We start from the raw sequence: 72,089 nt of genomic DNA, 5'->3' as shown, positions 1-72,089 counted from the left end.
ATTAAACTACACAATTGTCCTCTTTTTCACCAGGCTGATCTACCTATTAGTCATAAACATTTCAATTTTACTTGCTACTTGGCTTTCTGAAGGTGGGGCTGGTCCAAAGAAGCAAGAAGTAGAAATGAGCAATATAGGGAAGAAGACTCCCCCCCCCCCACTGCTGATCTAAATCAATGATTCATATTAATTTAAATCCTTTTACTCTGTTTTCTAACTATTTTGTCTCTAAAAGTTCCCCCTAATCAAGCTATCCAAATATTTTCTTTCAACTTTCACACTTAAAATTTTGGGGTATAACAGATTAACTGAAGCTTGTCAGCAAAAGATTGGTGCAGACACAGTGGATTAGGGCCAAATGAGTCAATCAAATCACAGGCAATTGTACATATTGTACTATCTTCCTTAGAAATCTTCATTTTAATTGATTCCAAAATTATACTACTATATTAAAGAATTATTCTATATTATATAATTTTACTACTAACAGTTACAGGAATTACTAGAAACATAGTAAAGAAATATATGGGTCAATATATATACCTTGTATCAAATCTTTGGCTTCCTGAGAGACATTCTTCCAAGCATCTCCTTCAAAAGAGAACTCTCCTCTCTTAATTTTCTTCATAATTTCCAATGCACTTGTGCATGTTACATTTTTATCTTGAGACTGGAAGGGTACTTGTCCTGAGAGCATTGTATACTTTTCAAAAATGAAAAATTCTGAATCACTACTACATATGGGGTGTGTGTATGTCTGTGTGTGAGTGAGAGAGAAATGTATACACAAACACACACACACACAAACTAAACGTGCCATAACCAATCTATAGTTAGCTAATCAATTTACATTACATTAGGGGGGAAACAGGACAATTTTCACATGCCCACACAATTTAAGATAATATTTTCAGAAATTACAGAACAGTTGAGGTTGAGTAAACTTTCCTGAAACCAAGTGATAAAATCTCCAGCATCAAATATACGTATTATCCTTTAGGTGTTAATTCTATAACAGTAGGCTATGCAGATATAACATACAGACTTTCTCTCTTAGTCATTATTAAGAGATCAGTAGCCAGATGAGGTATCACACGTTCCCCTCCTGCATTGCACACCCTGCACTAGGCATAGTTAAGGTATATGTCAGAACAGGTATTAACTGTGCTTAAGACTAATGAGATTTCTTGATTACCTATGATTTGAACTTGATTATCAAATCATGCTTAAGCAAAGCTGCTATGGAAAAGTGTGTGGTTCTATGGTCCACTCCTTAACTTGGATCCAAGCTTTCCTCCTGTCAGCAGGAGCATGACTTGCATGGAGTTCCACTGAGGGCATTCCCACCAGTGGAAAGGATTTTTGCCACTACCTCCTTTCCCTGCAACCCCTTGCACCCGCTTAATGACTCATTTGGCCAATTCTGGACCCTCTGGAAAGGTATGTGGTGACTGCAAGGGGGCAGCATAATCAGTAGAAAAGGACCGCTGGTCTTATATGAAAAGTATTATTCTTTGAGTGATAAGATGCTCTCAAATGAGAGCTCCCCTTAGCACATGAAGGCAGAAATACAACTAATTTAAAGGGCCTTGCTCACATCCAGCCAGCTCCTACCAGTATACAACCATCTAAGCTGTGAAAACCCACATATAGACAAATATGAAACAAACCACAGGGAACACAGAAGAACATAGGCTCAGGTCATCTATGGATGCACATGGCCAAACTCCCTCTGGTGGCCCACCTTTATTCACTGCCTTCTTATGGTTGTTGTTTTTTTCCCTGACAGGCAAAGTAGTCTTGTCAGTTATCATTATCTGGGGCACAATGGAGGGAATGACAGAGAGGAAAATTGTTCCTTAGTTAAAGGCACAGCTCCCTGACCACTTGACAGTGATGCCAGTTGAGGAACTGATGTCACTAAACAGGCTGAAAGAATGCAGTGCTTATTGGCTACCTTTAATTTTAAGCAGTTGCCTCTTGACCCTGGCCAAAGTCTTCTCTACAACTGCTGCAGCACTGTCTGGGAGCTAAAGAGACAATAAACGCCACACAGAACACAACTGAGAACTCACAAAAAGGGCAGAAATGCCTGAACAAAGCAGAAAGACAAATTTGGGACACAACCTCTCGGCATGAAAGCAGAAGTAAAACTGGTGGTAGGTAGCTGGATGTGAGCAAAGTTCTCTAAATTAGCAATCTTGCCTTCAAGCAATAGAGGGACTTCATATCCCACCTGAGAACATTTTCACTCCACTCAAACAAAAATTGCCTCCTCTCCCACTTTTGCCAGTGTTGTAACTCCCTACTTCTGTCAGTGGGAATGGATCAAAAGCACTCAATTTGCAAACAGCTAAGGTTGAATTCAACCCCTCCCCTGTTAACTATGATTAAGATAACCAATATTATATCTGCACAAGTCCAGTAAATATACATTCCAATAACTAATGATCAGCACTCATACTTTAATCTGGGGCCATTATAAGCAACACTTTTCCACTAGCAATCTGACCAAATGCTTGTCAGTAATTTAAAAATGCAGAATAAAATGAGCAATTAGCTTACCAAAATGACTCCCAAACTCCAGAGATCACATGATTCATCATAACCATTATGATTTAAGAGCTCTGGTGCAGCATAATGAAGGGTAAAACACGGCGTTTTAAGAGGCTGATTGTCAGGTGGCTTTAAGCGGGCAAATCCAAAATCAATTATTTTTATTTCTGAACTATCATTTTCATCTGTAAATAATAAATTCTAAGAGAGAGAAAATTAAATTAGAGATTTGCAAGATATGCTGTCAATATAAACCTAAATACATTCTTTATTTTTATATACTTGAGATAACTGCTGTTATGCCTTCTCTTAGGGATGGGGAACCTGTAGCCCTGCAGATATTAGACTACAACTCACATTATAAGAATGTTGAAAAAGCCTGGCTGAATCAGGTCGAAGACACATCTAGTCCAGTGGGCAGTCAGGTGCCTATGGAGTGCTTGCAAGCAGGCAATGAACACAACGGTGCTCTCCCCACTTGCGATTCCTGACAACTGGTATTCAGAGGCACACTGCCTCTGACAGTGAGGTGGAACATAGTAGTCATGGCTAGTATTCATTGAGAGTGCTATCCACCATTAATTTGTCTAATCCACTGTTAAATCCATCCAAATTAATGGCTATCACTACAACCTATGGGAGGGAATTCCATAGTTTAAACATACGTTATTAGAAGAAGTACATATTTGTCCTGAATTCTCTGATATTCCAGTTCTAGTATTACTGAGGGACGGGACTTCTCCCTATCTACTCCCATGACCATTGGCCATGCTGACTGGGGCTGATGGAAACTGGAATCCATCTGAGAAACACTTTAAAATTCTGATAGCAGAATTAAGTCATCACCAAGAACAGAACACACACAATTAAGTGAAGAGAGCATAAAAACTAAAAGAAATAGTATTGTTTCTATTATAATGTATATGCATTAGTCACCTCATAAAACAGATTTTCTAGACAACATAGAATAATGATAATAATAATTGTATTTAATTATATCCTGCCTTTTTCCCTGATAGGGACCCAAAGCGGCTTACAGCTAAAAGAGAAAAAGTATAAAATAAAATACACATGCTCAATGGGTAGTCCTGTTGGCAGGTGGTGTAGATAAAATTTACCACAAGGAACAGAGATAATTCATTTCATACTTAATGAACAAATCTCAACATATAAACTCCATCCTAATGAGAAAAGTGAACTGTCTCTATCATTACTAGAAAACTTATTACAGGAAGCTGATAATGTCATACCTCAGGTTTTAAGTCTCTGTGGACTACTCCTACATCGTGCATGTGGCTCACCGCTGAAACAAGTCTGCGCATTATATAACTAGCTTCAGTTTCACTGAAGTGCTTCTTTTTCTGGATACGTTCAAGTAATTCTCCTCCTTTCAAAAGTTCCATTACTAGAAAAGTGTGGAGCTATAAACAATATATTTGCATGCAAATTCTTTTTTAGAACATTTATTTCAAAATGCAAGGGACAATAATCAGCTAGATGTATTTAATATTCAAGTATATATACTGTTTACTTTTAAATTCCTCCTGGTTCAAAAAGCTATTGTATGTATGTAGTATACTAGGGCCGGCCGGCACTGCTTATTTTGCTCGCCAACTCTGCATATCTACCAACACTCAACAACCGCCCTCTCTTTAAACCTCACCCACCCCTTTGCCTATCCCCTCACAGCTCACCCTCTCCCCAGCTTGCCCAAACCCCCAATCTTTTTTTTAAAAAGGCAGAAGGCACTTCAGACAGCAGCTTGCTCATCTGCTCCTGCAAAACATCTCTCCCTGCTCCATTAAACAGCTCCCCTGGGCTGCCTGCCACCAGCACTGTTTCCTTGCTCTCCTGCCTGCTGTCCCTCACACTGGAGTTGGAGTGGTCACCTGTAGACAGCTATGTGAACTACAGACCATGATGACAGCCTTAGATTTTTTTTTATTATACAGGAAGACATACATTATGTGTATATAGTATACAGTACTGGTCTTCAACTGGTGGATCAGGACCCACTAGCGGGTCACAGCCTTGTCCAAGTTGGATCGCAACAGTAGCGCTACCACCATGCAATTGTATGGTAAAAGTTAAGAAGCAAATATTGTGATTTGAAACTAACTCTAGCTACGTAATACTCCCTTCTTGGGCAAGATGATTAGTTAGGGTGCCTGACCAGGTGTGGGTAAGCCTGGAGAAAGCAGATTATCTATGCCCATTCCTGTATGGTTTCAGGCCTGGTTTTAGCATCGAAACAGCCTTGCATCCTACCTAGCAATCAAAATTTGGATTCCAGGATCTCATGACTATACTGTGCAAAGTCAGCTTAGTTTGCAAAATGTTTAGTTCAAATGTAAGCAAATTATTCTACAATACAGTATTTACTATTTTAAATACCTGATCATGGTAAACTTCATGCAGCTTCACGATATGGGGATGTCCTTCGCAAAGTTTTAAAGCTGTTATTTCTCTCTGAGTGTTGGCTTCTAGCCTGAAATATTAAGAGGTCAGTTTGTAACAATTTAACAATCCAAGCATTTCCTTGGATCTAAACAATTATGAGTCTGTGCTATATAAGCTCTAAAAATATCTTATAGGGGCACATTTGGCTGTATTGTGAACAGGGCAGCAATTTGGTAGTAAATCTTCAGGTTAAATACTCAAGTATGTTTGCCTTTTAAAAAACATGTTTGTGCTTTAGTTGAGATCATCTTCTGAGATCCTTCTTCAGCTTCACACTCAGAAGCAAGGAGGAAGCAACTGGGGAAGGGACCTTCTCAATGGTGGCACCTCACTCATGAAATTTTTTGACTATACATTTTGTGGTTTTATATTCTGCTTTTGTTCTGGGAACCTCCCTGAGACCTCTGGATATAGGGCAGTATATGAACAAATGAATGAATGAATGAATGAATGAATGAAAATTCTCGCTAGGGAAGCTCATCTGGCTGATGCTTTGCTTGTCTTTTTAGTGTCAGTCAAAGGTTTCTTTCTTTCCCCACATTTTTATTTGTTAAACCATTATTCTTTAACCACTGCCATTATTTTATGCTTTTTAATTATGTTGCTGAGTAAGCTGTCCTGAGAATATCTATATTGAAGGGCAGCAGAGGCATTTTTTTAAGGTAAAACAACAAAAAGCTATTTTCATTATTCAAATTTATAAGAAATGAGAAGAAGAAAACATTTAACCTTTTACTAATTATTTTTACTGCATATTCTTGGCTAGTTTTCTTGTGTAAGCATTTTCGACAGATGGAAAAACTTCCTTCTCCCAGTGGTCTTTCTTTCAGGTCCAGTTCATAGTGAAGATAAAATGAAGAGTCCTGCAAGGGGTGGTAGAAGAGAGGAAAACTGGCTGTATTTAGTAATCATTACTGAATAAAAGAAAAAAGAAAAAGATCATAGTTACTTGAGAATTTTTAATTACAGCAAAACATATTTTGTGCTGTATTAGAATACCACAGGCAGGGTTCCGTTCCTGCCCCCTGTGAGTGTTGGCAGTGCACCCATAAGCCCATTCTGCCCCCATCCCTCCCTCTTCCAGGTCCAAAACGACCAGCGCATCAGTGGTCATGCGTCAGTTGGATGTGCCTAAAAAGATCACCACCTGTGTTTTTAATATTCGGTTGGAAGCCGCCCAGAGTGGCTGGAGAAACAGCCAGATGGGCAGGGTATAAATTATTATTATTATTATTATTATTATTATTATTATTATTATTATTATTAGCAAGTTTACAGTATGTCCTTTTTCCTGCCTTGGGAAATAGCAAAGTAATGTAATATTTGTTTGTTTGTTTGTTTATACATACTTCTATACTGCTCTTCATTCATAGATCACATGGTGGCTTACAGCATAATAAAAACTTAAAATACACAACATAATAACAACAAGAAAATCAACAACCCACACACAAGACACATTTAAAAGGCCACTAAGAATTCTTTCATTAAATATTTTATTTTAAAATATCTTAAACTGAAAATATCAGAAAGAAAATGCAAGTTATAAATACATTATAAAACACAGTTACATCTTTTAATTACGCCATTAAACTGCTATATTAAGTTTCAACGCTACCTTCATCATAGCACTCCTGGCAATACTTGTAATTCCAGGTCGGTCCACTGCTGTCAGGAAGTGAACAGGATCCATAGTGGCTGCATTACGTTTGAATAAGATAGAAGGAGCAACAAAGGAGTATCCCTAAAGAACAAAAAGAAAAGATATTCATCACGCCGAGAGTTTCCAGCTATCAAATTTTAATTGTAATTTCAATAATTTGGGGTAAGCATAATTCAGACAGAAAAAAAAAATAATCAGCATCCAAGATAAGCCAGAATAATTATATTCAAGGAAATTATGCACCTTCTTATCACCGTAAGAGGAAGCCTGCCTGAAAGAAATTAAACCATCTTCTGATCCATTAAAAAAAAAATCAATTAAAAGCTCAGTTTGTTAAAAATAAAAAAGAATGCTAAAAAACTGACTCACAGCTTTTTCACTGGTGACAAAGGGTCATACGTCAAACTGGCTAGCTTCTCAAGAAACCTATAGTTAAGGTATCAAACAAGCTTACATTATGATTGGGCAAATGGATTTTTATCTCTGGTAAACACAAATGTTATATTCTCAAATCTCAGTGGAATTACTATGATGTATTCTTTAGTTCCAATTTTCTTTTATGTTCTATTTCTGCTTTTTTTAAACTGTCAAGTTAACTGCTCCTCATAATTAATCATGGTTTTATATTCATGTGTGTGTTTGTGCGTGTGCGTGTTTAAATACCGGTAGTTTAATGTCTTACATGTGTTCCATATGTTCAACCTGCTTATACTGAGAGTGACATTAATTTTGAAAATATTCTCGTAAAGAGTTCCGACATGTTCCACAAAAACAAAACTGAAGCAAAATTCTGTTATACCTCCACCATTTAGAAGTAAAATTTCAAGAAAAACTCAGCGTAAATGAGACTGGGGCGCAAAAATTCATTGGATGAATTTCGCATTTTTGGACATTTTTGGAACTAAGCTGGAAGAAAACAATATATCACTGAGTAAGATTTATTTGGCTACGAGTAAAATATTTAATCTTTAGATTTTGCATTGAAGAAACTCCATACATCAATTGTTATTTTCTTTTCAATTCACTTGGAATTATTAGGGAAAGATTCAGCTACCTTTGATGTGGAGCCTATCCATACTCTTACCATGAACACTAAGTATCTCTCTAAAATAATGCACTATATAGTGTTCATCGAAGTTGTTTTAAAAAACATAAAAGAGTGGTTAACACTTTTGATACATCTGACCCTGCTAATTTAATAAGAATAATATATCTACCTGTTATCTCGTATTTCCTCTTGGACTACCAAGGACCTGTTCTGTAAGATAATAGCAACACCTCTTTTTTTCCATCAGAAGAGCAAGTAGCATACAAATCTTCCAATTTTAAAAGAAGGATCTGCTCCTTTCTTTAAATTTTTATTATTTTCCATTACAGTTTACATTTAGACTCATTTCATACATTTGAAAATGTCCAACATAAGAAGTTCCATTGCCAGACTTATTTAAGGGTAATAAAATAAGAGCCAGAACATCTACATGGACATCTGACAGGGAACCAACTGAAGCTGTTTTCCTCCAGTATAGGGAGAGTTTGTGACAATGCTTAGGTTTCATTCGAATTAATGAGAATGGAAATCCTGGCCAATATGTAACTTCCCCAATGTAGATAAGGCGATGAGCAAACTTTGCACGAAGGCATTTTAAACACACAAACCAGGGCAAAGGATTATCAATCACAGACGGATTTGAATCAAATACCTTACATGAGGCCTGGCTAGAATGGGTCCATTTAGTTTTAGTGGTAAGCTTGTTTTGCCTCTCTACTCTTCTGCTACCTTCTCCTCTAAAACTTCAGTCACTATTAAATTCTGCTACCTTCCCCAGATTTTGTCTGTGTACCAAAGTCTGCCTCATGCACAGCCCCCAGACAACGGTATCAGGCTGTTCCTATATTGCTTTCTTATCCTGAAAGCCTTTCTGAGGTTCCCCAGCCTCCCCAGTCTGCTGCCTGCTCTGCTTTCCACACCAGCTGAAATTGCTTCCTGTGATACATATCTCATCCTACTTCTCTAACTTTGTTGTACATCCATCCAGCTCATTGAAAAAGGTCCGATCCTGAAGAAACAAACATAAATCTTCTCTTTCCTGAGAGGTTCTGACTCTATAGTGGGCAAAACTAACAAATATGTTTCCTTGCTCTCTTCTATCATTGTGAACTATAGAAGTAGAAGAATGGATGCACATATACTGCTTACATTTCTTTTTTTGCCCATTTTGAAGTTCATAGAGCTCTTAGCCCTTGTACACTAGCAGAGTTAAGCAACATGCCCAGATTCAACTAACCGGGCATGCTACTGAAAGCCAATGCAAGTGCTCCCACTTGTGCAACAGAGCTTTCCCTTCCCTCCTCCCCCACATGCCCTCCACTCCTTCCCCAAATCCACTCTTCCCCAAATCCAGAATGGTGCACGGGGGGAGGGGGGATCATTCCAACTGAACTCAATGCATCTAAAATAGTGCTACACAGCCCTATCTTTCAGTGCGGGATATATAACTGATGGGTCGTTATTTTTTATTCTATAATTTTACTTGTCAACTAAGTCTGCACTTTTTCTAATGATCCTAGGATTGGTTACATGCAAAACATCTCAAAAGCATGACTATTTCTTCCCATCCATACTAGGGAAGGCATAATGAGACTTCAGTCCATTTGTTTACGTTAGTATCAAAAAATCTCTAGCAAACTTCATTCACTTTAATCACCTTCAGAAACTTTACTACATTTTATTTAATTCTGAAATTATCTCTGCACAAGTTCCTAATAATAATATTATTATATGCAATTACCTGGAAAAGCTTATCTGCAGCTTGTGGTGTGCTTGCTGGAGAATATGTTGGGTCCATTTCTGTAAACTCCTCTGCAAAGTTACTAACATCCAATTCATCACGAATTACTGGTTTAAAAGGAGCTGGCACTAATTTGGCAGCCAAGTCATTCCAACTCAGTTTCTGTACAGAAACAATAAAGTAATTTTAGAAGGTAATGATAGAGCAGCAAAAGATGAACATTTCAACTGACAATGAGAATTGCTCAGAGAAGTTTAATAATGACTTGCAGTGCAATCCGATGTATAGGAGTGAAATTTTTAATTATCTTTTACAGGCAACTCCCAATTTACGTGGTGGTTACGTTACAAGGCACCGCACATTTAAGTGAAATTGTGTATATTTTAAACACCCCATTCTGCCCCCACCTCACTCCTTTTAGTGACGTTTTCAGGTCACTTCCGGGTTCAGCATGATATGCGTGTGCACAATCACACACATAAATCAAGGCTGGCTTGTATTTTAGAATCTTTCAGTTGTGTCAATATATTTTTTTAAACACAGGAAGAGGAGGAGTTTCATGGCTTTCCCTGGAGATCACATTCCATCATTTTCGTACCACCGCAAAAAAACCTTTTATGTAAATAATATTGTATAAATAATAGTAATTATGGGAAATTAATATGTAACACTGTGTATTGTGTTAAATTTGTTGTTGTTGTTGCTGCTGTTTAGTCATTTAATCGTGTCCGACTCTTTGTGACCCCATGGACCAGAGCATGCCAGGTCCATTTGTAGGTAAGTACATTAAGGTAAATTTGTAGGTAAGTACATTAAGTGAACTACAGTAAAAATAAGGTCAGGGGTTTGTGTGCTCAGAATCAGTAATGGTTGGATATGAGTTTTGAAAGGGCATTTGAATACTGGTGGGAGATAGCTGCAGTTGGCTTGGGAGAGTGTTTGGAAGGTTGTGGCAAGGTTAGTAAGATACAGTAGGATCAGCATTGTTGTTGATCATTGTTTGGGGATAAATGCTGAGATTTACCTTAGGCCTATTTAGAAGGCTAGATTCGGTTGGAGTGTTTGTATGGATCCAAGTAGCATGTAAGAATGCACATAATTGAAACCATATGCTTCTGTGCAATGAATAATTGTAAACCTTTTTTCTTTTCTTTTTCCTTATTAAGGATTTTCTTGTTTTACAAAGGTATATGCAATGTCTCTCTCGTATGTAAGCCTTTTTATTACTTCTGTTGTCAATATAATTGTTGCATCACACACACAGGCAACTTGACCAGCTATGCTAGAGATGGCAACTATTCAAATACTTGGTATCTGTAGTGGCCAGAGAAAAGAACAAGGATTTAAAACACCTGGCAGCAACCCAGCTCAAGACTATACCCCCAAAAGAGAGAGAGGCACATACAGGGGAGTTGAGGTGGATCTGAGGGTGGTGCCAGAGAACCATGTAGCTAAGAGGAAGTACTATAGCTGTCCTTTCTCTAATGCCTGCCAGACATATTTCTAAACAAAAAGTCACATGTTTCCAAAGCAAAAATGAAAAATACAATATCTAGTTTTCTTTCACCTGGAAGAAGGGATGCTGTTTTATTTCATCAGCACCATTTGAACCACAGCCCAGTCTTTTCTTGGGATCTTTCATCAGAAGACCTTGAATTATATCTTTGGCTAGAGCAGTCATTTCTTGGGGATAAGGAGGTTCACTTTTCAATATTCTCCTGAAGAACAGGGAGAAAATCACAACAAGGTAGTGAAATGTTCACCACATGGTGATAGTGTATGTAGAATTGTGGTCACAAAGTGGTACAAACTGTCATATGCTTGTCAAGACAGCTGGGTCCACCTAGTGACTAGTCCAAAACTTTATGGAGAGCCACTAGCAGAGTAAAGACTCTTGCTACACAGATTTCAGTACCAGTCCTGCTACCTAAGACCCTTTGAAATGGTGGTGCCAATAAACCTTATCTAGGAAGTGTGAATAGGACCCATCAATGCAGTGTTTCTCAAGAATTGGACCTGGGGCCACTTTCAGTGGGCCTCAGTGTCACAGTCTGCTCAGCGTCTCTACATTTGTTTGCCCTGACCTCTATCTGTGCCATAACCCACTGCTTGGATCAATACCAGCACTAGCAACTCACTGCATGCTGATGTTCCAGGGAGAAGGGATGAAAGAAATTGGCAGTTGGAAGGGTGGGGAATTAGGAAGAAGTTGAGTACCAAAGGAGAATAGGAGGGGAAATTACAGAAGCTGAATAAGAATATAAGAATAATTAAAGAAATCTATCTCCACTAACAGCATTTGGATCAGGAAATTCTTTCTAAAACAGAACAGCTGAGTAATAATACCTCTAGAGCAAATGTTTGTACTTAGCTGGCGGAAAGCTGAGCTACAGGATTCTTTGCCAGAAGGAAAACAATGTGGCAAAGAATTTAACCATTTCCAAAGGTGTATTATCAAAATCAGCAATAATTTCTGTGACTGGTGGGCCTCTGTAATTTTCAGCAGTCTCAAATGGGCTCTAAGAGTAGAAAGTTTGAAAACTCCTGTATTAATTGATATATCTTAGCTGCTTATACAGGAAGGTTTCTAAGATGCAGTTGTTTTTTCCAATTTCATTTATTAACTCCAAACAACATTGGTAGACTGTGTTTCTCTTTGAATTTATGCCTAAATCAAAATAAGTATTCAACTTTTTACTACCTTTCAGAAAATTTATAAATATGATTTTAAAAAATCATTTCTGGATAAGTAGCAAGGATATATCTACCCGGTGCTTATTTAATGGATTATATTTTATCCTGCAACCAAGAAGGGGATTATCAATTAGAACATTCACAGGATCATCGGCAATATAATACAGAAGCTCCTACGGGCATTCACGAATCCATCAGTGACATAAGAATTTGTGGGTGGACCAACTTAATAAGCATATTATACCTGTGAAATGGAGCAGCTGCTGCAAATCTAAAGCTCAACATAAAGTACTCTGACAACATCCAGTCAAGCTCTGTAGTATTTGTACACTACATCTTTCATTGTACTCCGGTTTCCACAAATTGTTAAACAAATGTAGACTATATAAAACAATATTTTCTTTAAAAGTGGAGTTTAAAACTATCTAATAATCTGCAGCCAATTTTATAACTTACCTAGATATCTCAGTTTGTGAGTTTCTCTCCCCATCAACAGTAAAAGGTGATGCTCCAGTTAATAATTCATACATAAGAACACCTAGACTCCACCAATCAACAGCCTATAAAATAATCACATAAGTTATAAAAGCAGAAAAATACACTAAGTCAACACAATTATTTTAAGAAATAACAACTATCCAGTTACAGGTAGGTAGCCGTATTGGTCTGCCATAGTCAAAACAAAATAAAAAATAAAAAAATTCCTTCCAGTAGCACCTTAAGAGACCAACTAAGTTTGCTCTTCGTATGAGCTTATTTTGTTGTGACTACAAAAGCTCATACCAAGAACAAACTTAGTTGGTCTCTAAGGTGCTACTGGAAGGAATTTTAACAATTATCCAGACAGCTATCTTCACAGCTAGAGGTAAATAATGATACATGAATTTATAAAATAGAAATAAATTATAAATGGAAGTAAAATTATTATAACTCATGTGAAGGATCTGGGCTTTACTGTCCTGTCTTGGACTGACTGGATGCACTTTGTTTTATGGATTGTTGCATATTATATGGGACTATGTATCTTTTTGTCTACTGCCCATCATTCTTGTCTGTTCATTTGTGGATTATAGGGTTAACTTGTGAAACTTGATTCATTCTGGGGCAGTCTTATAGAAATAATTTCCCCCTTTATCTGGTGGCAGTGAGTTCCTAAGTAGGGAAGAGTGGCCACAAGCAGAGGGTTACATTTCCCTTCCTTCAGCAACATCTAAATGTTTTACAAACTTCACTGGATGCTTTATTAAGGAAAAGCATACCTTATCATGACCTGTCTCCCCTCCTTTGACAATATCTGGAGCCATATATTCTATAGTTCCACAGAAGGAATATGCTCTTTCATTCTGAAAAAAGAAGGCACACAACACACTAACTGATATCAGAATCACAAGACAAAATGAGGGTAAGAGAAAAGACTAACAGTTCCTAGCACCTCTATTATCGGTCCAAACTGACAACTCTGAGAATAGATGCTACTGTACTTTATATATTATAAATATAAGTTGATCACGCAGGCTGAGGCTGATGAGAGATTAAGACCAACAACATCTGGAAGGGCACAGGCTTTCATATAAGAATCAAGATTTTTATTTTTATAAACCTACATTCTGTGATCTACCAAAGTAGTGCCTGCTGTCATTTATCATCACAAAAAGAGAACACCAGGTGCTCAAGTGGAGCAAAACCATCAACAATTACTCTGTTTTAAAAAAATTTATAAAGAAGGTATTTACTAGTAAAATGACAATGCCTGGTTTGCACGTAACACTAAGCCATGATTTAGCCAAAGTGTAGCTTGTCTATGTGTTTGAACTCAGCAGACCAATCTTGGTTTGTCTTCCAGAAACAAATGTGAAACCATGGTTTGTTGCAGGATTACGAATTATGTTGTAGACATATGATCCATTGGAGAACAATCTTATGAAGCAAATTCTGTGCTCAAATGCATATGTGACATTTCAATGAGAGCTAATATTTCAACTTGTTTATGTTCTGCCTTCATTTATACAATCACTTGTTCAAATACTTCATATGCAGATACTCACTTCATCACTAACAAACTCCTTACTCAAGCCAAAGTCAGTCAGTACCACATGGCCATCAGAATCAAGTAGAATATTCTCAAGTTTTATATCACGATATATAATTCCCAACTGAAAAAAGAAATTAAATTAATTATATACAGTACTAGTAAGCATATTAAAGCATGCTCATAATCATTAGAATTCTAAATACACTGAGGTGTGGTTATTAGAATTAAAAAACCTATCTGTGCTCTATATTTACACAGTGTTGCCTGATTTAAATCAAGTTTCCTATGAATACATCTTCATATATGTATATTTAAAAATGGTGCAAATCTGACATTAATTTACAACTAAATTATTAACACTAAACAGAACACCAAATGGAAAAATGTATTTTGTTTACTTGTAAGATAACCTGCTTTTTATTAATTTTAGAGCAATATTATGCTGCTTACCTCTAGAAATAATTCTGAATATTAAATAAACAAATCAAATATTTTAAATACTCCTATTACAACTAGCAGGCATGACAGTTTATTAAATAAAGGAAATGACATACTGGACGATATTGTCTTCTTTGTAGTGCTGGTCGTTTTTTATTCACTCTGCTTTGGCCCAGCTACACCCACATTAAATCAAAGTAGCAAACTAAATTAAATGTGCATGATTGGTAAGTCAAAAAAGGAACTGAAGTTTCTGTGCAGACTAGAGAAGACTTTTTCCATGTACAGTGGTACTCCGCAAGACGAATGCCTCGCACAACGAAAAACTCGCAAAACGAAAGGGTTTTGCGAGTTTTTAGTTGACTCGCGAGACGAATTCGTCTATGGCTGTTTTTCGCAAGACGAATTCGTCTGGCGAGGTACCACTGTAAGCCGGCACCAGACCGCAACGCGGCGCGGTCTGGTACCGGTCGGAAGGGGTGTCGGCCGATCGCGCCCGCCATCTTGGGTGTGGAGCCTTATTTGCCCCTACGGGTTCCCATGGTTGCGCCCGGTGAGAAAACATGGAAGCAGAAAAGACCTGAGGCTGCTGGCTTCAGAGAGAGAAAGATTTATTTTCTGCATGCAGAGGTACTGCGGTGTTTAGATAGCCAAGCAAGTACAAAAAAGTCAATTTTCAGACAGTTCTTATAGACAGTTCTCTGGCTCTGCCTCTTGTACATCCTTGTCCATTTAAGGAACATTTCCTGTTGTACATTTCCTGTTGTACATATAAGGCAAAATGACATTTAGCCCTGAGTTGGTTCATGCGCACTCCAGCAAGGCCATCCAATCTCTGACCTAGTTCCTCTCTATACAAGGACAGTTACTCTCTGTGTTATCTCCAGACGCTTAGTCATAGCTTGCCAGAAAGAAATACAATGCAGATCAAAGTTCACAGCTTTACAGAGATGTTTCATACAGAAAAGCTTAACAAAGGGACTTTTATACTTCTGGACTAACAATACATTCAGGTAAATATATACAGGTTAGCTAATTAACCCCTTCCAGGTGGACATGTGCAGACATGCGCAGTCGACCCAAGATGGCGGACGCGATCAGACGGCACCCCTTCTGACCGGAGCCAAAAGGTAAGACTTTACAGCTACTGTATGGCGCCACGCCGCGTTTTAAAGCTGAAGCGGGCAAACAGCAGCGCTCTCAATCACCCGCAAAGTTGCCGCGGAAGCAGCGGCGGCGGCGGGAGGAAGCCGGAGAGCGGGTGAGTGAGAGCGGGGGTGGAACGGGCGTGGGGGGGGAGAGCGGGTGAGTGAGCGGCGGCGGTGGCGGGAGGAAGCCGGAGAGCGGGTGAGTGAGAGCAGGGGGAGAGTGGGCATGGGGAGGAGAGCGGGTGAGTGAGTGGCGGCGTCGGGAGGAAGCCAGAGAGCGGGTGAGTGAGAGCGTGGGGGGGGAGAGCAGGCGTGGGGGGGGAGAGCGGGTGAGTGAGCGGCGTCAGCGGCGTCGGGAGGAAGCCGGGGGGGGAGCGAGTGGCGAGCGGCAAGGGGGAGAGCAAGTGGCAGGCCGCAAGAGGCTCCGGCTGGGCCCAGCCAGGCCCAGTTGCTGCCTCGGCTTCTCCCTGACTGCGGCCGGCAACAAGCCCCGACTGGTTTTTCCCCCCATAGGAACGCATTAATTAAATTTCAATGCATTCCTATGGGAAACTGTGCTTCGCAAGATGAAATTTCCGCAAAACGAAAAGACTTGCGGAACTAATTAATTTCGTCTTGCGAGGCACCACTGTACAGTAAGCATAGCATAAATATTTGAGAAATGATCACATTTCTTCATTTAGAAAGAAAAACTTTTTCAATTAACCACTGTCTGTTGTTATCTCTGAATCTAGAACTGCAGTTACAAAGCAGGATCATTAACCAGTTTGAAGTTGTCTTCTTCTGATAATCTATAGTTAAAACTAATCACAATTTCTTTCAGATTATACACAATGACACAAAACACAAATAGTTAAAAATGGAAGCAAATGCTTCTGACACCCTCTGACATGCCAGTGGTGGGGCACACAAACCTGAGGCTTATGCATTTATCTCTAAACCATTGGATGCTCAGGTCCCGCTTACCAAAGACATCTGGTTGGCCACTGTGAGAACAGTATGCTAGGCTAGATGGGCCACTGGTCTGATCCAGCAGGCTCTTCTTAAGTTATGTTACTGACTCAAATCTTGATTATTAAGGTCAACATCCCACATAACAGAATTATGACGCAATCCAAAATATGGTTATGGGGATATACCGTGAGCCTCGTTTCATGCACACACTGCCTGGGTTCGTGCTTCACACTAAAACATGGTTTAGTGCAATATATACAAACAGCAGTTATCCTCAGGCTTTTATACTTCTCCCAACCCTTTCCTCTTCCTGCATGGTCAAAGAGGAGGAATCTGGGTTCTACTGTTAGTTAATCATAGCTGGCCATGTCATCCTGATCTCAACCTTATGGCTAGTTTCAACCTGCCAGTCTAAGAACCTTAAGATGACTTGTTTGAAGTTAACAATGATTAACCACAGACAAATAGCATTTACCAGTGGCCCATTTTCATGTAATTTAGCTACTGCATTTAACATGCTACTTGCAGTGTGGTGGGAGGTGAAGGAGCGTCTCCATCCCCATCATTCTGCCCGGACACTGAGATCCAGTGCCGAGGGCCTTCTGTCGGTTCCCTCACTGCGAGAAGCAAAACTACAGGGAACCAGGCAGAGGGCCTTCTCGGTAGTGGCGCCCGCCCTGTGGAACACCCTCCCATCAGAAGTCAAGGGAATAAACAAATATCTGACATTCAGAAAAAACCTGAAGGCAGCCCTGTTTAGGGAAGTTTTTAAACTGTGATATTTTAAATGTATTTTAATGTTTGATGGAAGCCGCCCAGAGTGGCTGGGGAGACCCAGCCAGATGAGCGGGGTACAAATAATAAATTATTATTATTATTATTACATAGGAAGAACCTTAATGTTGGTTCATATTTAAGAATAATCCATAACTACATGCACAAGCTGGGGAGAAACTCTTTCACGCCTCCTTCTCCTGTGTATCCAGAAGGATTTCACTAGCATTTAATTGCAATTTCCCCTGATCCTGCCTTGTGGTGCTGTTGGCTTGTTTTGAAATGGACCAGTTTGTTTTAACCCACAATCTCTGGTGTGCATGGCACAGCAACCCATCTTAGAGGAAACTAAATGTTATCTTTTTGTAAATCACTTTCGAGGTTTTTTTTAATACAATCAAGCAATGTATAAATTCTAATAACGAAAAAAGAATGACAACTGGCCATAGGCATGTTTATAATAGGCCTTCACCCATGCTGTTGCAAACAGCATGTTAAATTTTGTCATGTCTAATGTTTATACAGTTTAAAGTGCAAGTCTTCTTTCCCCCTTTTTCACACTTCAGAAAACACATGGAATTTCTCAGGAAAGATCAAATCATAGTTTTACCTTGTGCAGGTGTTCAAGTGCTAATACAATCTCTCCAATGTATATTCGTACCTCATCTTCAGTAAATCTCTCTCTTTGTGAAAGATGGGTAAAAAGTTCTCCTCCATTTATGTAATCTAAGATACAGGAAGTTGATTATTTAATGTATCTTTATTTTTAAAAAAACACACAACAGAAAGCAGTATCATCTATACTAAATTGCTCAGTTTTGCTCAGTAAGAATAACAGACCATTTGTAATAGAAAAGCAATGAATCCACCAGGGTGCTTAACCCTTTCCCAGAGTTCCATTTCTCCCCTCAAAGGGTTCTTCCAGGCATTTAACATGGGATGACAATGCCTCACTCACTTACATTTTAGAGGGGTGGGGATAATGCCATCCTTGCATAATCAGTCTGTTTTCTCAGCAACCATATACAGTAAAGTTTCCCCCTACCACAGATCAGACCAAAAAGAAACACAGTAGCAGTTCCTTATCACTGTTTTTTCCTTCTTTTTAAAAGCTCCTCCGGTTGGCTTGTGCAATTAATCACTTCCTCTTTCCACCAGTGCTAATCTAAATGGGCCTCTAATTAGCTGCTGTCCTCCAGAGTGTGTGTTTTTGTGTGTGTGTGTTTAATTACCCTTGATGCAAAGACAGAAGGAACTGAAGTTTTAGAATTTGAACCTCTGTTTTTCCTTAGAACAGGAAATGCACAACCAGTGTGAAAGCCTCTGCATTAACTTCTATCTCATTGCTGGGAGGAGGTAAGAACTTCTAGAAATGAATGAACCATGAGTAGTTGGGTGAGAAGAGAAGAGGCTCAGCAGAACGTGCAGCAAAATCCCACTGATGTAGATGCTCTGTTGCAACTAAGTTTGTTATTGGTATGAGCTTATTTTGTTTTGACTACGGCAGACCAACATGGCTACCTACCTGTAACTCAAAGCACTAGGCTTTGAGAGCACTGGTAAACTCATTCTCTCTAATTACAAGCTAGACCAATCAATCACAATGGAACTCTCCTTCTATATAGTCTCCTCACTCTGGCATTTGCTCTCTCTTCTCCCTAGATCCCAACTGCTGAAAGTGAAAATAGCCACTTGTCTGCAGCATTTTTGAAAAATGTCTGGATCACCAAGGTGCCATGAAGCACCTCAGGGGTACCCATTTTGATTAAAACCACCTTGTAGAGATCCCTCTTTGCCTCTGACAAGCCCAGAGGCATAAGAGAAGCTTGCACAAGGGTTATGCAACTGAACTATCTGTAGCCGTGTACTGGAAACCAAAACTGACAAGCTGTGTTATTAAAGGAAAATATTCAAAAGCGGGATGGGGGCGGGGGGCAGGATTATAGTCTTGTCTAGATGTGTGAACATTCATGAACCTGAAGTGGTGCATGTCAGCAATGAAGGGAGAAAACTTATCTAAGCTGCCACGCAGTTGGTGTCCTACATAAATACAATTTCAACACACATCTCCTCCTGATTTGTCAGAAGGTACCGTACTTATAAATGGCTTAAAGCTAACAACCAGCAGCTTGTTGGTTTATCTCAGTCGCTCCAGGGTAACTGTGCTCCATTCCAGCACAGACCCACAAGCCAACCCCTTACCCTTTCACCCTCTGTCTTCTTCTCAGTACAACCCTGGTTGCTTCCTCTAACATTATCAGGACATCTAGCACACATAACACATGAATGTCTGTATTTTCTAATGTGACTTGCTTTCAGATCACTGAAAAAGTTGTCTATTGATTTCAGTTGGTCTGCTTTGAGCATGTTGAATACAACCTAATAGATCCATGATAAGAACAAATAATTTGAAAAGCATATTCTTCAGTTTGTAAACTCTTTGGATATTTATTATATTCTACCATTGACTGGCCTTGCCCTCTTAAAATGGAGTCACTGAACTTTAATGTTAGATTTTTTTTGTTTCAGTGAATATATTTCTTTCTTATATAAAAACTTACCCAAAATAAGATGAAGCTTTGAATCTGTCTGAAATGCATAATGCAAAGTCACCAAAAATGGAGACTGTCGTATGTGTTCTAGTACTTGTCGTTCAGTCTTCGTATGTTCAGTTGTTTTGGCTTTTTGGATTATTGTTGCTTTTTTCAAAACCTTCATGGCATATAACTTGCCAGCATCATGACCACTTATTTTCCTGACTAGAAACACCTTCCCATAAGCTAAAAACAAACATATGGCACAGTATAAAATACTAAAAAAAACAGATATTTGTACGAGTAACTGGATACCATAGTATTCAATTCCTATCACATTCCCATCTTCACAACTGAGCAAAGTACCCAAATCAAGGTAATTCCAACCCTATAAACATAGAAAAATAATTATTGGAATCTCTGAACTCAATGGTATTTCTATATCTTGTTGACTGAAATAATACTGAATTTGAATGAAAAGTGATAACAGAAATGCAAAAATAAGAAAAGAGAGATGTCAGCATACGGGGAATATCGAAGGTTTGCAGAAGCAGATTATTAAAAAAAATCTACAGTAGAAAACAACCCAATAAGTATTCAGCATTCTCAGCAGCCATATAATACTGAATGTAAGTCGGGGGAAGGGGAGCGGAACGGATGGTATAACTTGAAGGAAAGCTTGTCTGGAAGCACTTCTGGTAGAAGGGTAAAGAAGCAGTCCTACTTGTTACTGCTATTGAGAGAAAAAACAGGGTCTGGGGAAGTGAAAACAATAGGATATCCTGAAAAGGATAATGGTCCCTGGCAGGAACCCTAACAAGAGCACTTTACATTTAACATATTGTGTATGCAGTCATTAAACCTAAGATCTTTTTAATTTTAAAAAAACCTACTTAACAACTGTTTTAATACTTTCATATTTAATTACCAAAGAGAACCCATTCTTACCTCCTGTCCCAAGAACTTTCAGCAGTTCAAAGTTCTCAATGCCCACCTTCTCTACATGACCAGTCAGGTTTGCTAAGAAAACACAAAAACATTTCAGTGTAAAATTCCCAGCTTTGTCTATTACACACACAAACACACACATACAAAACAAGGAACAAACAGGTCAAGGCTGCTGTCAGCTGCTATCAACAACAGCTACTAGATGTCTAGACCCCAAACCACATTGTATTAAAACTGTTCAGAATCCATTTTGTATTATAAATGAATAAATAATATTAGAACTTAGCTTATGTTGAGACATCACAACATTCACAACAAGTTCTGCTGCTGTCAACAGCTGCTGATGTAGACTGAGGTGGGAAAACAAAAGTTCCCAGCCCTTCTTGTTTGCTGCCTCTCCTCCCAACTCTTTTATAGATGCAGAACTAATAATGGAACATTACTTGAGCTTTTGACACCACCCCGTCCCACCAGAAAAAAGGGGAGAATACCACTGCTTCCTGACATTCTCAAAAACTACACACACATTCTGCATCCCATCTTTTATCTCCTTTCCTCAAGAGACAAGTGTCAAGTTCAGAGGCATTGAATTTTGCCTGTGAAATAAACTTAGTCCCTCCTGTCCACCTCCCCCCTTTTTTCAAGGGCATGGCAACTTGGTGAAGCAGCACTAGCAGCTGGGATATTGGCTGTGAAATGCATCCTATAAATTCTAATCAACTTAAGGGTTTGAGCAAGCCATTCCCCGCAACACTCAAGTGAAACCCCCTAACATACCATAGGCCCTGGAAGCTCACAACCCTTTTTGTTCTTTTAACACTGTTATCATAATTTACAAGTTAATGCACCCCCCACACTACTGGGAAGTTCCCAAATATACAATAGTTTTTGGGTGGCCACATGTCACTACTAAACTGATAGGCACTCACTATCCATGTTTGCTATTTGAGGGAATGTTTTTATTTATGGAGGAAATGAAACATGGGTCATTTTAACATATTGTAGAAATAATGGGTTGCATCCAGACCTATTTAGTTATATTTAAGTTCAGTTTAAATCAGTGAGATTTAAATGGGAACTATGTGCAACTAAACTAAACGGTAAACGGCGTTTCCGTGTGCTGCTCTGGTTCGCCAGAAGCTGCTTTGTCATGCTGGGAACATGACCCGGAAGCTGTACGCCAGCTCCTTCAACCAGTAACGCAAGATGAGTGCCGCAACCCCAGAGTCGGACATGATTGGACCTAATGGTCAGGGGTCCCTTTTACCTTTACCTATGTGCAACTAACTAGGTCCCGAGAGAAAAACCAGCATGATTTCAGGGGCTCTTTATTACAGATCATAACAGAGCTAATTCACATTTATTTCTGAAGTGGTCAGGTTCTAACGCTGTGGTTTTATCACATTTTTACATAGGAAATGGTTGGTGTGAAACAGTTACCACATGAAAAACTGAAGCGTTACCACATCTGAGGAAACACTACAAAAGAAAGACTGTGAAGTTTATTTGCCTTTCAAAATGAGACTTTGATGTTTTTCTAACCAATGTAACAACAACTGGATGCCAATGCTGAATTGAAAAAGATACGTTTTTCTTAGATGTGATTCTTTCCTGCAATATCTGTTGTTGTTCAGTCGTGTCCGACTTTTCGTGACCCCATGGACCATAGAACCCCAGGCACGCCTATCTTTCACTGCCTCCCGCAGTTTGGCTAAACTTATGCTAGTCGCTTCGAGAACACTATCTATGTAGAACAATATCTACATATATTCATATATGTAAAATAAAATATAAAGAACTAATTATTTGAATAACAAATTATTGTAATTTTGAGGCAATACCAGAAGTAGCTGGGGTGAGCAAAGCATTGTTAACCCTACTATCAATTTTATTCATTTGCATGAATAAACTAAAAGTAATGAGTATGATCTGTATGCCATTACAAAAACACATCATGTCCATTAGCAGCAGCTTAGCATCTATGAAAATCCAGAAGGCTTTATTCTATGTTTGATTCAAGGTGTGCCACAGTGCTACACAAGATGCCTACACTCTTGCTGGGACTAATCCATGTAGTCAAGAATGTAATCAGTGACATACTGTAAAATGTGCTTTTATGCAAGATTTTAGGCAGCAATCAAGTACAGGATAAAGGAGGGAGAAGCAGTAAAAATAAAATGAAGCACTTATAAACAAATCCCTCCCTAGCAGCCATTTAACACTTCAGTTTAACTGAGGAAAGCATTAATAATCATTTCAAAAAAGAGGAGAAACATTCAGGGAGTTTTTTCCAATGGTTTCATCTCAATTTCTGCTTGATTTAGTTGGCTTATCTGTCAGGATGAATAACAACTACAAAGTAAAGAGATAAAATAGAAATTAAAAAATGAAAAGCAGGTGTCAACTCATCTTAAGTAGACCATATATTGATACTTTATGTTCTCTATGGCAACATACAGCAGAATACAACAATAAAAGTAAAAGTAAACATTGTTTAAGATGGTGGCACTTATTTTAAAATTAGAGCTCTCATACTATATTGTTAGTGTTCACACACACAGAGGAGGACATAATAGAAATACTGAGTCAACTGTTATTTTAAAATGCTCTGAAAAAGATCAAAATTGGGTAGAACTGCTTGTCTGATCACTGTATTTCCCACCTCCCTAAACCCTTTACTGTAGATATTTAAAGTGTTAATAACTAGTTAACAAAGTGTATACCCATTTAAAGAGACAGTACTGTATTAAGCTTGTGCACTGTGTAATCTCCTAATAAATAAACACTAGTATACTTGTTAAATATAGTAACCCTATCCAACTAACGTTGTACCACGCTTATATCCCTCAACTACCAGTTACTATTAAATTAAGGATCTAATGGGTATAAGTAATATTAAATGGTGACAGAAAACCATTGGCAAGGAAGTCGGGTTTTGTAATGAAACACCTACTTACTTTCCCTCCACACATTCCAATCACAACATCCTTTGGCTCTAGTCAACCAGAGCAGCTTCTACCTATTCCACCCTTGAAACCCTCCTCATTAGCTGTGATAAGTTACTAAATGAAAACTCTAAGTCAGCAGTGGGAAACCAATGTGGCCCAAGAGGCTGTTTCAGCTGAGCAAAGCTCACCTGCTCGACACCAGGTGTCATATATGAACTCAGGTGTAGGGCAAACAAAGGCAGACTTGGGCAAAGTGAGATTTGTAGGCACTGTGTTCCAGTTGATCAGCAGGGTCTGCAAAACCTCTTGTGTAGTATTTCCCATGCGCCATCAAACCGTGAGGCACTTGGGAAGAATTGCAGACAAGGCCTTCCCCAGCCTGACAACCAGCTGATTGTCAATGTTTGGGTAGTGTGGTGCTGGTGCATAGTGCTTCCCCAGCACTCACAATCATGTTTTTGTTAATGACTGAGAAGTGCTGCACAACCTCCCCCCCCCCCTATGTTTTCATTTCAAACAGCATGGCGATGGGGTCAGAAAAGGTTCCCTGACTTCACTGTGACATCAGGTGTTTGACAGCTGGGTGGTCCTGCCCAACCTGTCAAATGTGGCCTGCAGAGGTATGCATGGAGGTAAGTTCCCCATCACTGCTGTAAATTCAGAAACAATTTCATTTCAATTACCAGCCACTGGATATATACAACAGAAGAGCCCTGTTTTCTCATGCTCTGCTTGGGAGTTGCTCAGAACATTTGGCTCATCACTGTCTGAAACAAGATTATCTAGATAAAAACAAGTTACTTGCCTAAGGAAGTTAAATGAGTACAAAGTAGAGATGAGATCTGAAACCAATGCCTAAATCATTTCCTTTTCAGTTAATTCTTACCAAGCATTTGCTTTCCTCTGGCTCACCCCCCTCTCCCACACAAAAGTATTCCCTCATATTCCTCCACAATTCCATTTCGGATTACAGAACCTGCAATTTTTCTAACTTGACATTCTATTTCAAAAACATGGCACTCTTGCACTCTATCACCATCAATATCTATCTACCTATAAACCTGATCTTATCCATTATTCCTCTGCCTCCAACATAAAGGGGCAGCCAGTTTTCCCAGGACTGACATTAAGCTTGTAATTTCCAGGGCCCCCTACCCCTGGATCCCTTTTTAAAAACAGGTGTCACACTGACTTACTTTCCAGTCCAAAGGTTCAGAGGCTGATCTGGGAGACATATTACATTATTTTATCAGAAGATCCCCAATTTCACATTTGATTTTTTGATAACTCTCATATGCATGTCATCTGGACCTGGTGATCTGTCAGTTTTTATTTTGTTTATTAGGCTTAGATGACATAGGACATTAAGATGCAACATCCACACTACAGTTTTAAGACAGAGTTTCCCCATCCCTCAACATCTTCTCTATCTTTTGCAGTTTATCTGCCAGTGATTTCTTTAGAAAGTTCACAAACAATTTGTAGTATTCAGCTATCAAGTCACCTATGTCAGGGGCTTTATTAGGTTTTAATGATTTCATTGCATTAACTGCCTCATCTTCCATAATATGTGCAATTCATAGTAACTGAGGAGGTACCCATTCAGTACTGTGAGGTTCAGCAGTTACTCCACTAATGGCATACGTTCGCTGGGACTTACTTCTATGTAAGTATGCACAGCAGGCATGGGGAATGTGTGGACTTGGAAATGTTGTTGGGATCTATTTCACACCAACCACAACCAGCATCACCAACAGTCTAAGGAGCAAAGTGGACAACATCTGGAGGGCTACACATCCCCCTCCTGCATAGGATTGCATTCTATATTACCAAGAAATCTATTTAAAACCAGGCGTGCCAACTTGAATAAAATATTGGGCAGGTAAGCCCCCACACTGCAGAACCGATCACATGACACAACACACACACTTACTTGAATGGAAATGTTCATCAACTTTGGAGGGGCCTGGGCCCCTCAACTATTTTATTGGGGGGAAGGGACCTCTGCCCCCAGAAGTTGGCTCCTAGGTTTAAAACAGCAACTGCCATCGTAACAATACTAATGCATGGTGAGGAATGAGTGAAACAACAAGGTTTCTTTACCAGAAATATCGTGTGCATCGTTTTTGAGCAACAGAAGAATCAGGGCAATCTAGGGGGGAAACTGCAAATGCCCCGGGCGAGTTCCTATGAAGACCGCTGCCAAAATTCGCAGTAAGGCGATGGGTGAGGAGGAGGCATCTTTCCCAGACCTCCGTTCACCAAAGTACCCGCCTCGGCAGGTCTCTCCTCTCCTGACATAGCTCGCCGCCTTCCCGCGGCTGCCACTCGCCCGCCGCCAAACATTTCCCCCTCGTCCGGTGCTGCAACCGAGTCCTTCTCTCCACCCCCCTTCCCCAACTTCCCACCCCAAGCCCTCTCCCCGGTTCTCCCCCGAGCCCTTCTTCTGCGGGCCTTAGTCGCCGCCCCTTCCTTAGCCCCATCGAGCAGCGTCCTCCTCCAGAGCTGCCCCGAGGCGCCTCGGCGACCCACTTCCCCCGTTTCCTCCCCCCCCCCCGCCGCCGCCACAAGCTGCCCCCCCTTACCACCTCACGCGCAGCTCACTTTGGCACACGGAACAAACCTCTCTGATACCCCCCCTCTCTAACCTCCCCCCTCCCCCAGAGTTTCACGGGGATCTTCGCGCGCTTCCCTTCCTTCCCAGCCCCACATTTCGCGCCTCTTCCCCCCCCCCCACCCCAACAGACCTTCCTTTTAAGAGGCTGACCTACTACTCACCGTTCTTCAGCTCGTGTTTGACGGGAAGAGAGACGGGTCCGTTTCTTCCGCGGAGCGCCGGAGGGTCCTTCCATTTCCTCAGAGGGTCCCTCCATTTCCTCACAGAGCCCCGCCCCCCCCCACTTTTCACCCTCTCCACGCCTGCCCCCCACCCCACGGAGTGCCGAGGGTGAGGCAGGGAGGCTCAGCCAGCGCCAGCGCCGCCCGGAGACGAAAGGGAGACTTTATCCCTCAGCGAAGGTGCCCCATGTTCCGAGGGCTGCTGCTGCTACTGTTGTTTGTTGTTTTTCTGAGGGGAAGAAAAAAGCAACCAACGAGAGCTTTAATAACGATAAAAACCAATAACTAAACGAGCGCCTACATTGACAAGCGCCCGTTTAACCATCGGCGCCCTTGGAAACGCTTCAGAGCTCCTCTCATTCACCCACCGACCCCCATTCCTAGCTGGGGGGCGGGCGGGAGTAGAGAGACCGCCAAGAAGGTGGAGGGAGGGGCGGCAGGGTAAAGAAGCTCCGTTATCGACGAAATTCTATCGACTCCCCTCCCCGCCACCGCCGCCACACTGAAGCAATCGGGGAAGGAGGTAGGGGGGGGCGAGCCGAACGCCCATTGGCCCGCCAGGCTACACACGGCGCCGACGATTGGCCGGCGCCCGTTGCATGTTACCACCCTCCCTCCGCCAAAAAAGCCGCGGCCCGCCATTGGTTCACCGCTTGGGCCAATCGCTCGCGCCATTTCTCGCTCTCTTGACTGTCCCCTCCCTCCGCTTCCTGTATCTCAAGGGATTCTGCTCCTCCTTCCCCCCTCCCCCCCCCCGCTCTCCGCCGTCGGGAGCGGGCCGAGTCTCGGTTGCCTAGACACGGAGAATGGCCGGTGAGTGGACCCTTGGCGGCGCTGTCACCAGCTGGGCTTGGAGGGTCTCGCGGAAATTCTGCCTCCCTTCTTGCAGCCGTTATTAACCTTCCAGCAAAAAAAAGAAAAAAAGAGGACACGGTGGCTCCGCGTTTAAGAGGCGCAGGGCGGGCAGAAGCAGCTTCCCGATCTCATTTCTAGTGACGGGATAGTACAGCTGATGTAGTCAAGCTGCAAGTGATTTCGGGGTGGTTGGGTGGGTGGGGAGTAATTTCTGCAGCCAGCAGGACGTAGCAAGGAATTGTCCTCGCTTTGAGGTGGCCAGAAATGGCAAACGACTTTCAAATGTCCGAAGCACAGAAGATATTTCTGCGGCCAATTAGGGCCGTGATTTATTTCCTTGTACAGATGATACCCCCCCCACACACACACACACTTACATACCGTAGATCATAAACCAATGTGTTTTTTACTTCTTTAATGCAAGGCAAAGTACTGCCGCTCTTGTAGAGGTTAACTCTGAGGTTTTCAGAGCAATCCCGTACTTGCGTATCATACTTGTGACTGCACCAGTGGAGCAGCCAGCCTGTTCCAGCCATCTCATATAGAGGATAAGACTGTCAGCCAGGAGAGCCATGTTCTGTCCCCACTGTCAGAAGAAGTATGCCTCTGAATGCCACTGCTGGGAACTGCTTGCAGGTGTACCACAGGAACCTGGTTGGCCATTGTGAGAACAGACTGCTGGACTAGATAAGTCATTGGCCTGATCCAGCCAGGCTCTTCTTAGGCTATTTCGTTCTTATGCCCAGAAGGGGTGTAGGAAAACACACAAGTAGAAAATGCAACATATATACATATATGGCAGACCTGCCCACAGACACTGGAAACTCTGCACTCCCTGATTCATTAATGGAGGAATAGCCATGGACTGAACAGGTATAGCATATGGCTCTCCATAGTATTGGTCCCACCCCACCCACAACTCCACCTGATTTTGGTGTCTTTGAGATATTCTATCACTGTGTCTGTCTTGGCAGCAGTGCATCTGGCGTTCATGCAGCATAGCAAGGCTTCCATCAAATGCTGTAGCATCTCAGACAGCATGTGTTTAGTATAGGATTGGGCCTTCGAGCTGCAATACTGTACTCACTTACATGGGGGTAAGGCCCATTTATCTAAATGGGACTTATTTCTGACTAGGTGTGCATTAGGAAGAAAGCCGTATTCAACATGCATAAGAAAAGGTGCACATCTATGCTTGAGCTTAGGTTTAACAATGAGAAGATTGTATGCATATGCACACACAAAGCTTAGGAACACCTGATTTTCAAAGGAATTTAGCTGCTACTTTCCTAGCACTGGAAATAACGAGGACTGTTGGAGAGTTACAGAATTATGGAGTACTAAGAAAGTCCTTCAAATACATTGCTGTGAAGTGTTTCTTGGCTTGTTTGTACACCCTGTTAATTTGATCTAGACTTGCGTTCATTTTCACGATTAAAGCAAATCCAAGGCGGGGTGTGTGTGTACGGAATTAATAGCTAGCAAACACATTGGTGTTGGGATGTGGATGATTCCTGATGGCAATCCCAAATCAGCATCTTCTGTACTTCTTCATGTAAAGAACTGATCTATCTTGCATGTACACAGGCACTAGAATTTAATAGCTGAAATACTAAAACTATTTGTATTTACTGAATTACGTAATGCTGAAGTATACTTTCCAAATATTATGCAGCATAATGAATATGTGTGTGTTTGTGTGTGTGTGTGATATAAATATACGTAAAAAGTGATCAATAGATATAGAGGTAGATGGGTAGATATTGCATTGATAGTGGCTTGCTGCTTACTAACTTACTTAAGAACCTTTTGCTGACTGTGTGTGTGATGTATATGTCTAATAGGACACGAATGAGCGCATGTCCCAAAATCTTCACAGAAACCAGCTAGTGAGGGAGCCTGCTCCACAAACTGGAGAGAGCCCTGGCTGAGGAAGCATCAAAGCGAGTTAGGCAAACTTGTGAGTTCGGCAGCATGGCAAGGAGGCCAGGGCACCCCACTCTGCCCAACAAAATTATCATGAGATAAGCTTATTTTCTTTAAAGTTATCCTAAAATCATATATCCACTACTATCTGTTAAACCTTATCAGATAAGGCTTATCTCACCCTGAAGTCCCAAAAACATATAAGGAATCTTTCAGATACACTTAGGTATTTCTGCTTAGATCTGTGCTATCTAGTTGATGGGAAAGCCAGATCTTCTCCAGCAACTGCAGGGGCATAGTCACAAGCCTTGGTGGCAAATGCTTTCCTGTACTCTGTACGCGGGTGGCGCTGTGGTCTAAACCACAGAGCCTAGGACTTGCCGATCAGAAGGTCAGCGGTTTGAATCCCCGCAACGGGGTGAGCTCCTGTTGTTCGGTCCCAGCTTCTCCCAACCTAGCAGCATTTACCTTCCCAGCTTCTCCCAACCTAGCAGCGTTTACCTGTTTACCTTCCCGCTGGAGCGGTAACCTATTTATCTACTTGCACTTTGATGTGCTTTCGAACTGCAGGGTGGGCAGGAGCTGGGACTGGGCAACGGGAGCTCACCCCGTCGCAGGGATTCAAACCGCTGACCTTCTGATCAGCAAGCCCTAGGCTCTGTGGTTTAACCCACAGCGCCACCCGCGTCCCAGGGGTCCCTTTACCTTTACCTTTACTCTGCAAGGTAGGTGGGGCTGAGTCATTCCACCCCACTTGCCTCTAACCATAAGTCAAAATCCCCTTTACTTGTTGTTACCACAATTAAACAATCAAACAAATCCCAATTTGAATGGTCCTTGGGAATAATGTGTGTCTTACCAGTTTTACAGCAAAGTTTTACAGCAAAGGAAGGATCTCTGTGCACCAGTTCTGACCGGGACCCAGGCGTTCAGTCCTATGCTGTATTGTCTCCATGCAGCTGAGCCTGGGATTGGGCTTTTATTAAAGTTTTGGGGGTGAGAAGTTAAACAACAAGTGCATAACGACAGCCTTCACCCTTAACTGTAACAAGCTGGAATTGAGGTGGAAATAGAAATAGAGGGCTTGGAGAGGAAGCCTGGGGGCTATTTGTAGCCTTCAAACTCTTCAAAAGCTGTTACATAAGCGAAATAAGCTATCAAAACTATTGATCACATTAGCAATGCAATGGTCCATTCCACAGAGCTCATGAGTAATAAAAACTTGGTAATAAAAATTCCGTGAGTTCGGTAATAATAAGCTCTATGGAGGGGAAAGATAATGCAGTTGTATAGTCCAGGTTGTTAAGCCCTGCAGGTTGTTCTTGTTATGTAGCAGGAGCTACTCTCAAAACTTTTGCAGATTTGTATGAAAACCTTTACAGTACAGTGGTACCTCGGGTTACGGACACTTCAGGTTACAGACTCCGCTAACCCAGAAATAGTACCTCAGGTTAAGAACTTTGCTTCAGGATGAGAACAGAAATTGGGTGGCAGTGGTGCAGCAGCAGGAGGAGGCCCCATTGGCTAAAGTGGTGCTTCAGGTTAAGAACAGTTTCAGGTTAAGAACGGACCTCCGGAGTGAATTAAGTTCTTAACCCGAGGTACCACTGTACTCACAATCCAGATCCAACCTATTTACAGGACGTTTGTATTCAAACAAGACCAAATTGATATTTTGATCAGGTATCTTATGACTGAAGAGATACTTGAGGTAGCAAATAAATAAATAAATAAATGTAAACATAGCAAAGCCCATGGGCTAGATGGCTTCGGGGGGGGGGGGGTTCTATAAAGCTTTGAAAGATTCTCTTGCTCTTATACTAGCCTCCCTGCATAATACCATCATGGATGCTAGTACCCTTGTGGAATATGTCAAGACTTATTGTCTTGAGCAAACCAATTTGGGACCCTAGTCAGGACACGGAAATGTGAGATGTAGTATTGGCTATTAGACTGGGTATGTTGATAGGTGCCAAAACAGCAGGGTTTAGTCCCTCACAGCCAAATTGTTGACTCAGTCCAGGTTCTAAACCATTTGAACATGGGCAATAAATTCATGAGTGTGACCCACAGCATTTACATAGAACCTGCAGCCAATGGTACAGCTTTGCTACCGGTACTATTGAGGAATAGCATGAAGTATTTGGAGATGGTTCCCCCAAAAAGGCCTTATCTGGCTCAAAAGGCAAAGCTATGGCCCATTGAGCAAAGAGGTGAAGTTGCAAGCATGGAATAACAATCTCACCTGGCTGGCATAGAAATGGCTATCTCCCTCAACTTCTGTACTTGTTTCAAACACTCCTAGTTCTGCTGCAGGCAGAAATAAATACTTGGCAGCAACTTGTAAACCAGTTTATCAGGAGTAATGGAAAAAACCAAGGTGAATAAAAATATGTTGTATGACTGCCAACAGATGAGGGTTTGGGAATTCCAAGTCTGCAAGTGTATTATGAAGCCTACAATTTAATGCAACTGATTCAGTTGGTCAAGGGCAATTATGATTTCAATTGGGTAGGCATGGAGAGCACAACTGTTGGACAGGGCCCTTCAATTTCTTAAGCTGCCTGCAACCAGGTTACAAAACACAAAGAACCCATACAATCACACTATCCTCTCAATATACCGGTAACAAAGGTGGTTCACAGTACCAGCTCCTTCTGAATCACCTCTTACTCCCATTTTGAAATACCCACATTTCGCAGACATGTCTAAATATAACCAATTTGAAGTGTGGGAGGGGCAGGGTCTGTATAGGGTGGTGGACTTCAATGGGGTGCCTCCTATCTACAGAACAATTGCAAGCTAGACCAAGGGGAGAGCAGGGGGGCAACTGCCCCCCTAAATCAAGTAAATAAATAAATAAAACTTTAACTGAGGTTCTCCCCATCCAACATGAAGAGTGCCCCCCAACATGAAGGTTGCCCTCCCCAGCATAAATCCTGGCTACACCCATGAGCTAGACTGGGAGGCGAGGCCCCCTTGGCTATAACTAATGCCGGTTCCATTGTTAAGCAGATACAATTTGCACACACAAGAGCCTCTGAGAATATTAACATTTTATAAATACAATGCAGGCTTGTCTCAGCACATTGTTGGTCGACCATAGGACTAAAATCAGTTTAGGAGAACAATCTAGATAAGATGAATATTTTTTGTATTGTATTTGTAGTAGGTATTATTTGTAACTGCTTTTTTATTTTGGCAAAACAGATAACGATACAATTACCAAAGGAAAGGGGTAAGAGAGACATCTAGAGCTGATCAAAGCAAAGTCAATAAACTAGTACTCATGAAGCTTTGATTTCACTGCAGAGCGGCTGCAAACACACACCTTACATTTACAGCAGATTTAAAGCACAGGGCTTCCCCCAAATAATCGTAGGAACTGTAGTTTACCCCTCACAGAGCTACAATTCCCAGCACCCTTACAGTCTTTGGGAAAAGCCATGTGCTTTACAGTGGTGCCTCGCAAGACGAAATTAATTCGTTCCGCAAGACTCTTCGTCTTGCGGAAATTTCGTCGTGCGAGGCACCTTTTCCCATAGGAACGCATTAAAATTTAATTAATGCGTTCCTATGGGAAAAAAAGTCCGGGGGCCCCTCCCGACCGGCACCGGAGCCAAGCCAAGCCGCGTTTTAAGACTGCAGTGAGCGAACAGCAGCGCTGCTGTTTGCTCGCTGCAGTCTTAAAACGCAGCTCCGCGGCTCCGGGAGGGAGAGCTCCGCGGTGCTGTGTTTTAAGACTGCAGCGATCGCTGCAGTCTTAAAACGCAGCTCCGCGGCTCCGGGAGGGAGGGAGGGGGCCGTGGCATCATGCCCGACATCGGGCATGATGCCACGGCCCCCTCCCGACCGGCACCGGAGCTCCGCGGTGCTGTGTTTTAAGACTGCAGCGATCGCTGCAGTCTTAAAACGCAGCTCCGCGGCTCCGGGAGGGAGGGAGGGGGCCGTGGCATAATGCCCGACATCGGGCATGATGCCACGGCCCCCTCCCGACCGGCACCGGAGCTCCGCGGTGCTGTGTTTTAAGACTGCAGCGATCGCTGCAGTCTTAAAACGCAGCTCCGCGGCTCTGGGAGGGAGGGAGGGGGCCGTGGGATGATGCCCGACATCGGGCATGATGCCACGGCCCCCTCCCGACCGGCACCGGAGCTCCGCGGTGTATATGGTGTATAGAGAATGTCCTTCTTGTGTCCTTCTTCAAAAGCAGTCATAAAGCTGAATATCCTGTGCAGTGATTTTAGACTCTTCCCCTCCAAAATGCTTTCCAGTATTTAGATAGCAGTCCAAACTTGCTGATGTTGATGTGGTGGGGTGTGTGTGTGTGTGTGTGTGTGTGTGTGTCTTGGGATTCAGGTACTCCCTCACCTCCACCAGCAGAGAAGAGAGCCACTGATGCAGCTGGTGTGTTTGTGTTCTGCCACAACATAAGCCCTGAGCCCTTTGCACTGCAGGTGGTCAAGTAGAACTCGTGGACCTCTTGCCAGCAGTAACCAGCAGAAAGTCCCCAAACCACCTGGCTAGGCACTGGAGGCTTTGGATCTGCTGGCTAGAAATCCCTGCAGATTCCCACCACCATGGGCTCATCCTTGGGCCCCTCAGCTGCACCAGCCTGGAGCTGTCATAGCAGAAAAGAGGAACTCACAGCCACTACCACTTTACTCCCTGGTCTGTAAGAACTGACAGGGCTTTGGTTCTGTTGGTGACAGCTCTGCCCATTGTCACCATTCAAATCTATCACATGTGGACATGCAGAACATTCCATGGCCTTTGCATTCCTGCCAGCACTTAGGAAATCTCTCTTTACATTTGGTCTTGTTGACATTGGCTATCACGTCTGCTTTATTTTTAGAGAAGATTAGGATTGGGTTTTAATTTCTTTTAATTATTATTTTTGGCATCCTAAAGTAAGTTGAACTTACTCTTAAACTTGCTAGGACTATTCAACCTTAGTCATACAGTTGCACTGGGCTTGTTGCTGCACATGGTCACTGATTATTATAGCTACCACGCTGTTTGTATGCATTTCATGTGTTATCTCCTTGAAAGGTTAGCTGTTGGGTATGAATATTAGCATTCGCTCAGCTATTAAAATGACAGCTCTGTTAATATTTTTAGATAGCTTGTCTTTATTGACATTGCTTAAGGAAAGGCCTATTACTTTGTTCACTGAGCAGTGAACATTCAGTGCTCCTGGGATTGTTATCATTATTATTATTACTATTATCTGCAGCTCATTATGGCACGAAGGCTGTGGACCTATGCACATTTATTTGGAAGTGAGCACTGTTCAGGATACTTTTGTTAAACAAGCATATAGGATTGAGCGGTGTTCCAGGAATATGAGCAAAATAGATTTTTGTTGACTTAATTATAGACTTCTTATGCTTTCATTGTCCTCTCTAGCTGAAATCACTGGTATAAAATTGTCACCAAACCACTGTTTAGAATCAGAAGATAAACACTGAAGTGATTTTTAAAGGAAAAAATTATAGAGGCCTGTAGGTAAATAAGTACTCAATTAAGATCAAATGAGTATGAGCAGTTGAACCCAACATCCTAGCCTGTTTCTTGCTGCTTTAGGTTTGGCAGCCCTGTAGTAACAAAGGAATACTACCAGGCAAAAAAATCTACCTTCTAGGGTGACTTCTAAAGGTGCAGAAATATCAACCCCATGCCACCTTAGCTGTCTAGCTCAATCCCCAAATTTAACTGCACTATTGCCAATACATTTCCTGCCAATAGCACAATAAACTCATATCACGAGTGCTTTACATTCACTTTTTGGTTTTTTCAGAAATCCACTAGGAAGAGAAGCTGGGGATAAGGTTATATCTATACCAGCTTGTGTTGGTTAGTCCAGGGGGAGGTGACTGCGGTGGTGATAGCTGATGAGACAGTGGAATATTGTGGTGGAGGAAGAAATGACAATGGGGCCCCCTCTGGCTTGAGAGAATGACAGTGAATATCTCACATGGTATTGTGGTTGGGAGAGTACCTCCAAAGCACAGCATAGCAAAAATGATCACCTGCCCATCTTCTGAATTTGGAGCTGGGGAAGGGAACTGAGATTGTAGCCATCCTACATTGTGGGGCATCTTTACACCTAGTTTTTCAACCTCCCTTCCTGTCCACAGATTTTCTCCTGTTCCTCAACCTCATCCAGAGGTTTTCTCCAGCCAACCTCACCTTTCAGTTGATATATAAATAGATCCAGTAGTAGTGTTCTGTTGAGGCTTTTCCTGACATAGTGGGGGGAAAGGGAACTGTCAAAAAAAATGGAACTGAAATCAAGTGGTGTGGTTTTGCTTATGTAAGGAGTTGGGCAATCTCTTACAACTTCTCAAGGGCCTTTTGTGCAAAGGCTTCAGATAGCTTTTCTCCAACAGTTCACAGAACAGAGCTGCCACCATAATTCTTTCCACTGGAGTAGGTGTTCTGTGAATTATAGACAGTGTTTTTCTGAAGAAAAGAAAACAAGCTGGCATTTTTTATTGAAAGAATTTTGTGAATTTGTGCAAGCTGTTATTCTTCTTGGAACTCTGTATCAGGCAATGATCCAAACTCACACATGTAGGTGTGTTTGGCACCATTACGTGGAACAATCAGTTTGCTAATCTCTTTATTGTCCTGTGTATTTAAGCCTCTCTCTGGTTTCATATAGTCTTTCAAATAACCAAGTTCCAATAACGAACATTACAGACCAGCAAAGAAGAAGAAAAACCACACTATTTTTTGTTGTGTATGTCATATTGTGGTTTCTGTCTTGTGTTTCCTCTTATATGGATGCTTTCTCCAGTATTGAAATTAATGGGGCAGCCTTGTGCACAGTTCTGTGTGGGACAGAAGACTTAATGAGTGCTTTAATTAAGACCATCTTGGTGCTGCAGTCCTAAACCACTTACTAGGGAAGAAGCCTACTGGGCACAGTGGGACTCCTGATTTCAACACGGGACTAAGCTGTACAGGATTTTTTGTTTTTATTGTTATGGACATCGCTTTTTCAGGCCCTTTACCAAGCTACCCCATATTTGTCTTACTTTGGGAGAGGTCACTCCATGAGGCAAGAACCAAGGCAGTATGATTCTGTATGGTAGTCATTGACTGATAAGGCTTTTGAGACCACATCTGTCACAGGAACAGGAAACTGAACATCTGAGATAATGGAAATAGATTTGTTAAACTTCCAGGATTTATTATTTAAAGACACAAGAGTAAATCCATTTAAATCAACGGACTTTAGTAATTAAATCTTAGTTTCAATGGGTCCACTAGGAATAACACTGGATATTACCTATTCATAAATGCTATAAACAAATGTGAGGTGAAAATTGCATTATTTGCATTATAACTTGTAGAATAACCCATGTTATTCTCACTTTTTGTTAAAATTATACATTTTCTCCCTAACGTATGTAATATGTCTAGAAGGGTAGGAAATTCAGTAAGTTCAGTTGAGAATAATGCAGTATAGATAAGTAAATATGGTTTTAAGGGGCAAGATGAAAGCTGAATATAACACATAATAATATTATTTACAACAAGAAATATAATGGAACAGCAATGAAAAACTGGCATGTGAATAATAATAATAATAGAGGAAATAAAAAAAAATATTCGTGATTAGACAGTTTTCATACACCACCTACAGTCAGGTTACAATAGTGCAACTCGGGAAAGTGTTAAGATTAGCACAAACAGGGATATATATATATATATATATATATATATATATATATACACACACACACATATATACACATATATATGCCTTATTTATAAATCTCTGAATTAAACCAATTAAACCTTGGAAAGAAAACACCTCAATCCTGTTCGTAGGTTAGGTTGCTTAAATCTCACTGACAATGTGGATTGGAAAAAGTCCACTTGCAGCAATAATGCTCAGAAGTCAGAATGTCCCACCCACAGATAACCAATCAGATTAGTAAACTACAATATGTTTTTAAAAAAGTAAAATAAAAACAACAATCTAATATTCTAATTGAAATAAGATTTGTGTGTTCACCTTCAGATTGCAGCCTAATAAATGTAAAACCCAACCTCTGGAACTTAATTTAAACAAATAGTCTTGCAGCACTCCATGAGAAAAAGGGAGCACAACATTGGTCTGCACCATACATTTACAGCAGTGTCGCACCACTTTACACAGTCCTGGTCTTCCCCCAAAGAATTCTAGGAACCTATAAGTGCACAAGGGCCAGTAGGTGGCACTTGGCAAGGAGGTCAGAAGTGGCAAGCAGGAAAATAAAGTTAATTGTGTTTTACTTCTCCCAACAAAGTTAATTGTGTTTTACTTCTCCCAGCATGGTGTCCTGCTGTTAATCATACATGATTTCAGAGGGGATTCCACCTGTGTCCCCTACAGTGCTCTAACGACATCACCAAACAGAAAGGGAGTCACAGGTTAACACTCAAATCCTAGAAGTTCTAAAATCTTAAAAGCAGCTCCCTCCCCCAATTAAGTAAGTCAATAAAAATACTTAACTAACTGAGGTTCGGCCCCTCCTAACATAAAGCCTTTCCCCTCCCAACATAAATCCTAGCTATGCCCATGGATAAGGTGTTTCTTAATTTCAGACTCTTTAGCATCTAATAGAATAGTATGATCATATAGTTGGAGGAGACCCTATGAGGCATCTAGCTGAGCCCCCTGCAATGCACAAATCTCTAAAGCATCCATGATAGATGCCCATCCAACCATTTGTATCATGCGGCCATTAAACAAGTTCAGTCCACACTGGAGTCTTTTTGATGGGCAGGTTTCCTCCCATATGTTTGTACTTTCTAAGTCTTTGCATTCCTCATGTTGTATAAGAACTGTTTTAAAATAATAAATATTGAATTGTTTTATCCCTATGTTAAGGTTGACTAATGAATTGTGCTGTGTAATTTTCTGTTCTTATTTTCTTTTAAAAAACACTCTTAAGCTACCAAAAAAATTTTTTTAATGTTTCCTGTAGAACAGTGGTTCCCAAACTTCTTTTCCCATGGACAACTTGAAAATTGCTGAGGGACTTGGCAGAGCATTTCCTGCCCGTTGTCCTAGATGCTGCATGATTTTTAATGTATTTTATTATATCTTTCATTTATTATACGTTACATTTGATTCCACGCCATTGCAATTGTAATACAATAAAGTGCAGTGTAAGACACAAAAGAGGCAATAAAAATACAATTAAAAATCAACATGAATATTTAATGCATCTTCAACCACAAATCCATAGACACCTGGCGACCACCTGAATGAAGCTCATGGACCACTGGTGGTCCTTGGACCAGAAGTGGAATCCTCTGCTGTAGAATAAGACCAAATTTAAATGTTATTCTGGAGAAAGTGACTTCAAATGTCACATTTGAAAGAGGGGTTTTGCTATGGAAGGCACTTTTGAGATTTAAATTCCTTTTTAGTTAAAATTGTAATTCCATGAGAGAGTCTAATGGCTTACTAGAGTCCACTGGAGCTTACACCAGATGATGAGGTGGACTCTACACCCAGAAATTTATACCACAATAAATCTGTAACCGACTCTCTTGTGTTTGTGTTTGCTATAAAAAGTAGATTAACACAGCTACCCCTCTAGAATATCCCACAAAAAGATTGCTAAAAATACAGATTATCACAGTCATAAATATACAATTGTTTATCTGGAGTCTTCCACAGGCAAGATAATGAAAAATACCAGGTGTTGTTAAGAAGGGTTAGCATTTGCTAGAAATGTATAACTATGTGTTGAATATTTACCTCATTACCTTTAAAAGAACACCAGTGAATCTTTCATGCTTTAAACCTCTGTTTCTCCCTCGGAAATTATCTTTCTTCCTAGCAATGGCTTCAAAAGAATTAAAATTAACCTTAGAGGTGAGGTAATCAGCATTTTGTTTTGATTGAAACTGAAGTTTGTAAAATGCTTGAAATGTTAACATTAGTATATAATTTGTTGTTATGTCTGAAGTGGCGAAGCCATAATGTAGCAAGGTAAATTTAAGTAAATAGATTTAGCCTGAGCTCATTAGAAACAAAAAATAAAATAAAATGTAATTTCAGTAATATTTTAAAGCAATATTTTAAAACAAGTATCAATTGAACAGTTACTAAAGAAATTAATAGGGACTGACTTGCCCAGGCTTATAACCAATACTTTGCAAACAGACGCGTAGCTAGCTGCCGGGCTGCCGGGGGCGGCAAGGCAAGCGGCACCCATGGGGGCGGGGCGTCGCTCCGTGCACATGACGTCATAACGCATGCGCACAGAACGACGCCCCGCCCCTCTCCCGCTGCGCTCCGTGAGCGGAGCCGTCCCGGGGAAAGGAGAGGGGCCAGCCCCTGTCCTTTCCCCCCGGGCTCCGCTCCCTGAGCACAGCGGGCAGGGAGCGGAGCGGCGAAAAAAGCCGCTGAAAGGGGGAAAGCCCCCTCTTTCAGCGGCTTTTTCGCCACTGGCTGGACGGAGGTGGGCCATGTGCTGCTGCTCCCGGGTGACGGAGGGAGCAGCGGCGCGTGGGAGTGGTGCGAGGGGCCGCCGCCTGTCACCCCAACCCGCCGCTTGTCACCCTGTCACTGGGGGCGTACCGCCCCTAGCGCCCCTCCCCAGCGACGCCCCTCTTTGCAAATTAATCAGCTAAATTTAAAAGGTGCAAATATAATATTTCTAAGGTGACAATTTAAAACCGATGTTTCTCAACCTAGTAATAAAAACACTGCTTTAAATATTACTGGGTGTTCTCTTTGTTTCTATAAGTACAAGTATAAATATATTGCAATTTCCCAAAGACAAAAAAATGTAATACAAAATCCATATGCATTCTATGGTGTAATTTGCCACAAATTTGCATGTAAGAGCTAAAAATACAGTGGTACCTTGGTTTACAAACTTAATCCATTCCGGAAGTCCGTTCTTAAACCAAATCATTTTTAAACCATGGTGTGCTTTCCCATAGCAGCGGGGGACTCAATTTACAAATGGAACACACTCAACAGGAAGCAGAACATGTTCTGTTTCCAAGGCAAAGTTCACAAACCAAAACATCTGCTTCTGGGTTTGCAGAGTTCTTAAACTAAGCTGTTCTTAAACCAAGGTACCACTGTATATAATTAGAACAGATGACAGCCAATTGTGTCACCCCTCTTGTAGAATGGAGTTCCTCTTCTGCTCCAGTGGGTTGAGGGAGGGCTGCAGTGCAGCAGGGAGGAGAGGAAGGCGAAGTCCTGTCACCTTCATTTACTTGACATTGGGTACCCCCCCCCCAATGTAATCACATTTTTCTGTTATTTCAGGATGAAAATATGGTTTTCATAGGCGGCTTGAAAACCCTTCTGCCACATGCTGTCAGGAGTCTAATTCGAACAAATAAACTCAGCATTAGCAATACTTCTGGAATGGCAGAAGGTAAAAAAAATATTCCTCATGTTGAATATAAGTGGAGATGTTAGTGATATTCTTTTATGATAGGCCTTAACTAATCTGTTTTTCACCTGAGGGTCACATTCATCCTTGCTCACTTACTGCTCATAAAACGATCAAGTTGATGACTGAGGAGGGACCGATTTGCAGGGGGGAGTTTGCTTGAGGGCCCTAACATGGGGATTAGCCACCCCGTTTTAGGAGGAAATCAACAGGTATTTAAAAATGGCTTATAATGAGGAGGTTTTTAGCTCCCAACATAACTCCGATTAAAACCCTTCCACAACAATTTGGTTCACTCAGTTTTATCACAAGAACATTGCTTTTTGTTCTCTGCTAGGTCAACTTATTTCTTTATACTGTAATAATATTTCAGAATTAGGAATATTTCTTTTATATATCTAAAGCATTATAAGTATTTTTGATAAAATTGCACAGTTCTTACATACACTGTAAAGTCCTTTCATGAATACGAATATCAACTTAGTACAATATTGTGAAGTTACATCTCAGGGAAGTTTCACTGTAATCAAAAATAATGTATTGGAATATACATTTGATTTATAATACTAATAAAAAGGAGTATACATTTAGTATTTGTCTTTTCTCTGTTTTTTATTTTCATTTCATTTTTATTAAGTGAATCGTGACAAGTATAACGTTCAGTCAAAAGATGGTTTATATAGCGCTGCCTAACCGCAATTACTTCTCAGCGTAGCCTTATTCTTTTTATTATTTATGTCACAAATACTAACTTTTCACTTGCATGCTTCACTGTTTGTGGCCTGAGGTTGTTTACGAAGTGCATAAAATAAAACTTGACTCATTGGCTTAACATAGCAAACCTACTAGTTGCTGCTATTTAAAGTTGTTTGCCTTTTCAGGTTGTTTTGCCTTTCTGTCCTCAGTTTGAAAATTCATGAATAGGCTGGAGAACGTGTTGCAAGCCAAAAACATAGAGCAACGTATAGAAAAAGAACGTGACAAAATGTTGTGTATTCAAACCAGTGAAGAAACTACATCTGAATCAAAGGCACATCCATTTATTTCCCTGCCATAATAAAATAGCAGAAAACTGGTATTACAGCACAAATGTCAGTCCTTAGCCTCAAGTTTGGATTCTTGATTTAGCTTAGCATATGTTTCCAATATACTATTCATGAGTTAAACATGGGTAGTGTTGAAAACATCAACTGAAAATGGAATGCCAGAGAAGTACTTTCAGAACACTTACCGATTGCATATGTATAAGTTTAAATGTGAGCTTTGTAATGTTCACAGGATTTAAACAGGCAAACGTTGTGATTCTTCACAAATCTCTTGCGGATGACTTTGAAAAATTTTGCCAAGCAAATGATGGGCCACTTCCACTGCTGTATAGAAGTAAACCAGGGGAATGGAAATGCCCGTCCCTGAGCAGCGATGCTGATATTAGGTATGCATAGATAAAAGTTCTGCCAGGTGGCATAAGATGGTTGTGGTTTTTCTTTTCTTTGCATAATCAGGACTTTAGTGCTATCTCTTAATTCTTTCTGCTGTTTCTAATGTCCCAATCATTCTGTACCATGCTGGTAAGTTTAGGTTGTCCACTGTCTTACCGTAATTAGCAAATCCAAAATTAAGTCCCATAAACATGGAAAGCAAAGATAATTCTGGAGTAAATTCAGTATTGTCATTTGTAATATTCCTTATGTGCATATCGTATCAGAGTGTGTTCCCACCAAAGTTTGAAATATGTGCCTTGCATCCCATATCCCCACCAGCATACAGACCTGGGCATGGAGGACATGCAAGCCAGTTGCCATGGCATCCTATAGCACCAATGTACTTTTTAGCGCAGCCTCTTTAGTATTATCAGAAACTGTTTTCACAGAGTTGCTAAGACCACAATTTGTCCTCATATTTGTTTTCAATTACATATGCCAGATCTTTTTTTCAATTTACATATGCCAGAACTTTATTATATTTGCATCTAGGAAGTATTCACAAAAACACCCACACACAAAATCAGTCTTATAATTATTACAGAAATACTTCTCTGGGGTGCGTGAGTGTGTGTTCATGAGATATAGAAGGCTATTACACTATAATGCTATGGTTAAAACCTCATAAAATATTAACGTGACGGTGTTACAGTGCCTACGGCTCTTATTTCATTTTTAAAAAACCAAAAGTGGTTTAGTGATAATTGAGACGTTTATTTTTAAAAATAAACAGGTATAATGAAATGGTAGCCCTACTCACCACAGGCATTATAGTGAACATATGCCTCCATCCACAGCAGCTGTCTAATGCCCATTGGTGTGGACAAAACATAGTGGAATGTACCCACAGAAAAAGGGCACTATCCTGATAGCGCATTGAGTTCAGTGGGCCTTGCTCCAAGTAAGTAAAAGAGTGCAGCCTGAATCCAGTTACCCAGTTCAAATAATCACTTTCAGAAGGCTCTCGGAGATAATAGTTGTTTATTTTTGCAGAACTGACTGTCTGCAGTACAAGAAATACGAGAATGGATCATGTACAGGCACTCTGACAAGTCTGAAGGAATTTTCTGAGCAGCTTAAAGACATGGTGACCTTCTACCTGGGCTGTAGCTTCACATTTGAAAAGGCGCTCCAGAAAGTTGGCATTCCTGTAAGAAATGTCGAACAGAAATGTAATGTTAGCATGTACAAGGTAAGAAGAGATTATTTGGTGGCTTCTTATTTAGTTGTTTACACCAGCAAAACAAAAACCCCTGCAACAGCATCCCCCCCCCCAAAAAAAATGAACCCAGTTTTCTATCCAGACAAAGAAGTGAGTCATTTCAGTATTTCTTTTTTATCTCTATGTTCCCAGCATTATGACATCCTACAAATTCTGCAAGCTCATAAGGACATATTGGGCATTTGCAAACGTATATACAGTGGTGCCCCGCTAGACGAAAATAATTCGTTCTGCAAAAATTTTCGTCTAGCGGGTTTTTCGTCTTGCGGAGCAGCAATGACAGCCGCGCTCCGCAAAACGGAAAAAAAAGATGAAAATTTTTCGTCTTGCAAGGCAGCCCCATAGACTTTTTCGTCTAGCGGGGCAGCCTTCCGCTAGACGAATGCCTTCGTCTAGCGAGTTTTTCGTCTAGCGAGGCATTCGTCTAGCGGGGCACCACTGTACATGCATATCCAAGGAATCCCCCATATATAGGGGGTCCTGTTTTGCTCCCAACGTAGCTTTTCATGGAAATATCCTCAAATAATTCTTGAAATGTATATTTTTAAAACTTTCCCAGACTGCTGTGCCTTGTTGGGATACAGAACATTTTCACTGTGACCTAGTAGCAACCATGAGACCTATTCCTAAAGACAAATTGGAAGCAGTTGTGCAAACTACCTATCCAATGAAAAAGTCGCATGGAGCACCAATTCACATTGGTAACCCTGGTCAGTGCATTAAGAAAAAAATATGTAATTAAAATATCTGTATTTGTGTGTGAAAGAGAGACAGAGACATATCATAGGCTGCAAATTTGTTTCTATAGAGAAACTTACTTCCCATCCAGGCTTAGTTTTGGGATGACAAGTACAGGAATAGGCTAAGTGAGTTTCACATTGACACCTAATGTAAGACTTGGGCCCAATTTACACAATATATTTAAAGCTATATATTCCACTTTAAACAGTCATGGCTTCCCCCAAAGAATCATGGGAAGTGTGATTTGTTAAAGGTTCTGAGAGTTGTTAGGAGACCCCATTTTCCTCTCAGAGCTACAATTTTCAGAGTTGTTTGACAGAATTCTCAGGGAATGGGATCTGTAAGGGGAATGAGATCTTTCAACAACATTCAGCCCTTAAGAAAGTATGTCCACCACGAACAGGACGTTAGGCTGCCATACTGTAACTCAGTGGGACTTACTTCTGAGTAGACATGTATGGATTGCTTTGTTAATTGCTGTTTTATAATAGCAGTCCAATGTCTTTGGGTTTTCCTTTAGCTTAAACCATTCCTCCTCCTGCAATATTCATATGATTTTTATCATGTTTGGGATTACAGGTTTGTTAGGAATCCAAGATCTTTCCAATCCAGACTATGGCGACGCAGTACAGGCTGAACCTGGGGATATTCCAGTCTTTTGGGCCTGTGGGGTTACAGGTGCAGAAGCTGTCAGCAACTGCAGTATGTATGAATAATGAAGAATTTTTTAGAATTTCTCCTATAGTATAGAAAATTGCTACCTTTTCTACCAAATTTAAATAAAAACTCAGCCAGAAAAACATGACAGATTTGTTTCCAATGTGGGCCCATATACTGTTCTAGTAAGTCTGACCTAAACTTGGAAATTGCCTTTCAAAAAAAAAGCTATCACCCTCTACCACAACTCCAACCTTGTCAGAATGCTGCCACAGAAATAAAAAGAAAAGGCTATTGGCTACTGTCAGATTTTCTGCCAAATATTATGTAATTCATCTCACTGCCTTCTATTTAACAGAAGTTGCATAACTTATGTAACTTAGATTCATTTCATTGTAAACATCAAAACAATCCTTTAAAAGTCATTGATTAAGTAATATATTTTTTCATGAATATTCATTCATAATATTCACTTGAATTTTTTTCATTTCCTGACTGCAGACAGACAAGCAAAGTGCTGCAAATTCCACTTCCATTTCAATTTCCAATTAACACCCGTACTTTCCAAAGACTTCCAAAATGGTTTCTCAGCTCCTGTACAGGGACCATACTTAAATGTGGGGTCTTTCTCCTGACTGGAGGTACAGCCAGACAACTCTGCCTTTCAGGTTAAAATAGGGTACCCCCAGAGGTGAGCAGTTCAAGCCTTTGCTTGCAATGCTACTGCTGCTCTTGTTTATTTTTATAGGGTTGCCACAAACCCAGACACCCCTCCCATCAGGACACCCCCACCATCCCTCGTCTCTGTCGTTTTCCCCCTTCCTGCCACTAACCCCTTCTTTACAAACCTGCTCTCCCCCTCCTTTCCTCCCCCTCTCTTAGGGTTGCCATATTGACAAACTTACCCTTCACACGGAGGCTTCCACTTGCTGGTGTTGGGGCTGACTCCGGGCAGCTGAGCGGACTCCGCTATGGGTTCCGCCTCTCCCTTTCAGGCCTTTGACCTCCAAGTGGCCACCGGGAAGGTCTTATCCAGGATCAGGCCTGGGCAGGAAGGCTCGTCACTCCGCAGCCTCTCCGGTCCTGCCTGGGCATTCCCCTTTGACATGGCTTAAACAGCGGTATCCAACATATTTTTATTGCTGCATGGGTGAGTACAAAGAAGAGAGTTTTAGTGCTTAAAAGAGATCTGTCCTCCCACAAGATTGCCTATTGTCTTTTTCAGAGTCTCCGCTTGCTTTTACCCATGCTCCTGGGTGCATGTTTATTACTGACCTGAAAGTTGAGAATGGTGCAGCAGGTGATGGTAAAGATGTCCCTGAAGTCTATCGTATTTGTCAGAATCCTTTGCATTACAGCATCACGTCAGCAGCAGCTGTGCAAAAAATCAGATGTCTGGAAGACATGGTAGGAGTAGACCCAGGTAGACGCATTCTTGTTGAAAAACTTCATTGTAAAGATTTATCTGTAGCACATTTTCCTGCATCAACTCCTGTCAAAGGGAAGATCGAGACCCTGAAAGGGGCACTCTCTTCCTGATAATGTGCATTTGCCCATTTCTAAACTCGTACTCATAAGTGCTGCGGCATGAGCGCCGTAGATATATCACGGAGGGTAATGGGAGGGTTGTGAGGAGGAAGCAGGGCTGGGAAAGGTCAGGGAGTTGGAACCAGGGGACCCAAGGGAGGGCTTGATTGAGATGAGAGAGATGAAATCAGGCCCCAATAAATGCCTAAGCTGGAAGAGGGGGCCAGTGATCAAGAGAGTCAGGAGCTGGATCCTGGGGAGGGTTCAAGCGGGTCCCACTCCATGCCTCATAAAGGGCCACCTCCACTGCCAACCCATATTGCCACTCGTGTCAGTAAGGAGTCTCCTCCAGGAAAGCTACTGGACTGTAAGTTGGAGCCAGCACCTCCAGCAACAAGGATACAGAGACACCAGCCCCTACCCATTTGCAAAAGTGCCTTAGGCTGCCCAGAGCAAAGCCGCCTGTCATTTGCCATCCTACAGCTTGTGCTTGCCCCTCTCTTCAAAAGGAAGAGAAATGGGGCTAGTTTGTTGGTTGGGTCATGAACACTTAGCCGTGCAATTCACCTGCTGCCTTTTTAACCCTTGCCTTTCCTATGTGTCACTCATGTTTATGCATTGAAAAATTTAATAGAAACAGAAGGAAGTCAATGCTAATAACTCCTGCAAAAACTGAAGCATTCTATATATATACCTATTCTTATTCTTGATCTTATCATTAATTCATATGCTGCCCATCAGACTGGGTTGCCCCAGCCACTTTGGGCAGCTTCCAACAAATTAAACACATTAAGCACAGGAAAACACCATAACATTGAAAACTTCCTTATACAGGGCTGCCTTCAAATGTCTTCTAAAAGTCAGATAGTTGTTTATTTCCTTCTGACATCTGATGGGAGGGCATTCCACAGGGCACGGTTAACCTCTGTATTGCATCATGGGCAAGGAGAAAGAGCAGGACTGAGTTTTTAATTCTGGTGCCTTGGTTCTGTGAGATATTGCAGTGGATATTGTGAAAACCTGTCGTGGATCAGCATTCCACTCAGATTAGTCCTTGCTTGAAATGTGCAGGTGAATTCTCGGTTAGTTATCTAAATGTTAATATGTTATTAGCAAAGCAATACGCTCAGGGATGATTTCACTCGAAAAGTTGTTTTATCTGCCTTTAGGGGACAGAGGTGTGACTCATCTGCTTACTCAAGATGAACTCCTGAAGGCATGTCTGTCCATTTCCCATGCCCAGTCTGTGCTGATTACTACTGGATTCCCTACCCACTTCAAGTATGAGCCGCCTGAAGAGAACGATGGGCCTCCAGGGGCTATTGCAATGGCAGCTATGTTGAAGGCCTTGGGGAAGACTGTAGCTATCGTAACTGATCAAAGAGCTCTGAATCTGAATGAAAAGATCATCAAGGAAGCCGTTGAACAAGGTACGGCATGGCCATTGTAAAAATAACTTGATTATGTGTTGCTTGCTTTTAAAAAAAAAGAGTTTTCAGTGGAGCTAAGAGGAAGATAAGTAAATATCTTAATTTTTTTTTAAAAATGACCACATTCTCAGCTTCCAGGAAGATATAGGGAGGACCCAGCCTGGACCCAGGTCATATACAGTCATGGGGAAAGGAAAGTGCACCATGTATCAACATGGCCAGATCAGACATCTCCTAAGTATTATGTTTATCGGGGATGCTACCAGAACTGGCATCCCCATGATTATCTCTCCTCTAAAAAGTTAGGACAGCCCTTGGTCCATGTCTTCATAGCACATTCCCCACATGTGGATAAGATGGTGTACATATTTTGTTAATTAAATCCCTGACCGTTGGCTTAGTTGACTGGATCTGGTGGGAATTGGACAGCAGAAGCGCCTGGATTCTTCAACCCTGAGTTGAATGGTTTTTTGCAATACCAAAGTAAATCTATGGCTGGGTCTACATTCTATGTCTCTGGTTTTGCCTTCTTGCAGTAACACTCCACCTCCACTTCCCAAGACCATTTATCTTTGTAAAAGTGATGGAAAGCCATATGAGCAAGGCGTGAATGAGCTAGGTCCATGCTTCCCAAACCACTGAGCAGCTGATAAAACGTTATAATTGCAAGGAAATAATGCAATTATTGTGTGAGCCTTGCTGTCTTTTTTATCCTCCACTGAATATATTATGTTTCTGTTATATTCTAGGGATACTGGAGACACCGGTCCCTATAATTAGCTATCATCATGATTCTGTGGATTCAGCTTTGCTGTTTTTGTGTGAAGATGGAAATCCAGAAAAGCCTAGGTATGTTCCTTAAAAAAAGCAAAGGAGTAACCAAACTGAGGAAGATATAACTGCAGTTACAGGTGGGTAGCCGTGTTGGTCTGCCATAGTCAAAACAAAATCGAAAATTCTTTCTAGTAGCACCTTAGAGACCAACTGAGTTTGTTCCTGGTATGAGGAACAAACGAAAGCTTGAACTTGAACACAGTTACGAACTTGAACACAGTTCTAAACAATTAGTTGATGAAATGGAAAACATAATAGCAGCGAAAGCTCATACCAGGAACAAACTCAGTTGGTCTCTAAGGTGCTACTAGAAAGAATTTTCGATTTTGTTTTGAAGATATAACTGTTTATCTCATGGCAGTCTTTAAGCCCTCCTACTAGTAAAGAGTGATGGGTGAGAATAAAGACCTGATGGGGGAAAGTGGAAGAAGCAGGTTGCCAGTGGTATTATAATAGGCAGTTTCCTGAGGAATAATCCAGAATAGTACAGGGAGATATTTGTGAATAGAGGGATTGCAGGAGGGTAGGGGCAAGAGATAGTGGCATTCGCCTGACATGGGGGCTGTACAACAGCGAAGAAAAGAAGCAGAAGTAAATCTATTAGATCTCAATCGTAGAAATGCTTCTCATAATATAATTTCTCCCCCGTTAACTAGATTTAATCACCTGATAGCAATTGAACGTACTGGGATGGCTGCTGATGGCAATTATTATAATGCAAGAAAAATTAATATTAAGCATTTAGTGGATCCCATTGATGAACTCTTTCTAGCTGCACAAAATATCCCAGGAATTACTACAACAGGTAAGTGTGGTGCCATTTTTGTTCAATAACCGAAAGAATGTACTATTATTATTACATGCTAGTGAAAACCATGAAGGTTACAGTGGTACCCCGGGTTGCGTACGTAATTGGTTCTGGGTTACAGTTCACAACCCGAAAAGTATGCAACCCGAACAAGCGCGCGAAAAACCCGGAAGTAACTGTTTGCGCATGCGTGAACTGCACAGAACGCTTCTGCACATCCGCATGTCGCGCGCGCTCTGGGTTGCGCTTCCGGGTTACCGGAGTTCATAACCCGAAAAGTACGTAACCCGAAAAGTACGTAACCCGAGGTACGACTGTATTGTGTGTTATTCCAGTTTGTTTGCTGCGTGAAACTTTGCAGAAGTAGAATGACTGATGGCAGTTCAGGGCTGAATTTCAAGATGGATAAAGAGTTGGTCAGGAAATAGCTACTTTTGGTCAGGAAATAGATACTTTGAATTCAGGACCCAATGAGCTTCCTATTGTACTTTGTGTACCTCTGTCTATAATCACTGGGAAATCCTGGGGGAGGGGTGAAGTGATACAAGGCTGGAGATGGGCAAATATCTTCAGAAGGAGTGAAAATGAGGATCTGGGAGGTTGCAGATCTCTAGTACAGATTAGAAAGGCAGTAATGTTATTATGTAAGATGAAAAGTCCTTTGATTATATTGAATTGTCATTTTATATCAAAAGCTTTTAATAATGGGATAACCTTCAGGAAATGGGTCCAAGCTGCATACTCAAAATGGGTTTAGTAAGCTTGCTCAAATCCTAAAGTGAAATAAAGTGATTAATGGGCTTACATTACCTACTTTTAATTTGACAAAGTTGCATTGATTTGTTTTATATGCAAATATATTGATCTGGATCCCCCCCCCAATGTACCTGGTATACTCTTGGTTGACCATTGCAGCCCCCAATAAATCATGGTCCATGTTGGAATCCATGTTGATTAAGACAGGTGTTGACTTTCACTTTGGTCAAATGATTAACTATTGAATCCTTAATTGGCTATTACTATATTGCCTCCTATTGGTAGAGAGGAAACATTACTTTAACATGACCATTTTAGAAAAAAAGAAGAAATGACATTTTGAATACTCTGTTAACAATTCTAAACGAAGAACTGTTCAACAGATGAAATGCATTGAGATGTCCTTTAGCAGGAAAATGATTAGAGCTGTTAACAAGACAATGATAAAATTCAATGCCTGCATCCCTCCTCTCTGTGTCACGAACTTGAACACAGTTCTAAACAATTAGTTGATGAAATGGAAAACATAATAGCAGCAAAAGTAGGATCTAGACTATATGCCAGGATTAACAATTTACCAATAATTTAAATTTTCCTTGGTAATTTGATGTTAAATTAGTTTCAGCATTGCTGTGTTTTTAACTTTGTACTCATGGATTTCATATAGTTGTTGTTCAGTGCTTTTGGTTTTATAATAGAAGTTATATGATAAATAAGAATTGAACCACCTAGCTGTTAAAAACAACAACAGGCCCAACCCTCCGCTAAAGTAACATTGTATGTTTCATTAATGGTTTATACTGTATTTATAAATAAGTATGATATTTCACCATACCTTGTCAATTTTAATTCAGGCATTGGGGATGGAGGAAATGAACTGGGAATGGGGAAAGTGAAAGAAGCTGTAAAGAAGTACATTAAAAATGGAGATGTTATAGCTTGTAACGTGGACGCTGATTTTACAGTTGTTGCAGGTAAGTGAAGAAAGGGCCAAATGTATATATGAAACTGGAACACTTACATGGAACAGAGGGCATTATTAAACAAATGCATCCGATCGGTGCAAGTCACTTGCACAATGTGACTTGCCTGCCTCACTCACCCTGCATGTGCTCAACAACACCCCCCACCCCACAATTTTCTGGCTCATCATTATCATTTATCCCATTGAGATGCCAAGATGAAATTTTGCATGTAGCTCATTATTATCATCATCATTATCACCATCTTCATCTCTTGATTCTTCCATAGAAGAGAGTTAGGCACCAAGACAAGTATCATAAGGGGGTGTGAGAGAGACGTGGAGTGCTTAACATATGCAAGAGTGATTTTTGCTTTTTTGTACGTTTGCTTTGCTGTTGTTGTTGTTCAGTTTTAAATCAATTATTTGTGTCCTATGCATTGTGACCGTTTATGACGGCTTATAGCTTTTAGCAATAAAGATTAATTTATTCAGATTCTTCCATAGGCTTAGCAGACTTAGCAGACAGAGAAATCTGCCATCCTCTCTTCGTGTCTTTGTTCCATCCTGCTCACATGGTGTTCTGTTCCCTTTCTTCTCTCCCCCCCCCCCACAATTTTCAAAGCTCTTGCAAAACACCTAAATTTTCCTTCAGCCTATATCACCCATGCTGAAACCCTAAACGTTTTCTTTCCCTGCCCACTAGCACACACAGTTGAAGGAGGAGCCCCTCCCTGCTTGTCTGGCAGCCTTTGCCCTCCAATGATTTCCTTGATGGTCCCCTGCTAATGGCTTATTTTAGCAGCTATGCCAAGTTGGCCTGCTGTTAGCATAAGCTTAGCCCAGGGGTTACAGCATTTGGCACAGTTTTAACCAAACCTTGATTAATTCTACCATCTACTAAATCCAGACATTATGGGGGTTCACACACACACACACACACCCCCCTATACTCATAACAAGATGTTAGTTCCTTATCTAATCCAACCATGTTTCACTGGCATGACCCAGTGGAATCCCACATAGAGGAAGCCCACCAAAGGATAGTACACTGCCGTTTGAGCCTAGACCTAACAGTGAGGGAATGCTTCACCCTTTTAAATTTCCTTCTATCATGTAGGTGTCAATGGCATTAAATTCAAGAGCTGGCAGTCTGTAGGTTCATGGGTTGTTCGGTTGATACCTTGTTTGAACACCATACAGACATTCAAAACTTGTGCTTTCTATTTAACAGTATTTTTTATTTTTAAGGGGTTTCCAACTGGGGAGGCTATGCTGTCGCTTGCGCCCTGTATATCCTCAACACCTGTGAAATACATGACCGCTATCTGAGGAAAGCTGTGGGATTTCCTAGGTCATCTGCCAAAATGAAATGGTCATCAGCACTTCCATCTGTGGCCAAGGTACTGTATTCTCTTTGAAGGAGATGGTACAAAAAGATTGTATTAGGATATTACTGACCCTTTCACATCTAGGCCTCATTATCTGATATGTAGAAGTCATCACTGTTGCAGCCATAGGAAAAGAGCTGTGCCCATTAAGTGCTTAAGGGACAAAGACATGTTATAATACAGTTACCTTTCTCTCTAAAGTCCCCCTCTTCCAGTGTGGCTAAATACTGTGCTGTTGTATGTACAATTCTCTAGAAACTAATTTCAGAAACTTGTTGTGTTGTTTTCTATTGCTGGTGTTCTACATCATGATACAATTGCTAGTAATTTTATTATTATAGTATTTTGTTTTGTTTGGTGTTGTTTTATATATTTGTACAAAATTTCTTCTTTAAATACTAGTCATTGGCTAGAAACATTATCATTTTTGCTCCCAACAATGACTGCCTGGATTCAATAGCAATAAATAACATTGATTGGTTCATTTTTAAAGGGTCTCTCAGCTGTTAAGGTTGTAGGAGACCAAAGGCCATCTAATGTTCTTTGCCCAAAAGACAAACAGAACAACCTATTCATCATCCTTCAATCTACCTGTACAAGCTACAACCCCGTGTTCTCTTATAAGAGAGAAAGTACCTGAAGACCATATAGCAGTACATGACTCAAGCAAAGCTGTACAGTAGAATAATAATAATCAAGCAAAAGTAAAATCCACTAGTCAGTTTGACCCAGGTGAAATTTCCTTCTGTACTCCCAAATAAGGCAACTACACAAACTCCAAGCTTAAGTAAAACCAACCCCAGGAAATGTAATGCATAGTGGCTTCATACATACAACAATTCAACATTTGTGAGGGACAACACTTTCCAGCCCTCAGAATTTAAAACTTTATCCTTCAAAGATTTTTCCACCTTAGCTGAGCCTCTCATGAACTTTTGCTCCCCAGTTTCCTGCTTCTAATAATTAAGAATCATCATCTGATTTCCAGCTGTTAATCTGAATTGCTCATTCACTCTGGAGAACATGCCAGCTCCTGAAATTCTATTACTATATTTATTTTTAAAGCATAGTTTTAGGTGTCATTTCTTTTGCACTGAGACCCAAGACCCCGTCTGGATAAATGGACAGAAGCAACTCCTTCACAGATCCATTTAATGGGATACCCTATTTCTGGAGGGGAAAGCAAGGAGAAGAGCTGGGTGTCGGGCTGGCGTGGGCTGTTAAAATCCCCTGGGAGTGGACCTGAGGGAAGCCTGGTTGTTCCCTCAGGCACGCCCCCCAAGGAGCCCCACCCTCTGCGCCAGCTTGCCATTGGCCAATTCGGCAGGCTGGTGTGGAGCTGGATTTCAAGCCGAGCGCGTGCCAAAGCTCATGCTCCAGCAAGACTGGCCCCTGGTGTCCTAGCCCTGCATCATAGGTGGGAGGGAGGCGCAAAGCTGCTGCACCCCAGAAGAAGGTAAGCAGTCTTCTCAAATGAGTTTTTGAGAGGGTGACTTAAAATATTGACCTTTCCTTCTTTCCTTTCCTTTCCTTTCCTTTCCTAACCTATCCTATATGTACTAAATTCTACATGTGATGATGTTCAGCATGACTGAATTCTCAAAGGTGTCAGTATAATCTCAAAAGACAGCAAACAGACCAGTGTTTTATCTCACAAGGTACGTTTCTGATCTGTCTATTGGCTGTGTGAGAAGTAAGTTTTCAAAAACCAATGAGCGGAATATCTTGAATAGTTTAGCATGGTCTTGTTGAATAGTTTCTGAATAACAGCTGTACTGACAATAATACCGGTATATTACGTTTTTGTGCAGGAAGAAAGGTTGCTGAAGATATTACAGCGACTCGAAGTACGCAGTGGGAAAACTGCTAGTCTGGCAATGGAAGTAGACGGGCTGCCATTCTATGACATTCATTCAGCTATGCTTGAGAAGCTGCTGGAGGAAACTCTGAAGTAACTCTACCCAACAAGATGTTGATTTTTATTTTATTTTTAATAGTGATATAATTTTTTTAGTTAATTAAATAAATAAAGATATATAGACTTTGCAACAACAACAACAAAAAGACTGCTAAAACCAGATGACCCTCTCGGGGTCCCTTCCAACTCTATAATTCTAGGATTCTGTTCAGGTACCTATTTTTCTCTGCATTTCAGAGTGATAAAGAAAACACACTCGCCTCATTCAGACATAATGCTGAACACAGTTTAGCATTATGTCCAAACCCAAACAAACTGTGTTAAGTCCGACCTATGAAACTAGCCAACTTCAAATCTTGGTTTATTAAGCTGGTTTGTTTCAATAGCACCTAGTTAAGGTTGACCATAGCTTAGGCTTCCAATATGATGCCAAAATGGAGGCGGAAGCTTCTGATCTCCTCTTCCTTGTAGCTGTGCTGCAGGCAAGGAATGGGGAAAACACAGGCTCGGTGTTCAGTAGGGATGGAGGAGAAGTTCAATTCAGTTCACAGTAAAAGGAAAACTTACTGAATTCGCACTGTCCACAGCAGTTCACAAATCAAAATACAGCCATCCTTCAAAATTAGCACTTCTTTGAATTTTGCAATGCAGATTTCCAGCCAAGTAATGTGTACAAAAATACATGTAATAGAGTGAAGTGTGGATAAAAATGCATTCTGTATATTGGTGATAATAGCACAGAAAAATGCATTTTCATACAGAAAAGTGCATTTTATGGTAAATTTGCACCAAAATGCTGGTGAATTTTCATGAGGACACTTAGAAAAAAAATCTCAAACTGATGCAGAAATGTGAAGAACTGAATTTAAAATTGGAAAAATGAGACAGCGTTTAAACATCAGAATTTGTGGAAATGTTTCTTAATGGTCTGTATCTATGGATATTGGGCAGTCTAGGACCTCCAGTGTTACTGCTTTGTTTATCCTTGTGGAATATTTAGTCTAGTATAAATATTACTGCCATCTTCAACAGATGTTTGCCCTGACCCAGAATTTTTTCTGAGTGATGATACGGTCATTACTTTAAAAGTTGCTTCGTTTGCCTTAATGGTTGCTACAAGTCAGACATTTATTTATTTTTTAAAGATGAATGTGATCTCTTACCATGAATTCACAATAAATTAATCTTACAATGAATTATTGCCACAGTGTTTGTTGTTACCAGCACAATCTTGTTTACGTTGTTACAGTCTTTTCCTTAATATAAATGCAAACAGGCCAATCAGAATGACAGTGAATTTCTAAGCAGATGGGGAAATATTTTTACCAAGACATCCCCAAGGCTGCTATTGTTTCTCACTGTGTCTCTATTTTGAAGTGTCACACCCTTGGCCCATTAGAGAAGCTGCCAGTGTGTCCCTATATCTATTTGAGGTGTTCCTGATATTTCCTTAAAGATAATTATTATTGTAATAATATTGGGAAGAGGAAAGTGTATCCCTGAGCATTAGGAATGCACTTTAGTACTGAACCTTTTTTTTGGACAACTACATTTTGCTTTGTCCTCTTGCTTTAAGAACACAGTCATAAAGTAGCAATCCCAACAAATGGATTCAGTCACTTTAATTCAAATCATGCTTATGTCTTATACTGTCTTGCTCATTTCCATGTCAGCAGCTGACAGTAAGCATGAGTAGTATATGCCCCTGCTCAGCTCTATTGCATTCAAAAAATGTTGGCCCACGCAGCAAAGGAAACCAAACACAACAAAATAGTGACCATGAGATAAATGTGCAGTTTAGATTCTTGGCTCAAAGTAAAAATTCGCTACACAGAACTATAAAATACACTGAGTGTTAAGCTAAACAAAATTAATCCTCTTCTGGGGTAGAATACATTTTGTTTTTGCAATCGGTTCTAGCATATTTCATCAAGATTTTGCCGCGCCAAATATTAATTCCAACACCTGGACCCTATGGTTTCTGTTTGTAACAATATATAACTTTACTTTCTTCACTGGGTTTCCTGCTGCTTTTTGTTAATTGCCACTTAAAAATCTCATACAATATGCACTACTCTTACTGCTTTAGTTATGGAAATCCCAATAATCTTCATCTAAACATGGTTTAAGAGCCTGAATCCACAGCTGTAGCATTTCAGTTGTGACTCAGAATTTACAAACAGTTCTTCAGCTTGTTTGGGAGTCCTTAAAATATGTTTAATTGTCCACAATCAGTTGTGAAACTCAGTGGGTACGGGTAAGCTTTATGGAACCAGATTTCGGTATGAATTCTTCCAGGTATGCTTTTATGAATAATGAATTTTACTAATTCAGATCAACATACTAACTTTTTCCATGGTTTACAAAAAAAAACAATGATTAAGGGCCTTTCTCTTGCTGCATTAATGCAATGATTTAGCTGCTGCTCATTTCCCCCATTTAAGAGTAGCGATATGAACCATTTCAGAACTTTTTTAATGCACAGATTGATAGACAGGACATCCCATATACAAGTTGTACTTTTAAATGTGATTATATTCCACCTCTTAAACTAAATGCTCATTTGAATATCATGCTTTGGTCATCTGTCAGATAATGCTTAACTACATTCAGATTTCTTAAAACAATACCGGAATACTACCGGTAATAAATTTATTTCCACAAGCCCTGTCTTCAGATAGAATATTTTACAGGACTGAGTCACCAGTATGCATAGGATGTATGATTAGTCACTTTATATAATTAGCCTGCACTAGAGTAAAGCTCTAAATGACTTTAAAGGAACTAAGGAATTCCCCAGGTGGAATGAAGAATATCAGCATAGGGAAACCACAATGGTTGCCTAGAACTTAGGGACCAACTGACACAGAACAGACTATGGACAAAAGCACCATACAAATCCATATTGCCAATGACCAGAGAAAGAGCCCTTAAAATTGTGTGCAGCTAGTACTTAACACCTAGACACCTAGCCTATATAAAACCAAACAGTTCTCCCATGTTTTTTGGGGGAGGATGCCCTACTATAGGGACGTGTGGTGGGAGTGTCCAAAAATAGAAAGGTTCTGGGAAAACGTATTTACAAAAATATTTTTGATTATAAGTCAGTCCTCATGATCCCAGTACTGGATCCTCTTAACTTGTATAGCCACGATATGTTGCGAATTAGAAACAAAGAAAACATAATTTAACCACTGCATGAACAACTGTTGACAGGAAATGGAAATAATTACAGTTATTAACTATGTAAAAGCTGACACAAAAATTAAAAGCAGCAAGAGTTCAAAATGAAATACAACAATTTTTATGCAGTCTGGTATGAATTTATTGGCTACACAAATAATGAAGCATGTGGTACCCATAGTTTACAGCACAGTCTGGTGCATTAAGTACTCCTCCTCCCACCTTCCCTCCTCCCTGCCCTATCCTATAAGTTTTAATTGTTATTGATACAAAATAGCTTTAACTTGTGGTCATCAATCTAAGCAATACAGTACACGGTAAAGGTAAAGGGACCCCTGACCATTAGGTCCAGTTGTGTCGGACTCTGTGGTTGTGGTCTCATCTTGTATTACTGGCCGAGGGAGCCGGTGTACAGCTTCCGGGTCATGTGGCCAGCATGACTAAGCCGCTTCTGGCAAACCAGAGCAGTGCATGGAAACACCGTTTTCCTTCCCGCTGGAGTGGTACCTATTTATCTACTTGCACTTTGACGTGCTTTCAAACTGCTAGGTGGGCAGGAGCTGGGACCGAGCAACGGGAGCTCATCCCATCGTGGGGATTCGAACCGCCGACCTTCTGATCAGCAAGCCCTAGGCTCTGTGGTTTACCCCACAACGCCACCCGCATCCCCTACAGTACATGTTACTATACATCATTTCATATCTGTAATAATTGTAATAATTTTGGTATATATACTTAAGACACAACTTTGTTAATATATTCAGAAATGCTTATCTGAGTGTTTATTGTTTTAATTTTAATTTTATAAAACTGTTGCATATCATATGCTCTGATGTTAACAAAGATATATCTCAATCCAACGAAAACAGATTAAAGTTAGAAATGAATGAAAACTATGTTACAAAAGAGAACATCCGCATAGTGCAGTTGATTGCCTTTTTGAACTATTGTCCCTCTTTGCAAGATATAATAATTCCTATACATCTATACTCCAAAAAGGGAAGTGAGCAAATGTACGGAGACGTTAGATCACTCCTTCTTTTGGAAAAGTGCTGATAGATGTTTCTTCCACTTCATGAGCATGTAACTTAGTTAACAACTCTGGGTCCACCTCAGCCTGCTCCCGGATTTTTTTTACTGTTTCTGGAGTACTCAGTGCGTAGGATTCCTTGGTTTCTGTCTGTATACATCTTAGGCACTTTAAACAAGTGTCCCCTAATTTTACAAAATCCTGATAGGTACTCTCACTTGAAAAGCAGTACAATATTGGGTCTGCAACACAATTAAAAGTAGTCAACAAAAGTGTAATGTGGTACAAGTTAAAGATTCTGGCAGCAAATTCACAGCTGTTTTCAAATATGCTGCGTATCAACAATAGAACGTGATATGGTCCGAAGCACACCAAGAAAATGATAATTGTGCTCGACACCAGACGTTTAATTTGAATCTTCTTCTTCTTTTGTGTGCCATGGCTCTTGCGGACAACTCGCAGAATGCCATAGTAAGAAAAAATGAGCAGAGAAAAAGGAAATAGGAAACCAGCCGTGAAACGGTAATAATTGATGTTGTGTTCCCATGTTTTGATGGGATAATGTTCAAAGCACACCACATGGCTCTCCGAGTCCTTAGTCACTTCACCGTGTGTAAAAAGAAGGCAGGAGGTCAGAATTTCCTTGGTCCAGATGGCAACGCTCACCACCATGGCAGCCTTCATTGTCCGATACTGATGGAAGCGAAAAGGGTGCACCACAGCCAGGTAACGGTCAATTGAGATGCAGCAGAGGAAGGCAACACTGATGTAAATATTTTCATACAAGAGAATGCCACAAATTTTGCATAAGAGTTCATCATAGGTCCAGTTGTCATGCTGTAAAACATACTGGAGCCAAAAGGGCAGGGAGAAGATGTAAAGCAGGTCTGCTATGGTCAAATTGCAAAGGTAGATCCCCAACTCATTCTTGACCTTCACCTGCAAGTAGGCATAGTACAACGAGAGACAGTTGGCTGGGAGTCCTACTACAAAGACAAGGACATATATCACAGGTGATAATGTCTGGTGTATGGAGTGATCAATTGTGCAATTCAGAGTATTATTGTTTGCGATGTCCTCAGAAAAGTTATCCATCTTCTGCAGAGAGTGACCACGTAAGCCCCAGCAAGGCAGGCATAATTTTAATCGTCTGTCATTTCATTCTTTCTACATTTTCTTCATACCTGTGTCACTACTTGTGAACACCTGTATGGGGGGAAACAAAGCACAATAACATTCTTTGAATGAAATGCACCAACAATAATGCCTAGAATATTGTTCATAAACATTTGTAATTCTACCCATTAAAGAATCTTTTTTTTAGTTTTCTCTTGATTTCAAGCATGGAAAAGTAAACTTAAAACTAGGGATAAATAAGGAATACATGATTGTTACAGATCTGGGGGTCACTAAATCCACCACAAACTATAGTTTATCCAACTGGTATTGGCAGTTACCAATTATGCATATAATTCAGAGCAGCAGCACTTTGTGATTACCTACAGGTAGTAAATATTTTCTGATTGAAGAGCTATGCCTGGAGTACTGAGGCCCCTTTAAGAATTGTATATGCAATGTCTCTCTCGTATTTTTCCATGTAACATTTTTACACATCAGTTTCATTTGTTTGTTTGGTTTTTTAAAAAAATATTTTTATTAAAGATTTTCTATCAGTTTCATTTGTTGAGACATTAGGAAGAAAAGGGGGGGAGGTGGACGGGATAGAGAGATGGGTGGGTTGGGGTGGCAATGTTTCTTTGTCGTTAGGATGAGGTTTTCGAAGGCTGTCAAGGATCTAGTTGCTGCTGATTTTACTGCTGGGTTGTTTTAAGAGGGCATGCAATTGATGTTGTGCTAACCAGGGCATTTGGGTGTCTTCTAGTTTGTACTGCATTTCCTGTGTTGACAAAGGTTTGTTATTTTTATAAAAGTATGTTGGGTGATATAGGTTTTTATTTGGAGGTTTTGTGCTGCATGGTGGAATAATGGGTGGTAGGCCAGGGGAATTAGTGGGGATGGGGTTGGAGATAATTTGCTTTGAACATGGTTTGTGTGTACCTGTTAAGTGTTGTGGTGATTTTTCTTAGTTTGTTTGCCCTTTAAGAATTGTTAAAAGTCTGTTAGAATCTTCCCAGATCAAAATACAGATTCATTTAACATTATTATTATTATTATTATTATTATTATTATTAATCAATATCAGGGCAATTCACAGGATAAAAATACAAAATAAAACCACAACATATATCAAACAAAAACAAGACAATAACCCCCAACACCCCTCATGAATATTAAAGATTGAAAATGAGTAACTAACTAAGAAACCAAAGTAAGCTATTCTTTCTTTCAACATGCTTGACTAAAATAGTATTAAACAGCAGACACTCCACAACAGATTTAATTGCAGACACTCCACAACAGATTTAGTTCAGTGGCGGCCTTTGTGCTAAATACATTTAGAGGCCCCTGTTTAGCTTTATTATACACCTACATCCAATAATATGTATTTTGATAGCAATGAAAGACTGTTATAAGAAGTAATTTACTGAAACATGAAGTACAGAATGCATGTTATAAATGCATCTATAATGTTAAAGTTAATGTCAGAGAAAAAATCAGAACTGAATTTATTATACGACAAAATGACTTTCTATGGAAATGTAAGACAATTTCTGCATTTGGTGGGGCCCCTGTGGGTCCCTGTGTACTTTGCATCCTGGCCACCACTGATGTAGAAGTCCCCTGAAGTTAGGAATAAATTCCTCTCTTTACCTTCCTGGCAAACAATTGCAGTACTGATATATTCAGCGACGGTCTTTGAACTTGCAGCCAATAAAAGGCAGCTTGTAGCATCCTTAGATCTGCCTTTGTAGAAACAAATTTGGGATGCAAAAATATTGAACAATGTCGTTTCTCTGTAGGAGGTTGCATCCATTGTTTAACACACCGGCAAGCAGGAAGATAAGCTCAGTCTTTACTACTCTTCAGAGTTCCAGTGTCAGGAAATGGCTATTAGGAGTAAGGGGGTGTTACACAGCATCCTCATCGGAATAATATTCAAGCACAATCTCATACTAGGATACCTCCAAATCAGACTGACTACTATAATATTCTGCTCATGGGTGTACCCAGGGGGGCAGGGGGGGCAGCTGCCCCCCCAGAAGCAAAAAAAAAAAATATTAAATGGTTATCGGCAGCCTAAAAGGAAAAAAAAGCTCAAGACTGGTCTTTCTCCCCCTCTCAAAATCTCTTCCGCTCTTGCAGAGGCAGTTGGCCACTGTGTGTGTGTGTGTTGCGCTGGCTGTTTCCCCCTCCCTCATGCCGACAAAGAGCTGGCATGCCTATCAGAGACCAGATCCTAGCCTGCACCCTGCTTGGTCAAATGGGGATGCAGGCTGAGACTTGGGCAGTGTCAGGGGGCGAATTCATCTTTGCCGGGATTCATCGTTGCAAGGGAGCTTGGCAAACTGAGTTCCCTTGCATGGTGAGTAGTTACTTTGCGAGTACTGAGGATCCTAGGAAACTGAGTTTTTCAGCCATTTGGGGCTTTCTGTTTGGGGGGGGGGAGTTTTTCTGTTTTTTGAAGCTGATTTTGTTTTTTGAAGCTGTTTTTGTTTTTGAACCTGAACGACCATGGCTTGCCGCCCCCTAGTTTTGATCCTGGGTACGCCCCTGATTCTGCTAGCTTCATGTCACAATAATAATTCATACTTCTGTACCATGGTCTGACTAGTGCATTTATAAACACCAGCACACTTACCTATGAGTAAAGGTCAACTGAGCACAGTGGGGCTTGCTTCTCATTAAACATGCATAGGTTTGCTCTGTAAGCCCCATAACCATTCTGTAATGTAACCATCACCCCTATTAAAGCACTGAAAAATAAGCTGCAATAACCATGTGAAGAAGGGAAGTGGGACCATGCTTGCTTAATATTATCTGCCGTCACACTGCATGCAGCTCCTCAGTAACTGTCCACAGGTTGAGGGCATTCATTGAGGGCTCTGAATCCAACGACCGCTTCCTAGGTATGACTGAACTCCTATTGTGTGTACTGACTAATCCCTCCTTCTACCTGGCCAATCCCCCCAGTAACACCTCCCCAGCCGGGATTGGGCGGCTGCTTGAGTGGGTGGAGATCACAGGTATCCAACCTGGGAAGGTGGTGCCAGACCCAACTGCCAGGAGCTGCACCGTGATCACAGGAGGCTACTCACTACCACGCAAAATGCGCACCCCGTTTGATGCGGGGAGCGGTCATTCTGTTAAACATATGTACCGGGTATGCTGTCCCTACAAATGTGAACCCTGACAAGCATTGTTAGAGCATCAGTGCACAACGGTGAGGGAAATATATGCAGCATGTGACTATCTGCTGCATGTGACTATCATTGTGTATTTTGGAAACCTGATTAGGGCTAATATTACTAGTCATATACTACTTTTTGCTTGTGCTTTTCAACTTCTTAATGTTCCTACCTGATCTGAAACTGAGTCAAGTCACCATTTCCCCCCATTTCTTCAGGTGGGGAACCAAAATGGGAAAACGCTGACTTCCCAAGGTCACAACCAATTCATGGCATAAATTGTTCACTTTCAAAAAATAAAATAAAAAATCCAGACCCAAATCCAACTTTTTGAAGAATATTCCAAAGTGACTCGGAGAGTAACTAAGGGAGGCATCACCATTCCATGGCTGACTTTTGCAAATTAACAAGACTTACCTGAATTAAAATATACCACTACTTCTGATCTTGCTATTCTGGACTCTTCGGAGAGACCTTTTAGGCAACACTATGCCAAATTATAGCTCAGCAAGAAGAAGCAAGCCAGCAAGTACCCAGAGCAAAAATCACAACCACTCTCCTCCTCCTCCTCCTCTTCTCCTGCTGCTGGTGCACTACCTAGGCTCATGGTTTGTCTCGCTACCAGCAAACAACAAATTGCAACCAAAGTTTAGAGGGAGGCAAATCATGAACCCATAACACAAAGTCATATCAGTGCGTAACTGGCAAAATAGCCATTATTTTCACGCTAGGTACCTGCATGCTTGCTCATTCTTGCTAAGTCATGGTTTGGTTAAGTGCTACATGTGAATAAGGCGAAGAAAAAGTGTATTTAAAGCATTCTCATGTTACAGCTTTAGTCATGGGTTTTCCCACCTACGGAAAGGGATGAATTGATAGTCAATAGCTATAATTCAGGTTATTCTGAGTGAGTCGTTTTTAAAGCAGTTGGACTTAGGTTAGTAGCAAATAACCTAAGTTCCATTGGTTTCAATGGGACAGCTATGACAAATGTATTCTTGATTGGGATCAGGGGCGGAGGAAGCCAACCAGCTACCCGGGACGGCAAACCCAGAAGTACCGGGGGGCGTGGTTTCGCTCCCAGCATGCTCGGGGCCTGCCGGCGATGCACAGCGCTCCATAGCGGCGCGCTGCCGGCGGGCAAGCCCCGAGCAAGTCTGTCCGGGGCTGGCCCGCCAGCAGTGCGCCGCTCCCAGCGCACAGGCACAGCGTCCAGTGGGCTAGCTCCAGGACGGGCTTGCTTAGGGTCCACCGGTGGCGCGCAGCGATCCATAGCAGCGCACTGCCGGCGGGCCAGCCCCAAGCAAGCACGTCTGGGCAGAGGAGAGCCAGGGAGGGGCACGCAGAGTGTCACCCTCTCCAGGGTGGTACTCGGGGCGGCCCGCCCCCCTCCCTACACCACTGATTGGGATCAAGTGTCCAGTATTGCCAGCCATGACTTGTTCCTGGAAAGAAAAGGACCAGAGCATGTGAAGGAAAGGAATAGCCCGCCTCTGCTTTCCCTGTTCCAGGTTCCAGTTTCCTAAAGAGAGGAAAATTTCTAAGCCTCGTGGTGGCTTCCATGAATAGGAACTACATCCTTTGGCATTGAAATTGACCCCGACATATTTCGAAATAATTACATAACTGTGTTTCATTAAGCTAATCTGAAAATGACTATTTTAAACACTACTGCAATGGTTAAATGAAACATAAACAAGCAGCTAATTAGTCACACACTCCCCAAATGTTATATTACTCATTACATCTACTAAGAGACTGAACTGTTTGCACTTGGAATTTCCCTTGTCTGTTCAGCTTCCTTTTCCAGGTATCATACTATTTATATGACAATTCTGACTGTGAATGGTAGGGCAGTATTTCTGCATGCAACTTCTCAGCAGACTTGGTGTATAGCCCTATATTACCACACTGCGACTCCATTCATATTTCCTGTTTCCAGTCTTTCTCTGCTGTTATGAACTGTGTTGAATGGACAGTTTGCAAGTACCGCTAAAACAAAATAATGAAGATCACCAAACCCAATTGAATTACATGGCAAATGAAGCAAATGGCAGTGAGGACAAAGAAGAAGAACGTGACACAGAGAATGAGTGGGGTTTTTTCCAAGGACTTACCGGTACTTGCTTGCATTAAAATTGCTACTTTACAAACAAATATTGAACTTGGATAATGTTTAGTGCAACTGTAGTAAAAGTTTGCTCTCCTATTGGATAGATAGGCAGTATGTGTTCTGGTTGGTGTTGAACTTTGAAGAGTCCTCATTTTGCCAAGCAGGTTACTGCATAGCCTTCGACCTGTCACTGTCAGATAAGATATGCAAGGAGTCAGGACCAATAATGTGACATCATAGATACTATTGTCTATAGTATAACATTATTTCAATAAATCTTTTTTTTGTTGGTGTTTATTTCTGCCGCCACCCCAATGATCATTAACAAATCTTTAAAATTCAAAGAAAATTAAGTTTTCTTTTAGAAAACAATAAACCCTGAACCTGAACGTTACTAGGCACAGCTTCAAAAGCTGGATGTTGTGCTCCTAACATGCAATTAAATAACCAATGCTAAACAGGAAACCAACTAAAAAGAGAACTGGGTGCATGCCAACAAGTGCTGAACCACTTCAGCAAAGAGATAATCGTCAACAAGTTACCTCACATCAAATTCATTTAAGGATAAGCAGCTTGAATAATGCACAACCTTACAAATTGTGTAATCTTACAAATTGTGTAAGATTAGGAAGGTCTTTTTTGTATATTGAGACAGAAAGGTAAGAGTAAGCAGCAACTAAATCCATTGCTGCAGGATTTTTTTTAAAAAAAATGCATTTATCTTACATCGTGTGCAGATCTTCGACAGGATCAAAAGTTTTAATGCAAAAATCACACGAACATGTTATTCCTTCATTTCCACCTTACAACTTCCATGTATATATTTGAGTCTTTTTAAAATAAAATAAGATAGCAGCGTTACATTCCAGTCCACACCAGAGTGACAAAAACACAGAAGGAATAAGAACGTTAGAACTGCAGACCACCATCAACAACTAAAAGAATATTGAAATAAGTATGTTTTTGGGTGTGTAGTTTTGTTTAAGGGCATTGACAGTGCAGAGCCCATACTCTTGATCATGTTAGATCCGTTTGGTGGTGCCACTTGGGTGACCCATCACCACCAAGGTGCCTAAATGTGAAGGGCCCCTGTTTTGTTATGGTGCCATCTTGAGAAGAGCTCCTGAGGTATTCTGGAAGGTTCCACTACTGTTCTGAACAAGCTACAACACACTGGCTAATATGGGAGGTAGCCCAAGATAACCAGGTGACAGCAAAAACTGCAAAAATAAATAAATAATAATAGCAGGGGCAATTAGAATAAGATCCATTATTTGTTTATTGATGTAAACCTCCAGGCTGTATTTTGTGTTTAGTTTTTACCTCTATTTTCAGTACATTGTATTTTATTTTATTGCTATGGCTAGTGGCTAATGCAAATAAATATTCTTCTGATCTGATCTGATCTGGGAGGTAACCAAAGGAAAATTACCTCAAGAAAAGAAGACTGGTCATTAGGCAACCTGCCTACAGTCAAATTGAAATAATTTGAGTTCATTTTTATCGTGTCCTGTGAAAACGAAGTATTCAATGGGAGTTCCCTTTAGTCTGTTTCCTCCAGATCCAGATGCTAGTGTGTTTAACCAAATCATTTCCTCTCAGTTCAATTCTTCACCAACAGATGTAATACTGCTGGCAATTTGTAATGTGAACCATGGATTAAGTCCAAATATAGCTAGCAAACAAAACCAGAAAAAGCTCTTTAAGTGAATGCTGCCCGCCAATTCTGCCTAAACAAACAAGACCAAGATTGCAGCTGCGTAAGAGGTATGTATTTTAGCTCTCAGTGTTTGACACAATTGTGACTGTGTTTGCTCACACAACAACTTCGGAAGAGCATGTTGCTATTTTTCCCATTTTACAGAGGAGGAACTGAAACTGTTCCAAGTGGCTTCCCCGAGGCCACACACTTAGTTTATTGGGGGGAAATGGCATTTTTACCTTTGATGCTAAGTAGTCAGCTGTTGGTGGTATGAAACTGGTGTTGGTCTCAGGCAAAGAAACACAATAAACCCTCTTAGTTCAGATGGGGCTTTACTTAAGAAGAGGTTATGCATAGGAAGCGAGAGATATTAAAACAGTAATTGGGTGGGAGAAAACAGCAGTCCAGAAACCTGTTTGCAAAGTAGCTATATTAGCAGAAACTTCAACTAAAAGGTTGTTTTTGTTATATTCTGGAAGCTACTTTCTACCTCTTCCGTTTCTTCTCCTTTTAAAAAAAAAAAATCTTAATAAATATCATAATATTTGACTGTGGAGTCTTGGGTGTATTTATGTGAAAATTCTCAGGGTTATCCCAACTTCTCACATGCCTAGTTACGAGGTTCATGTGTGCGTGAGTAGGATTTGAGAGGGAAAAGCAAGTAATCTGGACAGGAGGGGCAGGTAAACTGGATGCCATCTCTGCTTCCCCTTGTAAATATTTGCCTCTCATTCCAGGTTAGAGGAGGGAGCATGCTTCGTCTACTTGGCAGCCTACTTACTCTTTGCTACAACTTACCTCCCTAGATTGGCAGTCATGGATGAAGCGGACCAAAAGGTTCTGTCCTCCCGCTGCTTCTATTACTGCCAGGTCAGGACAGAAGTACTTAGGCAGGAAAGAGGGGTGTAGGTCTACCACATTGATCATAGAAGACCTCCAGTACTTGGCATCTCAAGTTAGGTACCAGGGGCCTTCAGCACTGACACCTGCCAGCTGGCTGGGTGAGTCATCCTTTAAACATCTCAGAGCTTGAGCCGGGAGTGGCAATTATATCTCTATAGAAAGTTTGCATAATTTGGAAATATCTCTGGTTTGCTCCGTGTGTGTGTGTGTGTTCGTTCGTTCTGTGGCATAAATGAAATAAGCAACCAAAGAGCTTTCAAATGCCCAGCAGTTGGAAGCAACCCTGCAACTTCCCTGCCCACATGGTTTGCCCGCATAAGCTCCTCCATTCTTGTTCCCATTGCTGCTTTTAGTCTCTTTTCTCTGAGGCCATTGAAAGCATACACATACTTTGCCACACGGTAACTTTGCTAGAGCAGTATTTTAGAATCAAGAATGCACAAACACAAGCAATCTCCTCTGGGCTTAAGATTTGATGTCTCAAAGAGGTACACTGCCTCCCCCAAATTAGATAAGAACGTAAGATTAACGTCATTAAAGAGCTTAAGAAATTCAAAAAATCTGCTTGATTTTTCATCTGGTAGGATGTGGTTCTCCCTCCTTCCCAATTATCAGCAGCTCAGTCAACCTGCACAAGAGCTACAGTAAATCATCCGGAGAAAAGAGATTATGTTCATAAACAAACATCCAATGATGAAGATCATTTCCCCCCCCCCCCCTTGATAAAAGCCTCACATACAGAAGCCTTTCAACAAAAGGAAATTGCTCCTCAGGGTGTAACTTAGGAACATTGATGCTGTATTAAAAGCCAGTTAGTCTGAAAAGGTGCTGCTGGATCCAGACGTTTTGAACGCTATCACCTAAGATGAACTCTACCATCCAAATATATGTTGGGAATTAATTGTCGTTCGGCTTGCCTTTCCCAGCTCTAAGGTAGCTGTTCTGATACAGGTCAGTCAGAATTAGATATGGTGCTCTAAATATGGACATGTCCAGACCCTCCAAGTGCCCCTATTTTCCAGAGACAGTCCCAGAATTACAGAAGTTGTCCTGGTTTCTGATTTGATCTTGGAATGTTATGCTTTTCCTTAGAACATCCCCTTATTTTCATCAGAGAAATATTGGAAGGGATGCCTCTATTTTCATTGGAGAATGTTGGAGGGTATGGTGTTAAGCGACCCCCCCCCCCAAGCCAAGGAGATAAATAACTATACAACCTTTGCAAGACATCTGAAGGCAGTCCTGTATAGGGAAGTTTTTTTTAATAAATATTTATTGCTTTATTATGTTTTTATATACAGTATGTTGGAAGCTGCCCAGAGTAGTTGGGGTAACCCAGTCAGATGGGTATGGTATTACTACTACTACTATGGAATAGGATGGCCCTATTTTCATTGGAGAAGTGTTAAGAGTGTATGCGCATCATAAATTTCTATAACAGCATTGTGGCATTTGCTGCTTAGTGCCCAACGCCTAACACGGAATGTGCATAATGTCCAGATGTTTTCCCTTTTTAAGTGTTCCACTTAAGAACTATTTCTGAACTAGGCTGATGCAGTCAGTTTAGACTGCTTCTCCTCTCTGCATTAGGGTAAGGAGGTTCTCCTAGCATCCATTGCTTTACACTTATTTAGGCTTCATCTTTCCCGGCTTTCTGTTGGCAGATACCATTTTTAAACATTACCAAAAAAAAAAAGCAGCCATGGGGTCACGAAGGCCTGGTTCAAGTACCCATCCAGTTTCTATGACAGATAGTCTTTGGGAAACTGGCATGGAGGGGAAAGGATTAGCCCCCTCTCCACCAGCTCTACAGTCCCAATGCCCTCTCAGCTGATTTTTGCAAAAATATTAAGACATACACAGAGCTCAGTCATCTCATTTACAGCAGTATTGCCCTGCCAACTGGTTTGGAGTAGTTAAACAATATACACAGGGCCACACTTTTGGGTGACAGTGCTTGGAAGCAGTTCTCCAAGGGCTCAGGCAGGAGGATTTTCTCTACCTGGAGATGCCAGGGATGTTCTTCCCTTTAAAGGGTGCATTAAATTCACACAACACTCGGTGCCTATATATTGCAGCATTTCAGTTCCATTACCCAGCCTCAGTAACGGACTGTATGGGAGCCAGTAAACCGAATCTCAATCCAGAAAAGACTGAGGCACTGTCAGTGGGTGGTTCCTTAGACCAGACGGATGAAGGGCCGATCATACCAAAGACTCCTCTAGTCCACCATTTTGTACTCACAACCAGATGCCTATGGGTAGCCCAGAAGGAGGGCATGAGCACAACAACTTTCTCCTTACTTGTGGTCCTCGGCAACTGATATCCAAAGGCATACCAATACTGGCACAAGTATAGAGCCCTGTGTCTATCCTAACCACTGATGACCTTAATTTTTAATTTTTCTAAACCCATTGTAAAGCCATCCAAGCTGGTAGCCCTCACTACATAAATAATCAATCAATCAAACAATCAAACAATCAAACAAACAAACAAACAAACAAACAAACAAACAAACAACTACCTGACATTTAGAAGACATCTGAAGGCAGCCCTGTTTAGGGAAGTTTTTAATGTCTGATGTTTTATTGTATTTTTAATATTGTCCTGGATGGGACAAGGCACATACAGCAGCCAAGCTTCGAGTTGCTGGACAGCAGCAAAATGTCCCAGAGTTCTATTACATTTTCATTGAGCTATTTAGGTATACTTCTGACACAAGCATGCTTGCGCTGGCCTTGTGTCACCCGACATTTGTTCCTTAAGAGAACAAAAGTGGATAACTAATTATTTTCCTGACTGGTCCTAGCCTATCTGATTCAGCTTCAAGGATCTGTTGCAAAATGGCAGTTAGCAAAGCTCAGACAAAGGGTTGCAGGAAACCCAACAGATATACAGAACTATGGGAGGCAGCATTTTTCAGAGAAGAGCAAATCCAGATATAAAAGGCTACTGAAACAGTTGACTGGGCTTCCATTCATAACAACTGCTAAATAGCCGAAGAGTTACATGACAGTACACAGAATGGTGGGCATGGTTTGTTTTGAATAGAATAAGGGGGTAAAAATTAAAATACTGCAAGGAAGGGAAATCATAGGGTGGCCAACTTTCATCTCATATCAACAGGTAATTTATCCTCATTCTGTGCTCCTCAATTTGAGTTGAGTTGGATCATGAATCATGTCTGTATTATCAGGATGTGACCCTTTACTCTTTAGTCTCAACTTGAAAGCTGTCACTACCTTGACTACTACTGTCAATATAGGCATATGATGCACCAGCTGTGAAATCACCTGGACTGTGCTAGGTTTGCTGGAGCTTTTGATGAGAGACTTTGTCCAAAGCTTTTTGGAAGCCTAAGTACAGGGGTACCTCTGGTTATGAACTTAATCCGTTCTGGAGGTCCGTTCTTAACCTGAAACCGTTCTTAACCTGAGGTACCACTTTAGCTAATGGGGCCTCCCACTGCTGCCGTGTTGCCACTGTGCGATTTCTGTTCTCATCCTGAGGTAAAGTTCTTAACCCAAGGTACTACTTCCGGTTTAGCGGAGTCTGTAACCCGAAGTGTTTGTAACCCGAAGTGTTTGTAACCCGAAGTGTTTGTAACCCAAGGTACCACTGTGCACAATGTCTGCTACTACAGGGATGGGGAACGGTGAACCTTTGGTCCTCTAGAAGTTGTTGGGCTACAACTCCCTTAATCCCTGAGCACTGGCCATGCCAAGTGCAACAATATCTGGAAGGGCACGGGTTTCTCATTGCTGGTCTATCAGATCATCCCTCTCTCCACATTGTTGTTGACACATTCCAATAACTCTAAAAGGCTGGCAAGACAGAACCCACCTTCACGGAAGTCATGTTGATTCTTCTTCAGTAAGTCTTGTACATTTAATAATTTACTATAAATTCTGGAAAGCTGCTTGTCTGTTTTTTTATGCATTCGGACACCTCTTAAGAGATCGTAACCAAATTTTGCATGATGATCTCTGAGATTAAACATTGATTTTAACTGTTGATTTCAAACTGCACTGATGTTTTGGTTCCTTAAAATTTCTGAGCAATACTAGGTATGAGGGTGCTATGTTTATATGTAATAATGTTTTCCACCATTTTTTCTATAATTAATGTAACTGGCCTATAATTCC

General features: G+C 40.9%; 3 protein-coding genes across 5 annotated transcripts in view; 1 reads left to right on the top strand and 2 right to left on the bottom strand.

Moving 5' to 3' along the window:
* The window catches only part of RPS6KA5 (ribosomal protein S6 kinase A5), a 25,440-nt gene extending 4,378 nt beyond the window's left edge, over positions 1-21,062 (bottom strand). The window contains exons 1-14 of the mRNA XM_033141182.1: positions 20,991-21,062; positions 20,070-20,288; positions 18,119-18,234; positions 14,208-14,315; positions 13,422-13,505; positions 12,619-12,722; positions 11,036-11,186; positions 9,469-9,630; positions 6,635-6,760; positions 5,746-5,879; positions 4,951-5,044; positions 3,807-3,977; positions 2,566-2,757; positions 544-703 (exon numbers count right to left, since the gene is read on the bottom strand). Coding sequence (XP_032997073.1) covers positions 544-703; positions 2,566-2,757; positions 3,807-3,977; positions 4,951-5,044; positions 5,746-5,879; positions 6,635-6,760; positions 9,469-9,630; positions 11,036-11,186; positions 12,619-12,722; positions 13,422-13,505; positions 14,208-14,315; positions 18,119-18,234; positions 20,070-20,226 — 1,759 coding nt within the window. The 5' untranslated portion in view covers positions 20,227-20,288; positions 20,991-21,062. The remainder of the gene's footprint in view (positions 1-543; positions 704-2,565; positions 2,758-3,806; positions 3,978-4,950; positions 5,045-5,745; positions 5,880-6,634; positions 6,761-9,468; positions 9,631-11,035; positions 11,187-12,618; positions 12,723-13,421; positions 13,506-14,207; positions 14,316-18,118; positions 18,235-20,069; positions 20,289-20,990) is intronic.
* Positions 21,063-27,538: 6,476 nt separating this feature from the next.
* Positions 27,539-54,787, top strand: DGLUCY (D-glutamate cyclase). Of its 3 annotated transcripts, none has more exons than XM_033141159.1 (13): positions 27,539-27,589; positions 40,851-40,962; positions 42,259-42,412; positions 43,455-43,653; positions 44,243-44,393; positions 45,004-45,126; positions 46,307-46,504; positions 47,778-48,038; positions 48,788-48,887; positions 49,529-49,677; positions 51,291-51,410; positions 52,649-52,800; positions 54,600-54,787. In XM_033141159.1, exons 2-13 carry the CDS (start codon positions 40,860-40,862, stop codon positions 54,741-54,743), a joined length of 1,854 nt encoding a protein of 617 aa, XP_032997050.1. In that variant the 5' UTR covers positions 27,539-27,589; positions 40,851-40,859; the 3' UTR covers positions 54,744-54,787. The 3 variants fall into 3 exon arrangements, with proteins under 3 accessions (XP_032997050.1, XP_032997061.1, XP_032997042.1); XM_033141151.1 differs by lacking the exon at positions 27,539-27,589 and adding an exon at positions 39,366-39,437; XM_033141170.1 differs by lacking the exon at positions 42,259-42,412 and having other exon boundaries at positions 27,572-27,589.
* Positions 54,788-58,798: 4,011 nt separating this feature from the next.
* GPR68 (G protein-coupled receptor 68) lies at positions 58,799-60,197 on the bottom strand. The gene has a single exon (XM_033141138.1). The coding sequence runs from the start codon at positions 60,012-60,014 to the stop codon at positions 58,914-58,916; it is 1,101 nt and encodes a 366-aa protein (XP_032997029.1). The 5' UTR covers positions 60,015-60,197; the 3' UTR covers positions 58,799-58,913.
* Positions 60,198-72,089: the final 11,892 nt, after the last annotated feature.

This window comes from Lacerta agilis, chromosome 1 (assembly GCF_009819535.1).
Source record: "Lacerta agilis isolate rLacAgi1 chromosome 1, rLacAgi1.pri, whole genome shotgun sequence".
In the NCBI taxonomy this organism is placed as follows: Eukaryota; Metazoa; Chordata; class Lepidosauria; order Squamata; family Lacertidae; genus Lacerta; species Lacerta agilis.
This window is presented reverse-complemented; position numbering and strand designations above follow the sequence as displayed.

What these genes read in the sequence shown, in the direction of transcription:
- DGLUCY (XM_033141151.1), top strand. Translation starts at nt 39,405, where the DNA reads ATGGCTTCAAAAGAATTAAAATTAACCTTAGAG. An exon ending in GTAATGTTAGCATGTACAAG is followed by an intron (nt 43,654 to 44,242) that starts GTAAGAAGAGAT and finishes AAACTTTCCCAG; the next exon opens with ACTGCTGTGCCTTGTTGGGA. An exon ending in CACTTCCATCTGTGGCCAAG is followed by an intron (nt 52,801 to 54,599) that starts GTACTGTATTCT and finishes GTTTTTGTGCAG; the next exon opens with GAAGAAAGGTTGCTGAAGAT.
- GPR68 (XM_033141138.1), bottom strand. Translation starts at nt 60,014, where the DNA reads ATGGATAACTTTTCTGAGGACATCGCAAACAATAATACTCTGAATTGC.